Source organism: Sciurus carolinensis, chromosome 7 (genome assembly GCF_902686445.1).
Source record: "Sciurus carolinensis chromosome 7, mSciCar1.2, whole genome shotgun sequence".
Taxonomy (NCBI): Eukaryota; Metazoa; Chordata; class Mammalia; order Rodentia; family Sciuridae; genus Sciurus; species Sciurus carolinensis.
The window spans coordinates 140,736,713-140,808,801 of record NC_062219.1 but is presented as its reverse complement, the minus strand read 5'-3'; positions in this window follow the sequence as shown (position 1 = coordinate 140,808,801).

Here is a 72,089-nt window from a genome sequence, read left to right as displayed (position 1 = left end):
GTGAGTTCCTCTATATCACCTCTTTATCTTATATTTGAACACTGCCAACAACCAACTTATTTACTCCATCCCTGAAACCAAAATATAGCATAAATACAAATGTATTAATCTTTAATAACTACATAAGAAGTATTAAAATCTCAATAATTCTACTAGTCCAGATTTATGCTGATGAGAAGTAAAATAATTAATGCAATTATCATTTAGAAACACCAATCTTTATGTTCCCATGTCTAATGTCATATTCAATTACTATTGAATATCCTCATTAAAATTTATATTTAACTATTACCCAAAATTATTTCTGTTCTTCCACCACATCCACTTCTGTTGGGTAACTATTCACACATATGTATGTGTACCCCTGTGTTAGCCAGTTTGTCACTGTGATCAAAATAACTAACAAGAATAACTTTAGAGGAGGAAAAGTTTATTTGGGGCTCACGGTTTTGGAGGCTGAGTCCATTTTGCTGTGGGTTGGAGGTGAGGCAGAGCATCATGGTGGAAGGGCACTGTGGACAAAAGCTGCTCAACTCATGGCAGCTGGGGAGCAGAGACAGTGAAAGAGGAAAGGGCCACGGACAGATATAGTCCAGGTCCCCAGTGACCTACTTCCTCCAGCCATGCCCTTCCTGCCTCCAGTTAACACCCATTAATTCATTCAAATTATTCAAATTATTAATCCATCAGGTGGATTAATCCACTGATGAGGTTACGGTTCTCATAATCTAATTGTTTTACCTCTGAACATTCCTGCATTGCCTAACCTGAGCTACCGGGGGACACCTCCCATTCAACTCATGCTCATGCTCAGGTATGAGGGTTGGTGCCAGGTAGGGGCTATTCATTTGGCAAGGAGCCTTGCCACGCTGTTCGCTTTTGATTCTCTGGGAATTATGCAACCAACTGCTAAAGCAAAAGATACCTGGGTAATTTGGCAGCTGCAAATCTACTCTCCACAAAATGTTGGAATTGCAATTACTCTGAAGCACTGGATGTTTCTTAATACAAAATTTACCAGACAAATTCAATTTAGATTCTGACTCCAAGAAATAATCACCCAGGAGGTGAAGGGCTACGTACCTGTTTTATTTATGGTTTTCTAATTCTGATTGCAGATTGGTGTCTTGGTGTCACACCTAAGTCTGAGGAGGACCAACAAGTCACATGTTGTTCCAAGTAGCAGAGACTGAGAAGCAGGGATTTTTCTTTTAAAAGAATAATGACTGACTGAACTCTGTTCAGATCAAAGTAGCAAAAAACCTAGCTAGTGATTAATCCCAAGAAAATGCCCTGATAGTTATTATTGATTTTAAAAGCAAGGGAAAAAATGTATGTGTCCCATGATTTGTTTGTAGATGGGAAGGTTCTATTTATTCTTATTGGTGGTAATAATGATACCCTCCTGCGGTGCTTTTGTGACACAGGCTCCTTGCCCTTCAGGTTCCTTTATGCAGAACGAGAACAAGAGGAAGTACACTGATTTGCATTGACTTCCCGTGGGGGTTCAGGAGGCCAGGGGATTTTTTTTCACATCTCTGTGGGTAGTACAAGATCTCTTTGAGAATGGAATGTCTGAGGGATTGCTGGCCTGCACGTTGGCCAATCAGATTTCCTGAATAATTGCTCAACATTCCATTTGCCTTATTACATTGTGTATCATTTTAATTTCCTCCAGGTAATCACATGACAGATCTGTCGTACACAGAAGGCATTCGTTTTCTCCTGCAACAGCCATAAACAAAGAACACGTAGTTCACGAGGAGAGAACAGAAATGGCAGAGTCAAAACATACTAAACAAGCTTAATTTGTTTGAACATATTTTTCGCTCTTCCTCATCCCTAGTGGTTTCCTGTTGAGAAATGATGCATTTTTACTGTGAGGTCACATTCCAAGCGTATTATCATATGTCTATTTCTTATGTGTGACTTTGACCAGAAGAAAGACCCACTTTGTGTGCATTTGTATTTTAAGGACCAGGAGCCGACACAACCATCTTGAAATTCTTTTCAGAGAATTTGCAACTGGCCCCAGTTCTGGAACCTCCTGCCAATCAGCCAGTGATTTTGTCTATAAAATATAAATTACATTTTTTTGACGTATGGTTTTCTCACAAGTTTGTCTCTGGAGCTAAAAAGTGTGCGACTCTTTAGGATTTGCTAAAGATTATTGTTTTTTGTAAGACACAGGGTTTCTTCAAATGAGAAGAAATAAGCAAGAACTGTGGAATTGCAGGAGTCATCCTCCAAAACAGGAGTAGCTACAGACTGAGCTGGTATTAGACAATTGTGACAGTGTTCATTGTCAGCAATGAGCACTTTTGCTGTGCCAGGCCCTATCCCAACTACTCTAAATTTATTAATTTTCTCTTGTGAAACAAATTTGATTTTCTTATAAGCCAAACTATAAGCTTGGGTTTAATTTTACTTCTTATCACAAATTAATGAGACTAATTTTCTCCATGAAACACAAATGGTAGCCACAGATCTACTCTTCCTTTTGCATTTCTTAGAGATTTCAGTAATTATTATAAATCGATGATCAGATGTCCTTTTATTTTATATAAAGTTAACTGTCACTTTTATTAGAAATATAACTTCTTTTAAGTCAGGCATAATGGCACACGCCTATAACTCCAGCAACTGAGGCAGGAGGATCACACGTTCAAAACCAGCCTCAGCAACAGAGGGAGAAACTTAGCAACTTAGCAAGACCCTGTCTCAAAATAAAAGGTTAAAAAAAGGACCGGGGATGTAGCTCAGTGATAAAGCACCCTTGGGTTCAATCCCCAGTACCAAAATAAGTAAATAAATACAAAGGAAAGAAATGTAGCTCCTTTTATAATAAGATGATAGTGAAAGGAAAGACCATTGCATGTGATTCAACTTATTTTGAACTTTGACTTTAGGGTAGCAGAGTAGCATCTGTTCCCTAGTTTTGTTACGTAGTGTGATATTAGACACTGAATTAGCCTTTTTAAGCTTCCCTTCTGGGTCTGCAAAACAAGTAGAATAACACCAACTTCTGACTATTTCTCTAAGGTGAAAGTCAGTCTTAAAGTGTGAAAGATTTGGGCACATAGTAGATGCTCAGAAAATTAACTCTCCTTATTGCTATTGAAATACAAATCCTAGCACTTTGGGAATTTTTTTTATCCCACTTTTTTCTATGCATACTTATATATTTTTTTTAAATAATTGAACACAGAATTTGGAAGCATAATGTTTTCACCATTTTCTATTGAGTAATCTTTTCTGAATTTCTGAAGTCTTTATAACCAGTTTTTCAAGCACTGAAAACTAAAGAGCTCAACTTTTTTTTTTTTTTTTTTTTTTGCTTTCCAATAGAGAATCATTTTTCTTAGAGTCTTTTTTGAGCTCTAAAATATTGGTTGGAAAATTGCTTTCCATGCAGCATCCTGATTCTTTAGAGGTACCCAGCAGCATCTGGGGCTAAGGAAAGTGGATATTTTCCAAGTGTGTTTAATTTGATGTGTTTTGGGGTACACTGGAAGAGTTTAATTTCTCTTAAATTACCTTTGGTGAAATGAATTAGTGTCCCATATCCAACTAATCCTTATGTGAATTAATTTGTAACAACACGTTCTAGGGGAAAGGTCATAGCCTTCTAGATTTGATCCCCAACCAACAAAAGCAAAAATTGACAAATGGGATTATATCAAACAAAAGTTTCTATAAAGCAAAGAAAACAATTGACAGGTTGAAGAAATAACCTACGGAATGAGAAAATATTTTCAAATCTGTCATCTAATAGGGAATTAATATCCAGGATATATAAGGAACTCAAATAATTCAACAGCAAAAGAAAAAACAATCTCTGATTAAATAATGGGCATGTGCCCTAAATAGACATTTCTCAAAAGAGGATATAGAAACAACCAAGAAACATATGAAAACATGCTCAAAGTTAATCATCATCAGGGAAGTACAAACCAAAACCACAATGAGATATCATTTAACCAAATTAGAATGATTATTATCAAAAAGACAAGAAATAGCACATCCTGGTGAGGATGTGGGAAAAGGTAGACTCCCATATAGTGTCGATTGGAATGTGAACAAATATAACCACTATAGAAAACAATATGGTGATTCCTCAAAAACTGGAATAAAACTGTGGTAAATTCCAGTAAACTGACTACTGTTTATGCAGCCAAAGAAATTGAAAGCAGTATATTCAAGAGATGGTTGCACTTGTATGTTTACTGAAGCATTACTTATAATTGTGAAGATATGGAATCAACCTAGATGCCCACTGACAACCGAATGGGTTAAGAAAATATGGTATGTATACACAATGGAATATTATTCAGCCATAAAAAAGAATGAATGTTATTTGCAATAACATGAATAAAACTGAAGGACATTATGTTAAATGGTATAAGTCAGGCAGAGACAGACACATACTGTATGTTCTGACTTATATGGAGAAGTTAAAAAGATGATCTCACAGAAATAGAGAATAGGATAGTGGTAACCAGAACCATGAAGGGTGTGTGGTAGGGAGGAAGGCAGAGAATGGTTAATGGGCACAGGGGTGCAGCCGGACAGGGAGCAATAACTTCTGATGCTCTACAGCTAAGGTGGACAATTAATTAAATATTTCAAAGTAGCAAGAAGAGAAGATTCTGAGTGTTCACAACACAAAGAAATGATAATTGTCTGAGGGATAGATAAGCCAGTTGCCCTGACATGATCTTTATACATTGTATACATGTGCTGAAATGCCACATCATATCCCATAAATGAGTACAATTATTATGTGTCGATTAAAAATTAAAATATATTTTTAAAGAAGAAAGCATTGATCTAAAGTCATCTTCCATGGTTTTCTTGGGTTGATGTGCTTGAGGGAACTGCCTGTCTTCCATGAGGATCAGTTTCCTCATCTGCAGATGAAGTTACTAATATTGACCTATGTTTTAAGGCTGTTTTAAGGACTGAATTAAGTAACTATATAAAGTTATTGACATTTACTTGTTCTCAACATTTCTTCACTGTACACTAAAAACACAATTTTTTATCAAGGTTTTCAGTTATGCGTGCTCATAATGTATACATAAATACATAAACACACACCGTTATAAATATGAAACAGAAACCATCTACAACATTAATTTCCAAAGCACTGGATACATGACTTTTCATGGTAGGAAATATGAGATGTGGCATGTGATCTAATGACGACCGAATGAAGCTTTCTGTGAATCAAAACAAACTATGTTGTTGTGGTCAAGCATAGCAGAACACCCTCAAATAATTAACTTTCAAAGTTACACATGTGTTCAAATATTTAATAGGAAACATAAAACATCTAAAATATTCCAGGTAACCTACTCATCTTTATCAACTGTGTGTTTCTTTTAGAGATTAGAACTTTATCAATTCTATTCCAAAGAAGCTACTTAGTCCCCAGATGGAATGGTAGCCTCTGAATCAGGCACATATTTTCTTTGTGGTACCAATTTCTAGGTCAACTCAAGTCACTTGCTAGTCCCACTTGCAAGAGATGTTGATTATTTCAAGTAATACAATGCTGTGTTGATATGACTAACGAGCCTGCAGTTCTGGGTTGAAGGTTAGCAGTTTGGTTCTTGTGTATCAAGAAGGGCAAATGCTCCATGAGTTTGCATGAGAGTGACTTTGGAGGCAGCACTGCCCCCTAGGGACATTTAGGATATTCCTGGGGAGTTATCTGTTGTCACAGTGATTGAAGGGTTGGTAGCGTTTAGTAGGCAGAAGCCAGAGGACTCAGTTGTTCTGGGTGGCTCAGTCTTGTTTGTCTTCCTGAGAATTCATGTACATGAAAATCTGTTTATCTGAACCTAAATCCTAACTTGGGTCACATTTGGACAGAGTGATTATTGTTATTGCTCTTGTTCCTTTTACTCTGTTTCAATTTATGTTGAATTTTCCAGTCACATAACATTGAGAAAAGAGGTCACATTGAAAAACTTTCCAACATTTTCTCACCATTAAAAAAAAAAAAATCCCATATCCCAGACTAAATCCTCCTCCTCCTCCTTCACTCACCAGTATTACCCATCTGTATCTTTCTGGGGTGAAAGCTGTTGTATTCAGGGTACTTCAGCTACAAACATCTGACTTCTTTGTTTTGTCTGCAAGAATTGCTGTCCCTGAAATTTTGCATAATAAAAGGCATATGATTGTACTTAAAATATTTTCTTTCTGTTGTTTCCTTGCATTATACTTGGAGTTTTGCACTAATTTTTTAAAGTACATTTTTGGCAGCTTCTGCTCTCCATAAGTCTCAGCGCAGTATGGGAAGGCAGGCACGTGGAATATCCGCTCTTCCATAGAGTGTGGAGCCAGGAGGGACTGAGAACGGCTGGAGGAGAGGTCCAGAGCACAGACTCCAGAGCGAGTGGCTTTCCTGGTTCTAATGCACTTCCGCATCTACTATGTATGGGATCCTGAGCAAGTCCCTCAACACAGCAGAGCTACCTGTATAACTAGACTAAGAACCCGTCTCAGATACTTGCTGAGAAGATTTCAGGAGTTGATTCACTGAGGCTTGGCGTTGTCCTGAGTTCAATAAGCATTGACTGCGATGACTTCTGTTGTGGAACTGTTGGCTCATTCCATGCTACTACCGTTTGGACCATGTGTTGAAGGCATGGTCACACTGTCGGAAGGTGGTGGAACGTGCCGGAGGTGGGACCCAGGGTGGGGGAGTCTTTTGATCACTGGGGTGTGCACTTGCAGGAAACGATGACATCCCAGTTTATTCCTCTGTCTCTCTTTCACTTTCTGGTCATGAACTGAGTGATTTTGCTCCACCCTCTGCTCCCTGCCGTGGCCATCTGACACCTCCACCCTAAAGCAATGGGTCTGCCTGATCATGGACTGGACCGTTGAAACCATGAGCCCCAATAATACTTCCCTTTTTGTGCATTAATGGTCTCATGCACCTGCTGAAGTGATGGGAATCCAACTCTTGTGAAGGTGGATGGCGCTGTTTGCTTTTATGCTGTGTTTTCAGCCTCACAAGGACCTGTGTAACCCAGCATTTTTGAGGCTATGGTCAAGAGCATGGCTAATGACCGTGCAAGATGCTGGATGTCTTCTCGATTCCCTGAAGTTCATCGCCTTGTTAGACATGGGATATTGTCTAACGTATGTGTGATCGGGGAAAAATGACCACCTGTTCTAAAACCTGGAGAGTGAGGACGAGGGCACGTGGAACGCATCCTTGGGGGGAAACTATCTGGATGACACCAGTGTCCAGCTGGGCACAGGGTGGATGGGCAGAGGCAGCGGGAAAGGCATGCTTTTCAGAGATGATGGAAATAGGAAATAAAAGTGACAGAATTTTGCAATGGTTTACCTAGGGGTGGGGAATGAGGTAGTGGGAAAGTCAAGTGCAAGATCAAATTTCTAACTTGGAAAACTGGCTGGATAGGGAACACTAAGAAGAGATCGGGCGTGAGCAAACTGATTCAAATTCACCTGCAATTATAAATGTGCCTGATGAGAAGAGAAGGAAAGTAGAAACCTCCTCACAGGACTGTGTAAAGAAAAAATGAGCTAAAAATATGAAGCGGCTATTACAGTATTCAGCACAAACCAGCATTCACTTAAAGGTGGATGTTATTATAAAGTGATCACAATAGGAAGTTGGTAATAATTTACAAATAATTCAAAATGATCTCAAGATCTGAGAATGCATCTGGTTCATCAAAGTCTTGTGACTTTCTCTCCTCCACCAAAAAGCACATGAATACTTGTCCATTTTCTTGAACTGAAGCCCACAGGAAGGTGATTTTCCATTATAATGGATTCATTTACTAAACTATATATGTATCTACTGGTTCAATTTTTATTTGTAAGAAAGAAAGTAAGTTACTTTTTAATCCAGAATTCTTTAAAAGTCCTGCCCCTTTTGGATAATTTTAAGCAGAGTGTTTATTTGAACATGTCACTGAGAGACCAACATGTGATCAGAGTTTTCGTTTTTAAATTCCCTCCAAAATATCACATGTGGGACTCTGTAAGTCGATGCAGCTCAGGTTTCATAGACGATACAGGAATAAATATTTCCTGATCTCAAAGCTTTCAATCTTGGTAAAGGAATCGTTTATTTTCCAGTATTACTGTTTATCTTTTTTTTTTTTTTTAAAGCTTATTTTAGGGAGCTATATATTGTTACAATACAGAATCAGTTATGGCTACAGTAAAGGGAGGGGGCAGATTTAGGAAGTAGGTAGACTATGGTTTGTGCCTTAAAAAATTCCTAAGGCTTGGAGAAAACTGAAGAGGACATTCAGTTTTGCAAATGGGAGAAGCCAAGCAGTTCCGTTCCGTCCATTGGGGACTCTGTTCTAGAAGCTGCCTGTGCTAGAACTTAACATATTCAAGAACAGTGAGAAAGGAAGGGAGCTGGGGATAATCTCTATTCTGCAGTAACCTCTGTTTCTTAGTTACTTTGGTGATTTGAGGCAAGAAGTCTTCCTCTAGAAAACACTAAATGATTTCTTCCCAATGATCTGAGGGGACCTTATGATATCCTGAAACTTACCCATCAACCCTGCATCCTTTGCTATTGCCAGTTTATTTACTCATAGATGCTGTGGCTTAGGGCACTTTCTTTTTTTCTGTACACCAAGGTGTTGTTTTTCTTTTTCTTTTTTTTGGTACTGAGGATTGAACCCAAGGGTTCTTTACCACTGAGCTACATCCCGTCTTTCTTATTTTTTATTTTGATATAGAGTCTTGCAAAGTTGCTTAGGGTCTCACTAAGTTGTGGAGGTTGGCCTCGAACTTGTAATCCTCCTGCCTCAGTCTCCCAAGTGACTGGAATTACAGGCATGTGCTACCAGACCTGGCTACACTGACAACTTTTAGCACCTGGAAAATATGAACTTTCAGATTAATCATGCGAAGTCCCTTTCCTCAAAATCTCGTCATATCATATATTGGTAAATGTATAAAGTCTTTCAATGACGTGGTTTAGTTTTATAAATATGGGAGAATATAAACAGTAGAGTCATTCAAGGAACTCGAGGACCTTCCCATATAAAAAGAGACTAATGATTTGAATCTTTTTATGTGTGGACAGTTTTCTAGATAGAAATCATGTGGGAAGACTTGGAAATTCAAGGAGGCATGATACAGGAAGATAAAGCTGATTTAGTTGGTATGGATAACATAGACATTTTGATTTCTTTTTGCAGTCTTATTGAGAAATAATTGACATATAATACACTGTGCATATTTAAAGTGTACAACTGAGCGGACTTTGACGTCTGTGAACACAGGAGAACGACCCTCTCAGTCAAGCTGGTGAACATATTGATCTCCTCCACAGCATTCATTGGTTTCTCTGAAAGCTCTGCAGTCCTCCTAGTGCCTGGTCACTCAGCAGACAGACAGCTATCTAGCATAATAGATTGGTTTTTATCTGCTAGAATTTTATATAAATAATGCTGCACAGTGTATGTCTTTTGGTTTCGCTTTTTTTACTCAGAGTAATTATTTTGAGATGCGTCGATGTTGTATGTATTGACCATTCATTCTTTTTCAGTACTGACTAGTGTTCCACATGTAACTTGTTCAATCGCTCATCTGACTTTTTTTTTCCCCCAACTTTGGGCTATTATACATAATGCTACTGAGATCCTTCACGCACAAGTCCTCATGTGCATACGTGTTTCCTTTTCTCTTGAATAAATACATAGAAATGAATGGTGGGTCTCCTGGTATGTATATGCTTCATATTTTAAGAAGCTGACAAACCGTCTGTGTCATGGTGGTACTATTTCACATTTCCACTTGAAACATATCAGCATTCCAGTTTTTCTACCTCCTTGCCAAGAGCTGATGAAGTCCGTCTTATTTTTGACTATTTTAATTGTGGTGTAGTGATATCTTACTACATAAATTCACAGTTTGAACTTGCGTTTCTTGAATGACTAATGACGTTGGACATTTTTTTATGTGTTTATGGGCTATCCAAATATTAATCTGGAGAAACAAGCATCTGCTCAAATTTTTGCCCATCTTTTAAAATGATGCTTTTTCTTTGAAGCTTCAAATATTTTTAACACAGTCTTGATTCAAGTCCTATGTCACATATACAATATACAAATATTTTCTCCCAATCTGGTGACTTATCTTTATTCTCTTAATAGTGTCTTTTAAAGAGGTAAGGTTTCCCATTCAGATGAAGTCACATTTATCCATAATTTTTTCTAGTCCTTGCTAATCATGTTTTTGCTGTTGTATTTCAGAAATCGCTAAATTAAAATTTCTGTGGATTTGATGTAGGCATCAGAATTTTGGAAAGCTTTCAAAGTGATTCCAAAGGGAAGCCAAGTTTGAGAACCAGTGAGCTAACTTTATGCTTATCAGACTTCAAATGTGAATTCTAGTCACTGGGGACAATTTTTAAACTGCAGCTTCTGGATGCAGTGGAACTGAGGTAGGCAGCCCCCCAGGAAGAGATTCTGTGTGTATAACCCCAACAGTATGGATGAAGGAAGGTAGGCAGGCAGAAGCAGCACAAAGGAGAATTGTATCTGCTATTCAAGGACATTTAGGAATCTGTGCTTAATTATTCTGGTGATGGGGAGCCAACCAAAGGCTCTTGGTAAAGGACAAGCATGGCTGCATTTGGGCTTCAAAAAGATCATTCCGGTGGCAGAAGGGAGGGTCAAAGACAAGGCTTGAATCAGAGGAACTCACAGCATTTGTAATCTAGGAGAGAAACAAAGGTTAATAGGGTAAACCCTTAAAAATAAGGGAAACCTGAAAGACATTAAAAACAATTGCAGCTAGGGGTGGCAGCCCATGCCTATAATTCCAGCAACTCAGGAGGTTGAGGCAACAGGATCCCAAGTTCAAAACCAGCCTGAGCAACTTAGCAAAGCCCTAAGCAATTTAGCAAGACCCTATCTCAATATAAAAAATTTAAAAAGGGCTCGCAATGTGGTTCAGTGTTTAAGTGCCACTGGATTCAATTCCCAGTTTAAAAAGAAAAAAATTGCATCACTGATTCAATATAAGGGGAGGCGGGGTAGACACCTAGGACAATTTTGGACAATAGATGGATTGGCACACCATCACGTTTTCAATATAGGAGCACCGGTTGAATGACACGGAAATTTAATTTTGGAAGCACTAAGATTGGGAAGCCTTTGGATCACTCAGGAGTAGATGTTCAGTAGACTATGGGTTAAGTGGGTCTTAAGTTCAGGAGAAAGAATTGAATTGGAAGCACGCATTAGGGGAATTAGCAGGTATAAGGAGAGTTGAAGCCAAGTGTGCAAATGATATTGTCCATCGATGACGGAAAACATGAAATTCAAAACAGACCTAAAAGTGACTGCTTTGCAAGTCACCCAGGGTCTGATTCCAGCATTACGGAGGGGCAGAAACCTAAGAACAGAGAATCGAGGGGTGAAGACGAGTCTCTGCCTTCAGGGTGCTTATTGATCACCTTGTAGGGTAATTATCAGGTTGCAAGTCTGATTGCCTTCTATATTGTCCTGAGCATCTGGGACTGTTTTCCCAGACAGCAGCTTTGAGGAATGACTCCCTCCCATCACTCTGGCTATTGGAATAAATGGGATATGTTAAATAAGGGGGCTGACACTGGCCACACCGCCCATATCCAAGGTGAAAAGAAGGGACAGACTCCAAAAGGACATTTTTTCCAAGGTCCAGTGCATTGATGCTCTTTCTGTGACTTGATTGCTATAAGCGCGTTATGCTTTAACCTGGACCCTCCAGCTCAGAATCGTAACACCAACCAGTCTTACAGGAAAAACATTGAACCAAATTTCAGAACGGTCTCCTCATCAGGGCTGTTTCCATTGGGCTAGTTTGCTGTTCTCTTTCACGTGGCATGCCTGACTTCGGTGTGGACTTGTGTGCTGGGTTTGGGGGGATCAAGGGCAAAGCTCATATGCCCTACTGAACGTAATCAGAAACATTTCCAGTTTGTTCTCATTGTGCGAGACAAATCCTAAAATTACCATGTGGGTTTAAATTCTCGGTATCATGTGAGGAATAAGTCTCCCAGCTGGTAATTATACTAGGCACACTGTGGTTTCTGGATTCCTTCTCTCTTTTAATTTTCACCTCCTATTATAAATCTCATTTGTAGTTTGCAGGGCAATGTCTGTGAGCATGTATGACATTTCATGTTGCTTTGGCAAGTTTCTGTGGGTTTCCTCACTGAACTCAAGTGGAGAAGTGAGCACCAGGCCACTGTGAAAAGAGGGTCATGCATCTTTAAGGAAAACGGGAAGGGAAAACCTAACCTCTCCTAATTTACATATGGTGACATTTTGCAGAAATATTGAAACATTAGCAGTGACATAATGAAATTCTGCCTATCAGCCATGGAAGGAATAATGTTACTGTTAAGGTAACCTGTCCACAGTTTGTTATCAAGAAAATATTCGTGCAAGCAACATATATTTAGTCAGGCATGATAAGGAGGGATTTTTCCCCTTCTGTTTTCTCTCCTGGGCTATCCATCTTCCCCTACAGATTTACTGCACGATCACTCCCTTTACATGCTAATTATGTGCAGGTCTGGCAAATTTGTTAGTGGTGACACTTCTGGGACCCAATGGGACCGCAACTCATTATGTGGCAATGTCCAGATATATCAGATATTATTAGCTGTCATTAATCTGCAGTGGAAACACTGAGTGCTAAGTCAGGGAGAGAGGAGAACAGGGTGTGCAAATGAAATCTGGAAGCAGTCTGAACCCCAAAAGGTCAAGGGGGAAACCAGCAAGCAAGGGAACAACAACCAGCAATGTACACACTCGGCTCCTGATTGTTACCCCTTTCGTTAACAAGAGGCACCAGGAAGAATGAGCCAAGAAGCATGGCTTAGTCGTTTGTTATTTTAATACCCCTTGTGGCCATTTCGCTGGCACTAACCTTTTACTGTAATTATGTACAATTACACACATTATCTTTTATTTCATCTTAGACTCAAAGAAACACCAGAGGTAGGCACGGGATCACAGAACACATTTTAACTACAATTCTGAACAATCATTCCTAGGATGATAAATTCTGAAACACAAAGCTTCCTGTTATTATTATTATTTTAGTTGAAATTTTCTTTGAACTTATGGCTTCCATATTTTCTTCCACATGAACAGTCTGGTCTGTATCTGTTCCCCAGTCCCTCTCTTGTCTATGAGCCCAAATTCTAATTGATTAAACTCAGTTTAAAGGCAATCTACATGAAAACTTATAGAGTTCTCTAAAAATCTATGTGCTCTCACCATCTTCTGAATGGCCATAGAACTTTCATATTTTAATGATATATAACTACATAACTTGTGTTCTATGTATCTATCTACCCATCCATTCCCTCCATCCATCTAATTGCCTTTCATAGCTCATAAATCTTCAGGAGAGAAAGTTGAGAACATCACATTTTGGCTTTGAGTCTTAAATGACAAGTTGTTTGGGATCTAATAAACAAAACATTAATTATTATAAAAAGGATAAATATGCACATATATAAATGAGTTTATAATGGAGATGTGCATTATGTATTTTAATGTATTTTATATATTTGACATGTCCACACACACATCAATACACCCTGTGTGAATTAGGGGTTTGTCTATGAAAGAGAGTGTGGGAGTTTAAACATTGAAATTCTTTTTTTTTTTTTTAATTGTCATTCATTCTTTGTTGCTCTAAAAGCATACCTACTGCTTCATTTCATCCAACTCACCCTTTTCTTAGGAATCCTCTAGTCTCCAAATAAGAATTCATGCTCATGTCCTGAGTTATTCAGAATTCTGATTCAGAAGGCAAGTAATATCAGTTGTTTCCCAAAGAGTGATCTTTCAGGGACTCCCGGGATTATGTCACATGTCTTTAGTTCATCAGTTAAGCAACCTTTATGTCTTCAAATACTGTGTTCTACCCCAGAGTGTTCATAAATAAGCGTTGACTGAGATAGTAATGTGTTCTTCATTATAGAAGTTTCCTAGTTGTACCAGACATTATTACAACTCTATCCATATCTGTTTAGTTTACCCCCAAAGGATCTGGCAAATAGTCTTATTCAAGGAAAATGGCTTCCCGCATTCTTCTGCCCTAGTAAATTCACCAGCTGTACAAGAAACCCGTCATGTCAGGTAGTCAATGTCCCATGAGTGGCTCCTAACAAATCAGAGACGAGAACTGGTAGATAAATACATCAGCTTCCTTGTGCCTCAGTGGGATAAATTGGAGATGTGTTCTACTTAGTCTCTGAGAGAGTTCCTGGTGGAACTTTGTTTAGTTCCTCAAAGTGATAACTCTTTTATTCTTGTATCATTCCTTCCTATCTTGTTCACTACATCACCATGCTGTCTGCGGCCTCCTTCCCAATTGACTATGGACCAAAATCCTGTCTCAGCATTTGCTGTTCAGGGACCTAAACTAAGTCAGTGAGTATCCTAGAACTCAGAACATCATGATGGTTTTTGGAATAAGATCTTTTTACAGGATGGCAGCCAGTGTCTCATACTGGTGATAAGTAGGGTATTGGAAACCCTGGCTCACAACTTTCTAGCTCTTTCACTTGTGAGGGAATGTGATAGCTTTGAAGTGGGATGGTACTCTTCCTCCATGGGATAAAATGGAGTATCAACCAAATTAATCAGAGTTCCTAAGTAGTAGGAATTAGTAGGGACAGAGAGATTATGTATGAAAATGAATGAAGGTGTTGACCCAGAAGGTCCAGAATATTCAGCTGGATAGAGGAGTGCTATTGTGATGCACCTTTTAATGGCATGGGATTATACATGCTGGCGAGAATATGGGAGCCTGTCCTATTTCATTGATGGAATGACTGTTGGAGAGGACCCTGGCCTATAGTAAGGTGGTATATTAACTTTCCATAACTACAGCAGATATCTGACATAATTCACTTATATGGAAAAGATTTATTTTGGTTCACAGTTTGGGAAGTTTTGGTCCATGATCGCCGGCACCATTGTTTTGGGCCTGTGGTGAGATGGCACTTCATGGCAAGATGCATGGTGGAATGAAATGGCTCACCTCACTGCCAGAAGGAAAAGGAAAGCACAGAGAGGGCTGGGGCCTCACAGTCCCCTTTGAGGCCATGGCCCTGGTGACCTAAAGCTCTCCCACTAGGCTCTACTCTTAGAAGTTCCACCACCTCTCAAAAGCACCACCACAGTGGTGACCTAGCCTGGATCATATGTGCCTTTGGGAGATACTCGAGATCCAAAAGTAGCAAGTGGATAAGTTGAAGGTATCCAAGGAGGGACTAGAAGGACCAGCCGGTGACCATGGTGGACTGGATCCATTGCCAAAGGTCAGCCACCCACCAGCTATGATCCCAGGGAAGAGCCCTGTGGACAGGCAACTCCTAAGGAATAAAGGATGCATGGTCAAGAGGGTCAGATGTCATTTGGCCCAGTGGTGTTCCCCTTTGAAGGACACAGTGGATGGTGGAAATGCTGCTTTGGAATTAGGATGGCTAAACTCAATGGGAAGATAAGATTATGGAACTTTTCTTTTTCCCCTAGAAAAATTTTCTTTTGGCTATTTTTACATAGTTGTTTTATGAACTTAACTTTCCATTTGCTTTTTACATAATATTTTAGTATAAGCCTTTCTATATACCAATAATGTCTCTTAAAGATTTTAGATGCTCCTTTAAATCTATTGAATTAACCTAGATATTCTATTCTTAATATTTAAGTTATATTATTTTCTTAAACTAAAAACAATGTTATGGATACTTTTGTCATATGGTAGTCCCATGTTTTGGAAATTATTTTCATAGAGTTAATTCTGAAATACCGCATCACTTATTCAAATCATGTATTTTAAGGATCCTGAAACAAATTGTAGACTACTTCCAGAAAGTCTAAACAAATTCATATTATCAAGCTCAGCATATTCCTTTCTCAGCACCATGATCAGAAATGTTATTATCACTGAATTTTTTTTTCTTTTGCCCATTTGAAAAGAAATTTTGAGCATTTAATCTTTATTATTGACCCTTAACAATAACATAGCCCATCCTCCCCTTAGGAATTTTGGAGGAATATTTTAATTGCTTGTCCAAATACACCAGCTGGTCACTGATAATGTCTAGAGGTTGAACTTTCTCTCCAGATCTTTTACTTGCCTCTTTCTACCTCAATTTGAAGTTTCATTAGCCTATCCAGAAAAGTCTTTGACATGTTTTCTAAAATAATAAATTATTAAAGTGAAGGGTAATTAGAGAATTACTTTTTTTTAAATTTACTATAATTTTATTAATTATTTAAAACTTATGAATTGTTTAGTTCTGGAATTTTTACTTAGTATTTACAGATTTCAATTAGGAAAGGAAAGCACAACTTACATAATGGCAGATTTATTTCCATATCATAAATATAAAAAGGAATTTGTGTGTTTAGTATATTTAAAAACTCTTAAAATAAAACAATAAAAGAAAAACAACTCAAATTTGACCAAATGATTCGAACAAACAGTTCTCCAAGGACAATTACATTTGAATAAATATTTTAGGTAGAAATTTTCTGCTGGTAGCCATAATTTAGACATTGACTTTTAAAAAATATTTATTGCAACCCTTTTGGGAAGACAACTAGGAAGGCATTCCTTTTTATAGGAAGTCACCCCCATTTTGTCATCTTTTACTCTACTGGCACGTATAAATTTGAATGAGTCTCTTGACATAAAAGTCACAGGCTTCTTCCCCGGTCCTCTCCTCTCCTCCTCCTGTTGCACCTGTCTCTCCCAGTAACCCTTTCCTTTCAGTGCACTCTGACCCCTCACATTGCCTACCCCCACACTAATGGCTGCCCTAGTATCACCAGCTCTGCAGGCTGGTCATGTGATAGGCCAGGTAGGAGTGGGTTCCTGAGCCACCTTTGCTACTCTGCTGGAGCCAGTCCTGCAGCCAAGTCTTGTACCTTTCACTTCACTCCCGTTTAGTCAGGCCTTCAGAAATGAGATCTAGAATCTAACCATATAGGTTGGTTTTCTTTAGGTCTCTAATTTCTTCTGCCAGGTGCAATCTGGGGTCTGGGGGGAGTGAGGAGAGATGGAAAGGTCGGAAAGTGCAGAATGGAATTGACCAAATTATGCCATGTACATATTTGAGCATACCACATGGAACTTCACCTCTGTGTACATCTATCTATTACCTATTAAAAAAAGAAAACTGGAAGGAAAAGAGGGCAGGGTAGGAGGAACGACTGGGGATGGGAATGGAGCAAGTCATACTCCAGGCACATATGATTATGTCAAGATGAACCCCTCTATTTTGTATAACTTTAAGGCTAATAAAACTATTTTAAAAGTTTTATGAATCTATAATAGTCATTCATATATAAGGGTCACAGTGTGATATTTCAATACATGTATGCACTGTGTGCAGATCAAATCCAGGTAATTACCCTTTCCCTCTCCTTATCATTACTTTGTGTTTGGAGACTTCAGATCCTCTCCTCTAGTTATTCATAACAGGAGAATAGGTTCTTGTGAGCTGTAGTCCTTCCCTCCACTGTTCTGCAGACAATAGAACTTATTCCTCCTCTGTTACCATGTCATTGAACCTCCCTCTCCCATCCCCACTTCCTAGCCTCTTGTAATTGCTACTCATTGACATAAATCCTTTTAAAGGATCCACTTGCTGAGTTTGTCTTTCTGTATCTGACTTATTTCACTTAACACAATGTCCTCTAGTTGCATCTATTTTGCTACAAGTAATGGGACATTATTCCTTCAATGACTTAATAATAGCCCATTGTGTATGCTATACTTTTATTATTCATTCATACATCGATGGATACCTAGGTGAGTCCATATCCTAGCCGTTATGAATAGTGCAGCATTAAACATGGCGGTACAGGTGTCTTCTCGATATGCTGATATTATTTCTTGGTGGCCTTTACCGGAAATGCGATAACTAGTGTATATGGTAGATCTGTTTTTAGTTTTGTGAGAAATCTCCATAGTGCTTTCTATAATGTCTGTGCTAATTTACATTCGCATCGTCAGCGTGCAAGTCTTCCCTTTCCCCCATATCCTTGCCAGCATTGTCTATTTTTGTCAATAGCCATTCTAACTAGAGTGAAATGATATTTTATTGTGGCTTTGATTTACATTTTAAAACTCTTCAATTATAGAATTCCCTTTATCCTATTGTCAACCTATTATGTATCCAATCTATGACATAATAATTTAGTCTAATTTTTCCTTAATTTTTTTCTTGCTACCTATGTGTCACTATAACATGAGTTCTAACATTTGGCTGCTTATTTGAGGCTACACCCAACTTCTGCTAGCTCTTCTCCCCGAAGTCTTCCCCTCTAGACTGAAAACTTGGACTATGCTATTGACAGATGGATCTTCCTGAGCAACAGCCAAGTCATCCAACTCCTTCGTCAGCCACAACCAAAACGAAGTTTCCATATCTTACCTTTGAATTCTGGAAAGAGAACGGTGTTAGTCAGTGCTCAGTGCAGAAAACAGATTTGTGGATATTTTAAGCAAAGAAAAAAAAAGTGGGGGGACTTAAAGATAATTGGAATGGGGGAGCAAGACACAAATTAAGCACTATTTGCTCAAGATGGTGCAGCATGGGGTCAGGAGGCCCCTGCAATGCTGGACGTGACCTTTGCAAATGTTGTTTGCCACATTCCATGGCTTTTCTTTGTATCAGAAATAACATATGAAGAGGACCTCCTCCTCATCTTTACTTTCCAGGTTGCTATGATTTCACTGACCCTGTCTCCCTAGAATTCATGTATTGGACACTTAACCCCAGATTCATACAATGATGGAATTTGGGACTGGGCTCTTTGGGAGGTATAGGGTTAGATGAGTTGTGAGGTGGTGAGGGGATAAGTGGCTCTATCGGAAGAGGAAGAGAGATCTGGGCTTCATGTTCCCTCCCCTTGCGCTCATCAAGGGATGCCTTCTGCCAAGGTGCAGATGCAGCCTCTCCATCATGGGTCTCCAGTCTCCAGAACTGGGAGAAATAAGTTCCTATTTTAAAACGGAATTACTCCAGTCACAGGTATTCTGTTGAAGCAACAGAAAAGACCCAGCCGTAGGTCTTCTGAAGACACACCTATTAGGGCCATCTCATTTCTATCTAGACCTAGTTGTAAGAGAGTCCTGGAAATGTGGATTTTTTACTTCCCAGCTCCTCAGTACAGGTAGAACTCTCATAGGAAGGAAGAAAAAAAATGGATGCTGGGTGCCAATCAACTGTATGCACTCCCAGGGCTGCTGAGATGCCACTGTCCCTTTCCACTTGTCTCCCCTTCCACACTGAATGAGTTGCCAACAAAACGCTCTCCCCTGAATCATACTCTCGTGGAAAGTAAACCCATCCTGCCCTCCAATCCCAACTCAGCTTTCCTGCTGCCCATCCATGTTTCCCAGTGGCTCACCATGCTCCATACCAGGATCAAGTGAAGTGTGCTTAGGACAGCTTATGCCTGGCTGCACTGCTCGGGGATTCAGAATTCCCAGCCACCACCAAGTGTCTCCTTTGGAAAGTACTTGCCAATTCCTCTTTTCTTAACCAAGAGAAAATGTGAAACTTGTGATGTTTGTCTTCTCTCACAACATGATCCTCAATTTAATTTCAAATGTTTGATACACAGTGTAAGGGTGCCTCAAAAGACAGTTAAAAGTGTGCCACATGGTGAATGAGTTCATTAAGACTGCTGTATTTTTATTTTCTCAGTTGTATATGCAAGTACTCCTAGGTGTTGTCCAGATGCTTTTATCAAAATGTTCATTTGATGATGTCCTTCATAGTATTCATTTCCACATGCAAGTGTGAAAGTTGATACTCTCTACCCTAAAAATCTCCATGAACTTGCTTGCCTAGACAGGCTTGAGGGACAAACACACAAAGCTTGAGTATGTGTACATTTTTTTTAACAAATCTTATTTTCTTTATAGTTCATGCATGTCCCTTTACTTTAAAAATGACAATTTGTATATATGAACATGTGTCTTCTTTAAGCATATTATGTACAGTTCAGTTGAGAACAATAAGAGAGTTTCATATAAATATGTGGGCAAGGTATGAATAAGAAAACCAGAAATACTTTTTTAAAAAATCCAGGGTGATGATTAGTATATGTGAATAATGTGAATTAATTATGTGGGACCTGTAACCACACACAGACACCCTACAGTGGAGAAAAATCAGCTTAACCAAACATCCAAAAGATGGTGAGGTGTTTCTTGTATTTAACAAGCTGGAGTAGCATGAAGTGTAGGTCACAAACTGAAATGTCTACAGATGCCTGGAAGTGTCCTACCTGAGCCAAGTCAATCACTTGAAACAGGAAATTTTAGTTAACATACAGGCTCAGGCCCAGGATTCGTAAAGGACAGGGACTGTGGTGTCCTGGTGAGCTCCAAGGAGTCAAAGGGATTAACTGCCTCTCAGGAAGTCAAGTACCGGGACTTTCAGTTTTTTAAAAGCCCAAATTGTGGATTTCTGTGTGAAATATTCCAACTTATTAAAGTTGTGATACATGCAGTTGTACAGAACAACATCACTACTCTAGGTCAATGCCTATACTGAGGCAGGGTCCTAGGCAATCCCAGATTCTAAGTTTCTGAAGGCTTCCTAAGTCGTCATTGAAAGGCAAGAAATGCTGCGAGAGAGACCCTCACATCTGGGAAGAAAAATTAATTACAGAGTTGCATATAAGGCCTCTGTTCTGCTTAACTTTCCCTGGGTAATACTAACAAGCCTCTCTCTAACCAATTCCTCTCACAATCCCTCTCTGCAGTCTAGGTGAGATGTTTCATTGTTCTATCAAACTGACCTTGAGTTTCATGATCAAAATTAAAGCTAGGCACCATGGTGCACACCTATAATCCCAGCTGCTTGGGAGGCTGAGGCAGGAGAATCACTAATTTGAGGCTAGCCTCAGCAACTTAGTGAGGCCCTAAGCAACTTAGCAAGACCTTGTCTTAAAACAAAAAACAAAAAGGGCTGGGGATGTGCTCAGTGGTTAAGCACCCCTGGGTTCAATCCCTGGTACCAAGAAAAAAAAAAGGCTTATCTAAGTCACTGTTACAGTTTGCTTAGCTGTCTGTCTTCCTGGCCTGATTCAAAGGTCAGGGTGTTTGTCTTTCCTGCTCATCAATTGCAAGTCCAGAATATAGTAGCAGCTAAAGAAACATTTGGTAAAAAAAAAATCACATAAATTATGGATGAATCATATAAAATATGAATGGTTTCCCTGTATTGATTATCCTGGGCCTTTTCAGTACAAATTATAGAAGTAGAAGGTCATTATTTACAAGGTAAAAGGAATAGTATAGTCAGTTCCTGACTCATAATAGTTAGACTTAAGGTTTCTTTGATTTCACAATAATGTGATGGGAATATGCATTGAGTAGAGACTGTGTTTTGGAGTTTGCACTTGGATCTTGTCCTGGATTAGTGATATGCCTCTCTTCAGATGCTTGACAGTGGCAGCGATTTGCAGCTCCCAGCCAGTCATGTGATAGTGAGGCGAACAACTGACTCTCTACAGAGTGCTCCGTTGCAGAGATACGATGTTCAGTAGGTTAGGTGTATTAAATGTGTTTTTACAAGATAATTTCAATTTATGATGGAACATGTAGCTCCATCAGAAGTCAAACAGCATCGGATTTTAAAACCTAAGGTTCAGGGCTGAATGCTCAAAGTTGATGTATCTGTTTAGGTCTATAATCAAGTTATAACATTATGTGAAAAATATTCACTTCTATTTAGCTTTGATTTTTATGATTGGGTAATAGGAAGTGAGTGGTTACATTGAACTTCTTCAGTTGCTACATTTCTGGATACGAGTAACTTGTTCTCACCTAGTTGAAGGCCCTATTTACTTCATTGGCCAAATGTGAATCAGAAGTGCTTTGAAGATGGTTCTGGATCTTTCCTCTTCCTTGAAAGCAGAAGTCAGGCTGCTTTTGTCTATATCCACATGTAGCAAATCGAATGAATTAGTACTCAGGGAACTCTCAGGTTCATTTCATACGACTCATGTGGCAATCACTACACTGTTAATAGTATCCACACACAGCATTTCTTGGCCACCGTTGGCCATTCAGCAAGTCTTTTTTTTTTTTTTCTCTCTCTTCCTGAGCTTATTTTAGAATGCCCCTAATTGACCCAGTTGTATCAAAGTTTACACATATTGTTTTAGAGAAAAGAGTTTTGAAATCATGGCTACAGCTTCCTGCAAGTTTCAAATCAAATTAATTGAAATAAACGTTTGCGTCTCAGTCACTTCCTTTGTGGGCTAGGATCTATCTAAAGCATGAAGTCCAATCAAATCAAGCTACTTCAAGTGGTCCTCTGGTGATGATATGCCATAAGTGAAAGGGAAAAGTGCTAAGGGGTTACCAACACTACTGCAAGTTTCAAAAAGAGCTTAGGTAATTAATTGTACAGTCTATTACCATAACGTTCCAATAACATTTAATAATAAATAACCTTAACACGGAGAAGACAAAGCACAAACACATTTTGTTGTTTAGAGAGTGATTAAACCAATGAAGCCAGTTCCAGGATGGTTGTCCTCTAGGCCTGTGGGTTCCAAACTGAACTGTTAGAAAGGAGCAGAATGTTCACAAGAGTGTTCAGATGGCGAATTGGCTGCTGTTATGAGTGGCGGCGTTGATTACAATAATTACTTAGGACTTTAGTTTCTAGCCCCTAAAACTTCCTAACAACGTGTCCCTAACGTGACTTGAGATGAATACCTTATTCAGTTAATCAACACAGATTGTTGCACAAGTGACTGCGGTCATAAGCTAGAAGAGGGAATATCATGGTCACATTTGCTGACCATGAATACATTTGACTTTAAATTCCTTGTTGGGGGAAACCATCCCAAGCAAACTGCATGCATATGCCTGGCCCCCAAAAAATATTGAAATGAAAACCAGAAACAACTGTCTTTTAACTCAGAACTTTAACGAACATCGTAACTTTGTTCTTGGATTAAGGTTGCCAGTATTCAGCACAATTATTGCAGGCCACCAGTGTCCCAAATTAGATAGATATTTGATGTGTTTAGCACTCAATGAATTTCATTAGTTAGAGCCTTAACCTGCCAACTGGGACATGGGACAGTCCATCTGAGAGTTTTGGTTATATCCATTGAACCACATAAAAATTAGGAGTCAGAACAAGTGAACTAGTATGAGCCATTGATGTTTCAGGATTTTTATCTTAATTCTGTAGGAATTTTTCCTTAATTCCATAAACTTTGCATCTAATAATTATTTCTCAGGAAATTTTCGTATAGTTTTTTGAAAATTAGCTCACTAACAATCAAGATTAAAATAGTTAGGTGAGTTTTCTTGATAATGATCTTTTAAGTCATGAAGCACACTCATTGTGTGGGTTGACATCGTTTCATAGACCATGTCGAGTTCTACGATTAAATGAAACCGTTAATGCACACGCTTTATGTAGCCCACGAGGCTACTGGAGGAATCAAGGTCGCTCAAAATAAATGTGCTTTCTGACTGTTTTGATTTACGTCAAATGGTCAAGAGCAACATGAGCACTGTAGTCCAGATCCCTTATTCAGTTTCAGGTACCCACTGCTGATAGGACCAAAGGAAGTTTGGAGGGAGAAAGCCAAGGACCACGTTCACATAACTTTTATATAACCTTTCTATTTTATTAGTAGTTGTTTTAATCTCTTACTAGGCTTAATTCGTAAATTAAATTTCTTCAGGGGTAATTAGGTATAAGAAAAAAACAGTTTACATGGGCTTCAGTGGTTTCTGGAGATGAAGGAGATTCACTGCCAGGGACAGGGGCACTAGTGTATATAGTGACGGTCCAAATTGGTCCAATTTTAGAGTAAAATTAATAATTACCCCAGAAAAAAATGTAAAAGCTAGGATTATTGGAAGCAAATGGGGACAGTCCAAGAAACACTGACAGTGTCTTCCCAAAGACCTGAGCACTTGCCTCTTTTTCTGTCTGCCATGTCTCATCCCTGGTGCTTGCTACATTTCTGATGTGACAGGGCTACTCTTATTACAGAGCTCACTTAGAACAATTTCTCCAGATATGTTGATGATTCTGTGCTATTTCATTTGGTTCCTGTGATAAAAACCAAGCACTGATAGGTGACTGGTGGGGACTGGAGTTAGACTGTGACCGTGTGAATGGCAACACCCCACTCAGCAGCCACCCTCTCGCCCGAATCATCAGGCCCTACAGACTCCAATCAATGAAGCTAGCTGTTCATCCAACAGCACTTCACAATTTTGCATGATATTTTATGATTAAGCTTCTATAAACAGAGCTTCTCACAGTAACCTCAGACTTTAAAGGGAGACCCAGGGAGAAGTTGATTATGTGCTGAATAAGAGCCAAAAAGTCTATGAGCTTTGTTTTTCTTTTCTGGAAGCTTTGTTACCACAGAACAGATCTTTGTGCAAAGACTTCCACTGGGTCCTGAACACCAAATGTCAAATGAGTCATTCTGAGTAATAGGAGGTGGTGTTTATGCTTTGGCCTCTCTGTTGTATCCTGTAGGCTGGCAGAAATCAGGCCAACTGAGTAATTGCTCTAATGCACTCCCTTCTCAGAATATCTGTACTGAATCTTGGTTGCTTGGCACTTCAGATTGCATTATGCATCCTTTCATGCCAAGCCTGGTGATTACTTTAAGTCCCTGAGTTACAGGCATAATTATCTCCCAAGAAGTCATTGGGGACTTGAGAGGAAGAAGGAAGATGGAGAGGAGAATATCAGAGGAAGCGTTAAGGTGTTTCTTTGGTGGCCTAAGTAAGCGGGGAGGTGAGGCAGAGGATGTTCATTTACCAAGTGTTTAGAGTAAGAGACCTGAGACCGAAGCTCTAATGTTGACCACGGTTATGACCAAACATTACAAAGCTGACTATGTAAATATCTCTCTAAGGGCACAGAGAAGCTTTCTGAATTTAAAGTTAGATATTACTTTGTTTTAGTTTGCACGATCGTGTTTATCAATCAGTGGATTTGTGGTAAGTCACACAGTAGAAGGAAGATCTGATACCCAGGGGTCCTCGGTCCTCAAAGACTACAGCCCCTGACAAAGTGAACAACAGCTGACAATTAACAATGAACAGCCATAGGGAGTGCTGTGTGGCCTAAGAGGTCACATCGTGAACTCAGCGAAAAGATCTAGTTCTATGTCTGAGGAGATCAAAGGGGAGTTAATTTAGTAACACAGGACTATCAAAATGTACCCAGACAAAGGCGAAGAAATACATCACCTGAAAAATAAATAAATAAATGATGAGATGTGAGGTCACTATGATTTCACTATTGTTGCAGAAAAGTAAATAGAAATCATTTGATTATTTACATTTCTGGTTTGCTTCTGTAGTGTGTCATCTATTACCAGCACTGTTTATAGAAAACATTGCTTTTATGAAAACATGCTTGTAATGAAAAATAAAATCCATGAAAAAGGATTTCATTGCAAAATAAACTTGTAATTCATTACCCTTGGAAGCATTCTCTGTAATAGCTTCATGTTTCTCTGAGACAAAACTATGGCAGGCCTTTTTATTAATATTATTCTTATTTTAATTTGCCCCTTAATGGATGTCTCTTTTAAGGCATTGGGGAAAAGATCTTGGACCAATTATCTTCCATTTTATTGCAAGGTACTTTATTCACTAAATGTTATCCATTTTTTTTTTCAAAGAAACAACTAAAAATAGGACTGCCAAACATTCACATATGTGATCAAGCAAATACAGTAAAGCAAATGCTCCTTTTTTTAAAATAGAGTGTTTAGAGCATTTTTAGGTTCACAGAAAAATTGAGCAAAAATACAGAGAATTCCCATACAGCAGCCCTCAAAACAAGCACATCATCTCCCATTACAGTGTATACATTTTATTCTAAAATAAGTTACTATTATCCAAAATACAGTCTGTATACAACAAACAAATAGGACCACTATAGGGTGGGGTGACAGGGTAGGGTTTCACATTAGAATATACATCACATCCATAAAGACTTCTTTTCAGAAATGTAATTAGCTTTTTTATGAACTGGTAAATATAGTATATAGAACACACAGGGGATTTCTGTGTAGCTGCATTTATTCCCACACATCCCTGAGAATCATAAATGGTTGTCTTCCTCTGAAATGGATTAGAATGAATTACATTAAGACATGATTGTGAATCTGATTAAGGTGGAACACATTTTTTTTTCTTCACCCCTTTGGGATGACCATGTTTTTATATAACAACTAGGGGATGAAAAAGCCTTTGGCAAGATGTTTCAAAGGCACAGTTTTATTTATGCACATAAAAAAGAATTTTCATGTTAATTCAAAAATTGGCCCATAACTTTAATTTCTGTATCTAGCCAAGACAAAACCTGAAACAAAACCTGCTTTGGTAGAGAACTCCTTTCAGATACTGATTTGGGGTTTCTGTGAAAGCTTGTCAAAGAGGAATTTCCATGCATAATTTCTTTCTGGAAAGGAGAACAGGGTTAAAAGGTTTTCCACTGACAAGAAATCTTTAAGAAAGAAAGAAAAATGACTTCATAAATAGTGGCAATACTTTGCAGCAATTAAACCTCTTCTCCCTATTATGTGAAATAAAGGGTCAACCACATAGCAAAGTATATACCCTCTAGTCTGTAACAAAAATGGGTGACAAAAATTTGACATAGCCATAACTTGGAAGATGGAGGTGACAGGAAGATTTTGATGGGAATAGAATAGGAATCTATAGTGATAAGTGGGAATACAGACCCATAGTGATAATAAGAGACTACAAAATCACAGAAATAATTCATTTTGATGGAAATTTCAAAACAACTGCCACTCCAGTGTACTATTTTCCAAGTTACTGATTAAAAAATGGTTTCATAGACAAATGAGTGTGTGGATAAGGGCTGGACTCCTTGATCCTTGGTCATCTTATTTTCTGAAAACTGGGTCAGTGGTTCTCAAACTTGGCTTACTAGAATTATCTGGGGAGCTGATAAAATTCCTATGCCTGGGCCAACCGAATGGGACCTGGTATCAGATCCAGGAGGCAAAAAAGAAAAAAAGCATGATTGCATCCAATACACAGTCCTATTTGTGAACCAGTGTCCCAATTCTTCACCATGATCCTGAAACTAGAATTTCTCAGCAAATTCCTCTCAGACTGGTTTCCCTGACTGTACTCAGTATTTATTCTGACTGGCTAATAACAATGCCAAGCTATTTGTTAAATATATTTTGAGTATCATCCTTGCTATAATTCCCATTACTATCTGGAGTGTGTGTGATAAATGATCTGTGGCGAATCTGAAGGCCACAGAGAGATGGTATTCCTGGTTCTTATGGTTGGGCTACTTGTTCTTTAAGCACACATGTTTTATCATGAATTCCAGCCAATTTGGCTGGATCCCTGTGAAAATTTCTTTGTAAGAGCCTGTGAGGTCAATCTCACCTTTCTCAACCATAAGCGATGACACTGCTCTCTAAGATTTATCAGCTGGAGGAGAGCTGTCTACCTTGCTATTTGACATATTCAAGCTTACCCGTGTTCACAAGTGCATCTGACTCAGGGTCTCCAAGAATTGAGGGCTGCTTTCCAGAAGTACATAGGCTGTGCTTTGCATAACTGTAGGAGGCACTGCTCATCTCTGTAGTCATCGTAGACATCTCTCTGCTGTTCAACAACCCTTTTCATGTCACTTTGGACACAATATATTGAAGGAATGTTCTTTCCTGGGATGTAGATCATAGAGCTTCACCAGTCTTCCGGTCCCACCTGGCTCCATGATCTTCTTACTCCCTGGTCCTTCTATTGAGGTTTCACCTATCTGCATGACCAAAGTTCCCTGAGTCATACGTAACACTGGAAAAATAAAGCATGCATTTTGATAAGAATTTACAAAACTTTCTTTCTGAATTTTCATGGGGTAAAGATGGTGGATAATATAAATTTAAAGGAAGCAATTTATCATACTTAGAGTTTTATAAATCAACAAAATACATATCCTGTAAAACCAATGGTAATTAAAAAAAGTCACTTTAAATCTTATTCACCATGCCACCCAGACATTTGAAGATGGATAGTATAAGTCAATCTTAATGCAGAATTTTCTATCAAGTTTTCATTCCTTCTTCCATAGACACTATACCAATGTTACTTGAATAGATCAGTAGACAGTTTGGTACTGGTCTGTGATAAACTAAATAGACAGGGACAGCTGTCCTGTTTTTTTCCTGTTCACTTTATACATGTTAATCCCTAATAATTATATTGCATTCCAAATTCTCAGCATCTGCTTCCAGAGACTCCACCTGTAATAACGAATAGATATCCATTAAGTTGAAGTAGTAAGGTCAGGATAAATTTTATGTTAAAAATCAGCATGGATTTTAATAATTATGAAGAAAACAAAAATGGGAAGAGAACCATGTGAACAAAAGCAGCCATGTCTAACTGGTGGATGGGTTTCTAAAACTATGTTATTCTTTATGCACTAAATCACATTATTTAAAAGAATGACCTTAGGAAGAGTTTCATGATACTCTAAGCAAGGAAGAATTGACAAGGCATGTATAAACTTCTATATTCTTTATTTCAAATAGGAACAGATTCTTATCTGAAATTTAAACATTGAAAATGCAATAGAATTATTTATTTTATAAAATGATCATTCATTTGCTAAACTTTGATGTGTGAATTTTTGGTGTTCAAGTGGTTGTCTGATAGATTTAGTGACTGAAAGGAAACAGTTTAAAAGAGGTTACTAATGGGGTTACACATGATAAGATGAGACAAACCATAAAAGGTAAGTTAAGGTGAGACACCTGTCCAAAGAATTCTACAACAAATTCATGGGTTTGATAAAGGTTTTAAAAACGGATATCATAATATACAATCCTGAGCCTAGGTTTATATTCCCTATAATGCAGTCACAATTTCTTTCAGGTACCTGCTCAAAGTCTCCTCTCACAGTTTGAGAATCATGATCAAGATAAAACAAGAGCAGATGTTTTAAGAGGGAGGTTATAACTACTTTATTTATCTATGTGTTTCCAGTAGTTCTGCTTTTACTGTGAACACACAAGAACATACAGTAAAAACTCTCTCCAAAGAGCAACCCAGACTTTCCTGTTCTTTTCACTGGTAGGTTTAGAGAGAAAAACCCTTGTCTATCCTTCCTTCTTAACTGGTGGTTTCTGTGTGATATCTAATAGCTTTCTGAACACCTAATAAGGTATCCTTCTTTCTTCTTATCTAAGTGGAAATACTGGGTTCAGTTGGCATTTTCCCTAAATTTGACAGTTTTTCAGGAAGAGATAATAAACAGAAAGTCATAACAGGAAGTATTCAAACCAGGGAGCATGTTGAAATATGAATTGACTCTTTATTCTATGGGACCAACCTATCATTATCAATGTAATCTCTGGGTCCTGCAATATTTAGAGGTCTCCCATCAAATGAAATGCTGGATTCTAGGTGTCTGTAACCATTTAAATAAGGAAATTTTTGTTTTTGTTTTTTAGTTTTTTGTTTTGGTACTAGGGATTGAACCCAGGGGCACTTTGCCACTGAGTCACTTCCTTTACCCTTCTTATCTTTTATTTTGAGATAGCATCTCACTAAGTTGCTTAGGACCTTGCTAAGTTGCTGAGAATGGCTTTGAATTTACAATCCTTCTGCCTTAGCCTCTCAAGTCACTGGATAAGGACCCATTTTTGACAACTCTCAGGATGCAAGGTAATGATCCCAGGGAAATTTCACATGTGAATAAGTCTCTTGCTACTTCCTTGAATCAATAAATATCTTTAGGCTACAGGGAAAAAAACTGTTAAGGTACTAACAATTATAAAAAAACAAAACAACAAAAAAAAAAAAAACCAAAAAACAAACAAACAAACAAAAAAAAAGCAAACAGACCAAGAATCTCAACTTTGGATATTCAAAATATTCACTAACTATAAAATTACCTTAGCCCCACATAATTCCTAAAGCAAGCAGAGCACTGCTATCTTGATAGTATATTTCAAGTGTTGCAGTTTCTCATCACTTGGTAATTTCATGTCACCGTTTATTCTGGTTTAGAAAGAGTAAAAACTGATTCCTTCTTGCACTTTTCTTATTTTGATTTTACTTGAGTTTATTGATAGTGGTACTAATTAGTGACTGATTTTCATACGAGAGGGTCTTTGTGCATTTTCTGGTCTAACTGACCAGTGCAATTACCATGCCACGGAAGTTGATAGTAAAAATAAAATAAGTGAAATCCGCACACGAGTTCTCTGGAGAACCACAGGATAGTGGTTGATACCTTTCCTGTCTTCTGTTGAAGAGCATAATGAAGGCTTAAGGGAAAATATTTAATCATAGCATTTGGGGATCTTGAATTTCTGTGGAGCATTGCACCTCTTGAATAATTAAAAGACAAGGGCAAAGAGCAAGGGGAAAAAAAGATAATTCGAGATAAGTAGAATGTAGGTATTTAAAAAAAAAACCCAATCCTCCTTTGTTACTTTCTTTTACAAAATCTTAACACACTCCCCAAAGATTTTTTCCCCCCATGGTTAAATAACTGCATCTCTTTTATTGTGGAGAAATGAAAGAGAAGTTTGCATATGAGGGTTCCCTGTAATGAAATACAAGCCAACGAACTTTGCCAGACTGCAGAGCTGAAGTTCAGTGGAATGCAAGGTACCTTTGTGACAGGAAGTCAGTGATTTGGGAAAGAGCTTTGCTTCTCACATAAAGTGAATTTTGTTTGCTTTCTGCAGACATTTCTTTATGCATTTATTTAATTATTTTGATTTCTATTTTTGTTCTATCTTCATAATACATTTCCAACTTAATTGATACTATCTTTAATATATACAGCTAAGCTCTGAGACTCACTAGAGACAAAGTATACTGACCAATACTGGTGTCCCTTGCTTTCATGCATTGAATTTTCTTTTTTTTGACATTAAATTTTCAAAAAAGTTTCATAGTTTTACAGACTGCCATTTTGATTCATTGTACACAAATGGGGTACAAATTTTCATTTCTATGGTTGTACACGATGTAGATTCTCACCATTTGTGTAATCGTACATGTACATAGGGTAATGATGTCTGTCTCAGTTCATTATCTTTCCTTCCCCTGCCCCCCTCCCTCTCCCCTCATTTTCCCCTATACAATCCAAGTTCCTCCATTCTTCTCTTACCATCCCAGTTATGTTTCATCATCCACTTATCAGAGATAAGTGGATTTTTTTTCTAATTGCCTTATTTCACTTAGCATGATATTCTCCAGCACCATTCATTTACCTGCAAATGCCATAATTTTATTCTTCTAGTTGTTTTCTAGCTATTCATACATGGGACTTTCATTATCATCTTAAAAGAATACCTTTCCAAGTTCTAAACTCAGTTTTCTTATCTTTTAACTGCATATTTTCTCCAGAAAATCTTTTTTTTTTTTTTCTTTAACTTAAAATAGTGCCAGTAGATAGTAAGTCTCTTCATCTTTCTCCTGAGTCCCAAGCTCATGAATCAGCTTCTGGGATATCTCCATGTGGAAGTTCTCCGTGTCCAGAATTCAACACTGAGAAACTACCCTTATCTCCACTCCGACCCACTTCATGCTCCAGCAACATATCTTTTTCAGCCATCTCATTGAATGGCGTAAATATCCGTTAAGATGTCCAGAGATCACTGGGAGTTGTAATTCTTGACTACTTTTCCATTAAGGTCTCAATTAAACCCTTGATGAATTTATGTGGATTCAACCTTCCTGATGTGTCTCAGATCCCTTCCTTCTCCATCATCACTGTGGCCACTACGTTGTAGACAACATCCTAAAGGTGCTTCCTGAATTCAGTCCTCTTCTACTTCCAATCCATTCTCCACACTGCTAGGATGTTTGCTCTAAAATCATTTTGCTCCCTAATTTTACTCAGAATCTTAAATAGCTACTTTTTTCTTTTTTTTCCTCTCCTTCCCTCCCCTCCCTCTTTCTTTCTTTCTTTCTTTCTTTCTTTCTTTCTTTCTTTCTTTCTTTCTTTCTTTCTTTCTTTCTTTCTTTCTTTCTTTCTCTCTTTCTCTTTCTCTCTTTCTCTTATTGGAATCTCTAAAACCTTATCCTGGCACAGAAGACCTGTATGAATTGACACATTTCTATGGATTCAGAATTAAGTTCTGTCCCTCCCTTTCAATCTTCTCTCCCTGGAAAGGGAAAGATTCACTTTTAATGTTCAGGATATACCATGGTGCTACAGTTCTGAGTTTTTTTCCCTCTCTTTCTTTAATATGGAACATCCCTATCCTAACCACCATCCCCAAATACCCCAGTTCCTATTTACTGAGTCCGCCCATGTATGATCTCTTCCAGGGATCCTCTCCAAGTCTCCAGGTGGATTTGGCAACTCTGGCTATGTGCCCCTACGGCACTCTGCGCCTGCATGTCTTGAGAGCATTCAGTTGTCTGATTTCTCTGAAGGCTGAGGACTCTATAGAACGTCCAGCACCTAACATAGTGATTGATATGTACTGATCATTTCATAGATAATCCAAAGAAGGTATGATCTTTTGCACAGAAGACAACTGCATAACTTAAGGAGGTGACAGTTTATTTAGAGCGACAAAAAGGGAATTTTAGTTTTTTAAAAAGAGAAGTGTTTTAGAACAATAGGAATTTTTTTTCCTATTTATGAATTGACTGAGTGGTTTAGGTGTAACAGAGGTCAGAGGGAACTGGCTTGGGATGGGGAGCTATTGCATATATTGAAGGAGATGGTAAAAAGGCATCAGTTCATAAAACGTGGGCGAACCCAACAGAAAGGCACCAGATGAACATATTTTACAAACATTTTAATTTTCCTGCCTTGAAGTTATGTTAAACCTGTAATCAATCTTTCCAGAAACAGTTGCAAAATCAAATGTGTTTTTTAAATCAATATTTTTTGGTTTGGAAAATGTGATTATTTTATAATCTTTAAGTGGTATATATGTATTTGTGTTTATGCATAAATATACACATTCTGTAACATTTATGTTTTCCATAGTCCTTGATATGGAGTATCATTGTATTGACAATTTTGCTAATGACCTAATTGTAGCTATGACTTCAGAGAAGCAATCTGAAGTGTGTATAAGTAAAACAAGAATTTTCTTTTATAACCTAGTCAGAGATCAATGACTGAGCTTTAAAGATAACTACTGATCCATACGACTCGAATTCATGACATTCAAAAAGTACATTTTGTGCTTTCAAGCATCTATCCTTCTATATGGACAGCAATGTCAAGATTTCCCATTGTAAAATTTGAGGAGAGAGTCGGGCGCAATGGCGCACGCCTGTAATCCCAGTGGCGCAGGAGGCCGAGGCAGGAGGATCTCGAGTTCGAAGTCAGCCTCAGCAAAAGCGAGGTGCTAAGCAACTCAGTGAGTCCCTGTCTCTAAGTAAAATACAAAATAGGACTGGGGATGTGGCTCAGTACCAAAAAAAAAGAGAGAGAGAGAGAGAGAAAAATTTCAATTTCAAGAAAGAATCTTCTCACTAGGTTTAGTAAACATGTTGGACTTAGGTATTAATTGATCTTGAGCTTATGGAAGTTTATAAATATAATTGTCAAGCTGATATGTGTTGCTTGACATCATATTGGTACTCTAAAGATTTTATTTGCATGAAATTTTCCACTAGACTATTGAAATTATTTTGTTAACGTTCAAGTAATGACAGTTCCTGCCTGTCTACTACTTTCCCTGTCTCTCAAAAAGAACCCAAGGAGGACACACATTCAGAGAGAAAGAAGAAACCACTTCAAATGTTATGCTTTCTTAAAGATTCCGATGGATGAGGTTGGCAAATCAGATTTTGCAACTCTCTCTCTACAAAGGGAACGATCGTTAGTATCGGTGAATTGCTTCACTGGCTTGTGTGTTCCTGTGACACCAAGGATGTAATGACTCCGAGTTTCAATTCATTGGCCATAATGTGGGAAAATACAGGAACAAATGGGAAGTGATTTCTCAAGCCGTTTTGTCGTGGCAGTTCTTCTTGGTGTGATTTAGGAAACTGAAGTCGGTGAAAAAGCCTCCCTTTTAAATGTCAAATACAAGATTCATTTCTGTACTGCTTTAATCCAAATGTCAGAATTCTGAGCTGAACCATCAATCTCACCAGAACTTTCTAAGCTTTACGCATCAAAACTGCTGTCCTTTCAAAGAGAAATACTGATTTCAGGGAGTACCCAGTATTCAATTTGCATGGCACTGAAAAAGATATCTATCAGGGCGCAGGATGCATTGGACATCTCCAGGGCTTTCACCACTATGGAGTGGAGTCAGAGAATATTCTAAAACACCACGTGAAGAGCCAATCTTCCCTCTGGGTCCTGTCCTACCCCCTTTCCCTTCACATGGGGTTACGCTCCTTGATCCTCTCTGTAAGACCACTTGCATCTGCCAGGATACAGGCAAGTTCTTCTTTCCACACTTTCATGTCCCCCTGGAGTTCACGATGAAGTCCAAGCAGTGTGTAAGATTCTTGTCCTCAAATCCATTTACATATATGCATATATATAAAATTATATAAAAGATTATATATACATAAACATATAATTTTTTTGTACTGAGGATTGAACCCAGGGATGCTTAACCACTGAGTCACATTCCCCAATCCTTTTTACATTTTATTTAGAGATAAGGTCTCACTGAGTTGTTTAGGGCCTTGCTAACATGCTGAGGCCGACCTTGAACTTGCAATCCTCCTGCCTCAACCTCCTGAGCCACTGGGATTACAGGTGCATGCCACCATGCCTGGAATGAAATAAATATATATAATGAAAGAAAAAGCACTCTGAGTATGTGCATATGTTATATAGTTATTTACATAGGAATTATTACATTTGGAAAAAATGTAAGTATAACTCTTAAGGTATATCATATGAAGGAATTGTTTATAGGATAGTATCTCCATTGTTGAAATTCAGGAAAGACACTAAGGAAACTTCAAACTCAGTTTAGTGAAAAATTTTGAAAATCAAAAAATAGTCTGATACCGGCTTTTTCTGGAAATGTCAACTTATTCAGCAAAGTGTGATTTACTTATTTTGTGAGTATGTGGGAGGATATATAATACACATTCGCATGTAAACAAGCAGCTCTTCTTCAGTTTCTTTTCTTTTTTTTTTTTTCTTTATTTTCCTGTTGGTACAGTGTGGGTCTCAGCTAGAGTGCTAGCAATAGAAAACATAGGCTCATGTGGCACAGCATCTGCCAGGAGAATACTTCACACCAAAGCAACTTTGGATGGGTGAAGAGAGAAGACACTCCTTAGGATATATAGCCCAAAGCCCTAGAGAAGTTCATGGTCATCCAAATCTGAAGTCTCTGAGAATGGAGATGCTCTGTCAGGATATTTGGTTGGCTCCACCCATTAAACTTGAAGCCTTTGTGAAACAGGAGGCCTTGTCCACCCTGTTCATCAAGGCAACTCAACCATGTAGAGCAGGTATTTCAGACATGTTTGTTGAATTAAATGTATCTTCTTCCACAAGTTCTCAACTTTTCTAGTATTATGGCATACTTTTAAATATTAGGATTTGGGTGTACCTTTGATGGAATTGATTTAACACATTATGTGGGTTAATCAATGAAAAAAATTCAATCATGCTATAGTACAAAAATACCTATAGTGACTTTAAAAGCATCCATATTTAATTAACCATTTACTTGTTATTCTGTGAACACCATGTTACTGTTTGAACAGAGTCATTGTCTGTCTTCTCTTTGCTTTTTAACACAGTTAGTCCTTCATATTTGTGGCTTCTGTGTCCAAGGATACAACTAACGCTGAATCAAAAATTTGGGGAAAAAAATGTTTTAGTATTGAATAGGTACAGATTTTTTTCTTGTCATTATTCCTTAAACAATATAGTCTAACAACTATTTATGTATTATTTGTATTAGGTATTATGAGTAATCCAGAGATGATTTAAAGTATATTGAGGATGTGTGTAGGTTTTATGCAAATATAATGCAATTTTATGTAAAGGATTTGAGCATCTCCAAATTTTGATATCCGAGGGAATCCTGCAATCAATGTCCCATGGATACTGAGAATGGTATATAATAAATTGTTGCAAGTAATAAATTGTTGCATGAAAACTCATAATCTTTTTCCATATTATTACTGGTGATGTTGAATTATGATGTTTACACTTAGTCTCTACTGTATGGTGTTCATAATGAAAACAGTATGCACATTCATTTAGTAGAAATACATATTAACATCTTGCTCAAAACTTAGAGATGTATATCTGGGTTTGTCAGCTCTGATTTTATGTATGTTAGCAGACCCTAGACAAAACCACTGACCATTATTGCTAAAACCCCAAGTTTTTCCAATTTTTTGAAGGCAGAATTATAATGGTTGATGTTTTCTCATTTTTATTAATATAGCTGATAAGACTCTACCTTGAGCAAAAGTTGCAGTGAAACCATCCTCAACTGGCTCTATCATTTAGTACATTAATTTCTATCGATTCAGATTGCAAACACTTGTAGGGGTGATGCACTTATATAATTTGCTTTGTTAAACTCGAGCAAAGAAATCTAGAGCTAAGGAACTGAGAAACGTTGATATCTTAGATTATAAAAATTATTTTTATGTCTTATTCTTATTAGATCAACTAGCCCCGTAGGGTACAGAATGTGCCATATATTTTATTGCTCTGTATTATTAGTCAGCAGTGAGCATAGTCCTGACCAAGGGTAGGTGCTGAATGGACATTTGTTGAGTGCAACTGGGTATCCTTGCAGTCTTTAATGAGAAGTAAAGCAGGAACAATAAGAAAAGAGTATCAAAGTACCAACCTGTTCCCAATCTCCATCATTTGGGGACTAATTACTATGTTTCTCAATGCCTGGTCCTTCCTGTGTCTAACTGGTTCCACCGCTCATTAGCACCTCCACCACACAGGAGTTAATAAAGTGATTATAAGGGATAATTTGCAAATTAACCATACTAGTTAGGCAGGCAGGTAGATTATAATTCTTGATTAACAGGAGACTTTGGGATTATGTTTGCATTTTCATTACTGTGCATGCTCCCCCACTCTGCTGGTGACTTAGAGAATCAAGAATATAGACTGGGTGCATATAGTCTTTGGAATAAAAATCATCATCCACCCGCTGCTGTCCAGCCACCTGAGCTGTGATAGGTGCTGGCACATCAGAGAAAATAGATTCAGAAGAGCTTGGCAGGCTTCAAAGGCCTTGAAGGAAAACATGTAATCTGATTGGCAAGCAGTTTAATAAAGCAAAAGTGGAGTTACCTGTGTGTTCTATATGATGCTACGACAGAAGCCCACAGTCAGCACTCTGCACAGCTGCAGTCTGTTAATTGTGCAGGCAGGGGGACAACCCAAAGGGTTGTTTCTGTAATTTAAACAGGGAGAAAAGCTTAGGTCAGGGCCCCTGCTTCAGAAACAAAGGAAAGACTGGGATTTGAATTGTGTGGTTACCTAGCGATTTGTTCATATGTTATACTGATGGTGGTAATCTGGGAGAAACAGGTTGGTAGGAGGAAAATGAGAAACCAAGTCCTTTAGGAGTTTAATCTAAAACCAGTTTCTGGTGGACAAAGCTGATAAAACAGTATCGAAGCACTGAGGTGCTCTAAGAAATCAAGCCCAGGGCTTCTGAGACTTGGCCCAGTGTACGAAGTAGCTGGGGAACTCATTTAAACACGAGCTCCCCAGCTCCACAATAGGGCCAGATCCTTGGCCCTATTCACAGAGTTTGTATTTAGTATGCCTCAGTAATAGTTAGAGATATCCATACATCCATGTCTATGCATCTCTATCATTTGCAAGTATCCCCGTATATCTATTCAGACAACCCCTGTCTCATGACAGTTCCAGTTATGATACCGTGACTTTTACAATGGTGTCCAAATGATCTGAACTTAGTAGAAACACAACTTAATTTCGAATTTTGATCTAACCCTAACCCTCGGCCAGCAACACGTGGCATGATCCTCTCCAGATGCTAGGCAGTGACGGGAAGCTGATACTAGCCGAAAGCCATAAGTACCAATGCAGATAGTCCAAGATGACAGTTTTAAGTTTTAATGAAAAGGAAATCAGACTAATAGATGATATTTGTTTCAACAATTAATTCTTACAATCAATCACATGAGGTTACTATAAATAGTAGGTGGCTAGATGAGTGTCAAATCCAAAGATGCAGTTATTATTATATTTATTTTTTCAAAATGTCACCTGGTTAAAATTCCTGGAAGTCTGTTTTGCCTTATCAAGTGTTTGTTGACTAAGTAGACGAGACAATTTCTGTAGGTTTCTCATGACACTCCTGGATAGGATTGGAGAAAAAAATAACAGTTCACTATTAGTTTCCAGTTTCCTTTCCTTGTGTATTTTGGTTTCTTTTACTTAGTAAGATATTTTCAAGGCTCATCTGATGTGGGGTAGGTTTCAGTACTTCATTCTTCCTATTTCCAAATAGTGTTCCTTTGTATGGATGTCCCATACTCATTGATTCAGCCAGCAATTGGACTGTTTTCATAGTTTAAACATTAGACAGTATTGCTGCAAGCATTCATACACAGTTCTTTGCATATATATATATTATATATATATATAATATATATATTTGCCACTCTTGGGTACATAGCTAAGGCTAAAATTGTTGGATCTCATGGTAACTCTATCTTTACATTTTGAGAAACTGCCAAGATCTTTTCTAAAGAGGTTACACTATTTTCCATTCCCACCAGAAATATATGAATGTTTTAATTTCTCTACATCTTTGTGAACATTTGTTGCTGTTATTTTTTGTTTTAGTCATCCTAATGGATGTGAAGTGGGTATCTCATTGGAGTTTGGCTTGACATTATTTTCAAAAATACTGATGATGTTTAGCAACTTTTCATATGTTTTTTGCCCTTTTGCTATCTTCTTTGAGTAAACATTTGTTCAAATTTTTTTTCCATTTTAAAATTTATATCCTCTTTTTGTTTATTGAAAGAACTCTTTATATATGCTGGATATAGATCCCTTACTATATAAATATTTTGCAAATATTCTCACCTAAGTTGTAGTTTATATTTTCATTTTATTAGTTTTGACCTTTGTAGCACAAAAGGTTTGAATTTTAATAATGTCCAAGAAAATATTTTTATTGCTTACATTTTGGTGTTAAATCTAACAACACTTTGCATATAACCAAGATCATGAACATTTTCTCTTTTCTTCTAGAAAACTTCTGGTTTAATTACTGATCTATGATTCATCTTGACTAAACTCTCCTATAGTGTGAACCAAACTTAAAAGTTCATTTCTTTGCATATAAATATCCAGGTGTTCCAGCACTATTTGTTAAAAAGACTACCCTTCTCTCATTGAATGGTCTTCATACCATGTTGAAAGTCAATTGAACATAAATCTAAAGATTTTTTTCTGGACTTTCAGTTCTGCTCTACTGCTATTTATATTACTGTCCTTAAATCAGTATTACATTTTCTTCGTAATTGAAGGCTCATATTAAGTTTTGAAATTGGGAAGTATAAGATTTCCAATTTTGCTATTGTTTTCTAGAATTGTTTTGGCTATTCTGAGTCCTTTGCATTTCTGGGTGAATTCTAGAATCGACTTTTTTGGTTATTTTGTAAAATAGGCAACTATTGGTGGTAAGGACTGCATAGAATCTGTAGAGATATTTGAGGAGTATTACCATGTGAACAATGTGAAGTTTTCCAATCCATAAACACAGGATGCCTTTGCATTTCTGTTTTAGATTTTCTTTAGTTTCTCCCAAAAATGTTTTGTGGTTTTTAGCATAACAGTCTTGCACTTCTTTAATTAAACTGAGTCCTTAGTTTTTAATCTGTTTGATACTATTGTAAATGAAATCATTTCCTTGATTTCATTTATTAAATTATCTGCTACCAGTGCACAAAATATGAATTGATTTTCAGATACTGATGATTCCTACAATGATACTAAAGATACTCACTAATTCTAGCAATTTTAAATGGATTTTAGTCTTTTATATATAGAAGATAATGAGTTGTGAAAATGAGGATGGTTTTACATCTTTCTTTCCAATATAGATACCTATTTCTTTTTTCTCTTGACTAATTACCTCAAACATAACCTCTAATACCACATTGAATAGTGGAGAAAGAGGACATAATGTCTTGCTACTGATCTTAAAAGATTTCGTTTCTTTACCACTGAGTATATTAGCTAAAGGGATTTTAGGCATGCATTCAATGTTTTATGTATATCATTTCTTTTAACTTTCACACCAACTATATGAGTATATTGTTATTAGTATTTCTATAGTACTAAGGTCAGAAAATTGTCATATTAGTTAATGGCTCATGCCAGAATTTAAATGAGATAGATACCAGAAGTCACCTTGATGGTGCCTCTATACTGTCTGAATAATTATTAGTTAAATTAGGTTACCATTTTAAAATGCATTTATGAATTCTACTAAATTGTGCATGAATTTTATAATTTATTTATTGATTGTAAAGGGTCAGCAGCTGTGTTTTGAAGACTTTCAAATGTTATGACAATTAATGTAGTAATAATGATGATAAAGAAAACAGTTTAAAGATCACAATGTTCATTAATTGGAGATTTATATTGGTTTCCTGTGTGACTTTATATATGTGTATGTACATCTGTATAAAATATGTACTTATTATTTATAAAAAATAAAAATGAATATAAATAAAAAATAAATGTTTTATACACATGATATATATAAATGTATATAAAAGATTTTTTCCTTAATTTCTAGATTCTTTTTCTCTGAAGGATTAGTCTGATTTCAATGCATCTTCCACCCGAACATTTTATGATTCCATACAACTGGTTGTAAGCTGGTGAGAAAACCTCTAGCCCCAGCAACTTGGGTCCTAAGACAGGAAGACTGAGCCGAGAAGTTCAAGGCAAACCTGGAGAACACAGTGATACCCCCATCTTGAAGAAATATCATTAGTTATCCAAAAAAATATGGATTAAGTTGTGGAGATATATTTATTGGCTCCTATCCACCATTTTGGCTTGTGCAAATATTTTATAATCAAAAGAATTCTAAATATTTCCAGGCTCCAGATTTATTCTTTTTTTTTTTTTTTTTTTTTTTTTTTTTTTTTTTTTTGTACCAGGGATTGAACCACTGAGCCACACCCCTAGCCCTTTTTATTTTCTGTTTTGAGACAAATTCTCACTAATTTGCTTAGGGCCTTGCTAACATGCTGAGGCTGACTTTGAACCCACCATCCTCCTGCCTGAGCCTCCCCAGCCACTGGGATTATAAGCAGGTACCACCTCACCCATTTCCCAAGGTTATTCTGAGGGCAGCCAGGCCAGTGGCGTCACGTGAAGCCAGCTTCTTATCCCATGTTATGCCATGATCCTTCTTTTTTCTCTCTTTTATTTGAGCTTAAATTAGGCATTAGTACAAAGTGGTGGTAAGGATCTAGACTTTGCTTTCGTCTGATGGCTAGATTCTAAAATGAAGAAAGAAATATCAACAATGGTATTTGAGTTCCCACTGACAGGTCAACCATCCTTGAATACATATTTAAATTTTTTGAATTTTAGAAATTAGGATTGTTAGTATTCACTATGAGTGAAAATCCAAATATTCAGTATGTGACAAATAAAGTCATTTTTAACTACTAAGCCAGAACCTGGCTGCAGGATTGCTCTGTGCTCAACTAAGTCATCATCCCAATCAGCCTTTAGCAACTTCTGCTTCATTTTTTGAACGCTAACATGATGGGAATGGGAATGGTCAAAACTATGATTCAAGAAAAACCTTAGAGTGTAAATTCAAAGAGACAAAAATTATGTCAATAGGATGCATTTTACTTTGTTAACAAAAAACCCTCAGTAACTTAAAATCCTGCCAGTACCATGAATAACTTGTGTGTCCCATGCTAACCTTAGGAATAACCTAAAGAATAAATTCTAATTTTCACTTAGGTAAGGTACTCAGTCCTAAACACAGTCCTGAGACAATGATGACTATGAAGGCTACGACGTACCCCTTGTAGGACAAAGTTACCAACGTTCAGCTAATGTGCTTGCTTTTCCAAACATTGGATATACCCCCTCTGAACTAACACTGGGAAATATCAATAGGCAAATAAATTAAGATTAGTAACTACATTGGGAGCCTATAAAAACTGGCACAGTTAAAACTAGATTATCTTGAAATAAAGAGTAAGAAACAAAATTTCCCTCTTGGAAGAAGAATATTCTTATGGTAGTCTGGAACGGTCCAGGATGTGCGATTACAAAAAAAAAAAAAAAAAAAAAAAAAAAAACACTGCAAAGGAAATCAAAGCAATCAGGTAATGTAGTAGATGACCAGAACAAAAGCAGTTAATTCTTCTGTTTTCCGCCTCCAACAGGCAGGCTAATCAGTTGTAATTAAGAGGCAAAGTAGCAGTCTAATAAACAGCTCTTGTCACCAGTTGTCATCTTAGTGATCGATTCACACCTCCATCACAATGACAGCGACCCCTCAAGTACTCTAATAACCTGACTCCTAGGAGCAGAGGAGGATTAGGAAACGGATAATGGACTGTTAAGGCTCTAATGAAGTGGAGGGTAAGGAGATGCAGCCTCTCAGCTGGGAGGCAGGGGCAGTGGGGAGGGGCTCGCAAGAGCAAACTTTAATTAAGGGATCTGTTCCCTTTGGTCCCTTATTTTTGAGTGAAGTTAATTTAAGAGATTCAAGACTTTTCTTCTGGTAGAGTTTCCTTCTGTTTTTTCATGTTTACCTTGTTTTGACATTCATAGAAAAATCTTTTTGGTCAATTCTCACCCCAAGGTATTTTATTTTATTTTATTTCATTTATTTTATTTTATTTTATACATTACATTTAGAAGTTCACTTTCTTCATTTCAACTTGTCTCATTTTTTTAAAGATATTAGGTAAATAAAAATCATATCAAGGACTGGGATTGTGGCTCAGTGGTGGAGCACTTGCCTCGCCCATGTGAGGCCCTGGGTTCGATCCTCAGTACCACATAAATAGACAGGTTAAATAAAGGTATGTGTCCATCCACAATTGAAAAAAAATTATAAAAAATAAATATACTGGAAAGCCTGAAAGCAATAACAATTTTTAAAATATCACATCAAAGATAGAGTAAAGGTCAAGTGTTCTTTTCCACCACATAGCATCATTTTGCATATGAACACTAAGCAATAAGGAATGCAGTAGTTTTTGTTCTTGATGTCATGATAAGAGGACTGATACAATTAGAAAGAAAACAGAAGCAATTTTCACATGCAATTTGTAGGCTCAGTCAAAGAAATGGTTAAATCTTTGGCTAATTTATAAAGATCATTCTTTTAATGACCAATAGTAAGTTCACTCTCTAATGTTTTAGGTAATTTGTTTCCCAAAACAAGCAAGATAAAAAGTGAATTGATATTTACAGGATCTCCGCGTCTACTGCCTGAGCCAGGCATAAAGCCAGATGGATGGCTTTTACCATTTTTCCTTGGGAACATGGCAGAATGTGTGCCTGTTACTGAATCAGGCTGCTGGCAATCGGATCCATCACATCGACATGATCCCAGTCTAAAGAAACACTACTGTTTCAACAATAAATACCATCTTCTCCTCTGATTACATAGTTGAGTGGCTCATAATTCTACAGATTTCATTAATCTGAGATGGAGTTCATTCATCTATGTGTAGTTTTAACTTTATATTTTATCTTTCGGGCAGAATATATTGTTTGGATCTAAACACTGCAGCTGTAAATGTAAGTTCATTAACTCGGGACTTCTTGTTTGTTGTTCTAGACGAAAATACTTCATCATGGCCCTACTGTTAAAAACCTTGCTCTGCAAGAGCTCGTATCCAGAGAACTTCAAATTCATCCCAGCTTTTGAAAGATTTTAGAACACAAAGACGTCCATAATTCCACAGAATTTGGGAATGAAGATGTTAACATTTATGATTTTCCTTTCAAAGTCCATCTTTATTATCCAAATGGAGATGAAATGATCCTCTTCCATGTGCAGGAGTGACACCTTATTATCCTGACTCCAGCCCCTCATGAGGTGTCTGGATAATAGTTGTCCTTTTGAAATAGTTTGAAGGCAGAGGATGACAACTGTAGTATTTTGATTGTTTTTAAATTGGAACCAACTTTGAAAAAAAAAAAAAGTAAAGAATTAAGAACATTGCAATCTGTACTTCAGAAATCAAAAGTCATTAATTTGTATTATTCTCAAAAAAATGTCAGTTTATCCAGTGGGGTGTGACGGACCCTGTGTATCCATTATGTAGCCCATTAGGACTAATGAGACCTCATTTTTTTTCTTTAAAATCAAATCCAAAGGCCAAGTGGTCGTGTTTCCATGAGATCCCCCTCTTCACTTTGGTTGTTTAAAAATTCCTTCTGAGTAAGAATATTTCCCACCACCCAACCACCTCTTTTATTCTTTTCTCCAGAGCCCTGCGGAGAGAGTTTCGGACATAGATGATATTAAAAGAACAAGGTCAACATCTCACCTGCTTTCATTTATTTCTTTTTCTTTTGTACTCAACAGATTGTTGGCCTCACAATGGCTAACTTGGGGAACATGAGCCCTGAAATATTAGAATGGCAAAAGGCTAATCTATGCGTCCAAGAGCCGGGGAGGCACTATTTCAACCCGGGTTTCACACCACACTAATCAATTCATTGGCTGAAAAAAATAGAAAAAGAAAGAAGCCTGCTCTCCCCTTGTCCAGCTGCAGCAGGCCGGGGCTGGAACATATGCCTGTCTGAAAGGAGAGGCGGGGGCAAGGGCTTCTCAGGAGAAGGCATACAAAGAAAGCCAATCTTCTCCACAAAGCGTGGAATGACTTAAACACTCCATTGTATTAAATATGAATGAGTCCTCATTGTGGAGCTCAGTGTGTGGGGATCCGTGGGGTCCTCCCATTAGCCACATGATTAACCAGATTACACGGGAAGCCGCTAAGGTAAATAAGGCCGGCCTTCTGTCACTTCCTCCCCGAGGCCTGACCAACAAGGGGCCCGAGAGCTGGCCCCTTTGTAGTCAACTGGGTGGAAAGAAGAAATAACCATGAATGTCATGCTTGGTAATTAAAAAGAGACAGACAGACAGAGAGAGAGAGAGAGAAAGAAAGTTATCTCCAGAGACCATCTATGAGAAACAGTGTGAAAACATCTTTCTGATCAGCCAACATGTCAGTATTGTTTCCTTTGACCACATAGGACTAATCTAACCCTCCCTAACGGGGTCTTGTCTTCCCTTTCATGGTCGTGGAGACAAAAAAGCCCACAAAACTGAATTAAAGCTGCCTGATTCTGCTCATTAGGGGTGAGAATGGATCATTCCATGCCTACAAATCTGCCTGGCTGTTAACCCAGCTCCCATCTCTCTCCACGTAGGTCCCTCTTCCCTCCACTCTGACACCCCTGCTCCTTCTTGTGAGCAGATAAACACCCATAGTTAATTGGTTTATGGAAATTGCACCAAAGTTACAATTCTCCTAGCAGCTTGAGCTCTGGGAAGATACAAGGAAATGGGAATCACTCTGAATGGTACCAATGAGAGAAGTTTCTATTATCTGCATCTTGACCTGTGTCTGATGTGTAAAATATGTTAGTTTATTAGGATAATACAAAAGTGAAAAGTTTTCATGATTCTTATGTTCAACGTGGTATCTCTCTGAAGGTTAGTCAAATAAAGGTAAATAAAAGCCCAGATTTCTGCCAGTTCTCATTTATTCATTTATTTTTAAAATTTCAAGGTAAAAATAACAGTAGTGACTGAAAAATACAACATTGGGGTAAATTATAGTACAAATTAATGAGAAATAAAGACTATTTTGTCCACCTAGACATTTAAAATTAAAACATTTTAAGTAAGTAGGAAATCTAGTTATTCCATCTCTAACAAGCATAAACCCACAGGCAAAACCCTAATAAACACATTGTGAGGAATAACAATTTCTTTGTAAATACGATTTTCATATGCTTTAGAGTATTTTTTAGAGTATTAAAGATATAAAGATGATTAATTTTTCCCAAATTTATTTATTGCTCTTTGATCCCTCTTAAAAAGTTTGTAATGACTGGGTAAGAGGTGAGTCCACATAAGATTAAAAACCAGAAAGGTTTTCAAGCTTCCTTCCAAAGTAAACTAAAGCACACTAATAATGAGAAGAACTCTCTGGAGCTTTTGGAAAATACTTATTGAACCTTATCTCTACTGATCCTAATAGTGAGGTATCATCTCTCAGTTTCTACCATGTTCTTCTCTCTAATCACAAAATTACGGCGGGGAGATAATAGCCCCAAATGATGACAGCAGAATTCTACTTTGGAAAGAATTGGTAATCATTCAGGCAAAGGTCCAACTAGCACTATCTGAAAGAAATTTACCAATTAAAGTGAAATAATAGAGTTTCTGTTATTGTTTCAGCAATTCTTTATTGTTTGTTGCTTCATACCCCCTTCTTCTCCCCCTACCTACTCTATGTGCAAAATATTCTGCTAAGAGCAGGGGATGTCAAGCATTAAAAAATACAGGTTCTTTTTTGAAGGGGACTCAGTCTAGGGTCAGAGACCCTGGATTATTTAAGATTCAACTTATTTTCATGAAAAACCATTTCTTACCTATTTTTGATAAAAATATTTATAAACTATCCAGTTAAATCTTTTTTTTTTTTTTCTGGTCAAAGTAAGATCATCACTATTTACATTCTTTGGGGTTCAAGACCATTCTGAATGTCAACCACTATCATCTTCTGATAGGTCATTGCCTGCTTCTGGCAGATGGTATGGCCTTAGAAGTGTTTTTAAAAATATTTTTTTATTAATACATTATAGTCATACATAATATTGGGTTCATTTTGATGTAATCATGCAAGGATGGAATACAATTTTCTCCACTTCAGTTCCTAGCACTTTTCCATTCCCTCTCCTCCTACCTCCCCATGTTCTTCTTCCTCTCCTTTTGGGTCTTGCTTGTATTTGTTTCTGTTTTTTCTTTAAATTAGTACTTTATAGATATACATGAAGGTGAAATTCACCATGGTGTGTTCATATATAGACATAGCAAGGTTTGGTCAGTTGAATTCCACCCTTCAATTCCCTTCCTCTGCTCCACTGATCTCCCTTCTGTTTTCATGAGGTTTCCCAACCCCAGTCCTTTTTTCCTTATCTTGGTCTAGATTCTGCATCTGAGAGAAAACATTTGACCCTTGACTTTTTGAGTCTGGCTTATTTCACTAAATGAAGGTCTCCAGTTCTGTCTAGTTTTTGTGATTTTGTTTGTTCGATTGAACACAGGGATGCTACCACTCAGCCATATCCTCAGTCCTTTATTTATTTATTTATTTATTTAATTTTCAGACAGGGTCACTCTAAGTTGCCTAGGGCCTTGCTTAGTTGCTGAAGGTGACTTTGAACTTGGGATACTTCTGCCTCAGCCTCCCAACTCACTGTGATTACAGGCATGCACCACTATGCCTGGTTCCAGTTCCATTTATTCACATACACAAAAAAAATGCCATAATTTCATTCTTCTTTATAGCTGAGTAAAACTCCACTGTGTGCATATATACTACATGTGCTTTTCCATTCATCTGCTGACAGGCACCTGGGCTGGTTCTCTTGCTCCACGCCAGCTTACCCAGTTTCCCAACAATACTCTGGAGCATCCTTTCAACTTGACATGACAGTTTCGTTGGAGGCAAGATCCTGAACCAGTGATGGCTATGGTCTGTGACTGTGAGTTGTAAATGACATCTCTTTCTCTCTGAAATATACATTACACAGTTTTTTAAAAAATTTTTAAAGCTACCATTCCCTTTTATGATCTTCTTTCACATATGATTTAACTTGCATTAACTTCTTTCTAATGTTGAGAATATTTTTGGTTTGGCTATTATTTTTGCATGGTATTTATACCTCCCTTTCAGTTAGTGAATTGACTTATTCTTGCCAATTTTCTCAACATGGGAGGCTACTCAGAGTTCTTTGTTTTTTCTTCCAACTCTTGCTAAAAAATAATCTGACGTCAAATAATTCTGGAATGCAGGTTTCCAGAAAAAGAAGCTCTTTTTTTTTTTTTTCAAGAATAAAGGGGTAAAATAGAATGTCAAAAGTCTCAGTCTGCTGTCAGTGGGTTTTCTCTAAAGTTGTGATTTTTTCTTTTAACCTTGGCTCTTGTCTTTGGGATCTATTGTTCCTGGAAGGCTACTTAGGTGATGAATGATTCCAGTCACCATCTCTCCATCACTGTGTGAGAAAGAGGTGAAAATCCCTTTCTTGGTTTGTGCAGAGTTGCTTTAAATAAGGTTTGAATAATAAATGAGATGTTTTCAATCTCAAATTTCATGTGTTCTTTTGGATATGCAGAAATAAAAAAAATGAAATGATAAACTATGATATTTCTATATGTTGTTCATATTTAATATACTTTTGGATTTCCAGTTATATCACCAGTGGCATAAAAATTCATGTGTTATTAAAACATTTGTCAGTCCTTATGGAACCTTTCATTCTCCACGTTTCTGAACACTTGTTTTATTTATTTATAGCTAGGATTCATTCATGTAATTTATCAGGGAAGGAATTCTGCTTTTAAATCATCTTAATTTTTTTTTTTTTTTAGTAAACAATGGCAAGCAAATTTTTATTAAGCAAATTATGTTAAATATCTGAAGTTAAACATAATGATTTCAGCCATTTGGTTTCTATTGCCTCAACTCTGTAAGGCTATGCTATTTGGATAATGACTGGATTTTCACTAGGATAAGAGTGTGACCCTTGTATGTGTGGGACGTAGGCCTCTTTCAAAAGGTTATTCCGGAAGAAGCTGATCTGAAGCTTGGTTTCCAAAGATGAGATAATGGTACGTGAGAGGTTTAGATGCAAAAATGAACAGCTCTTCAGTGTGTTCACCAGGATTTGGTGTGAAGTTCATAATCTCCGAATTTCTAATAGAATGAGGGATTTAAAGTAATAGCTGTTTTCTTTGTGGCAGTATTTAAATTCAGGATCCATTTTCCAATTCTGTAGTAGCTAAAGTCTTTCGGTAAACCAATAAAGGAATTTAACAGAAAATGTAAAAAGCTTACACCTACTTCTAGGGCCTGAATAGATAGTTCTTCATGGCATAAGTTGCTCAGCTCCATTTAAGCAAGTATTGGAGTTGTTTCCTTGATTCGATTCTCATATTCAAATTAAAAGATGAAACTTTAAATATAAGAATTACTGTCTTGGAAACAATATACGTTTTCTTGGAAAGACCTGAGGACTAACCAACATGCTGGTATCAGAATGTGCCTAGCTATCATCTAAGGATATTTGTAACTGGAATTAACTTTGATTCCATTATCTTTCACTAATCATTATTTGTCCTTTGATTATAACATTTCAAATCATGAGTGCACAGTAACAGCACAATGTTAACACAAAGCAAAACAAAATAAAAATATAAGGACTCCATACTAATAATTATATTTATTTTTATGCTTAAAAATATTTCTGCTGCTCCTTGACAAATTGAACACACAGTTTTACATATTCCAGTTGTGGAACAGATACAATATTATATTCAGTTCTGTTCATATAATATAAATTACATAAACGTGTAGTTACATAGACTTTAAGTTAATGTTTTAGATTTTCTTTAATATTTGAAAATAAAAATGCTGCCATTTGCTGAGTATTCTATGGTTATACATTAAATTTAATTCCAAAATGCTATTTCTATTTCCAATAATCCTCTGGTAACTATCTTGTAAAAATAACCTTTTCTTTCTGAGGGATTATTCTTTCCAGAAAAAAAATCGTACAAAATGAATTGAAATTTGTCCCTGGGTATAGTAAGAATATTCTTAGTATTAAACAGAAAACATCTTTCTGTGAGAGATTAATGTGCTGTCTTATAATTTTGTGTCATTTAACAAGTCCTTTAGTAACTTCTTACATTCTCTTTCAACTTTTTGTAACTTCAAAAGAGTCTGTAAGAAAAAAATAAAATAATAATAATAATTATGCACTGGTTTCTTGATCCATCTAGGTTACACATTCAAAGTCATTTTATGCTATTTTGCTTAAAGTTTCCTTGTTTTCCTAGTCAAAGCATTAAATCGTACCTGTCTCAGGATACAGTCATGTAGAACACAATTTTAATGTTCCTTTTTATCCAAGTTCTTCCCTACGTGCATTTTATTAATGATCCACTAATGAGCAACACCTTAAGGATAATATAAAGTGTCCATAGTTTTATAATTCTTAGAATATCTGCCACACAAAAAACATGGCTTGGTTATTCAATGACTGAATTTTAAAGGTAGAATAGCATCCAACTCAAAGTAAAACCACAGATGTTTTTCATAAATGTGGATTTTAAGAATACATATTGTGGATTCATTTGTCTCAAGTCCTAGAAATACAAGTTAATTCTTATTTAGACCTGGGTCAATGCACAGCACAGGCAGAACAATGACAACTGCAATCATCTCAGGCACATTTTACTACCTTCATTTTAGAGTTACACAAGTGGTTTATGCTTGGTATTATGTATTATTTCAGGTGTGCATCACAATAACCCTACGAGATTGTCACTTTTATTATTTCCACAACTGCCCCCAAAATAAAAGTATTTAGAAATGTTAAAACATTTGAGCAAAGCTCACAGAGTAAGTAATGAGTCCTCAGTATGGACCAAGATAGATCTAGTTCAGGGACACACAGACATAACCACCACTATATACTAGCATTTTGGTAGCTTTCAAATCAATGGTGAAATAAGGTTTGTCCTTAAGATTCTGTTTGCTCTGTTACCAATACTTTCACTGTAGTGTAAAGCAATTAGACTGCTACCACAGTTCAAAAGCAAGAAGGCCTATTGCCCATGGACAGAAATCTCGGAAACCATGAGCCAAAATTATATTTTCTCTCCTTTAAGTTGCTTATCTTAGGTATTTTGTTACAGTGATGGAAAGCTGACTAGCACCTACTTCTCACTCCAATTCTTCATGCTTCCTCAATTCCTCACTTCTCTAATGCAGTGAAAGTAATTTCATAAATGTTAACCCATGTCAACAAAAAACCCAAAGGTTTTTGTTCAATATATATGTACTGTTCTTTCATTCTGGAATATAGAGTCCCAATCCTGTGCTCAAAAATGCTAAGTGAAATAAGCCAATCCCAAAAAACCAAAGGCCGAATGTTTTCCCTGATAAGTGGAGAATGATAATATAATGGGTGCGGGTGGGGAGTGAGAGAAGAATGGAGGAACTTTGGATTATGTAGAAGAAAATGAGAGGGAGGGGGGTATGAAAAATGGTAGACATCATTACCCTATGTACATATATGATTACACGAATGGTGTGAATCTACATCGTGCACAACCACGGACATGAAATGATAGACCCCGTTTGTGTACAATGAATCAAAATGCAGTCTGTAAAAAATTAAAAAATTAAAAAATAAAAAAGGGTAAAAAAAAGCACTAATCAGATTTTTTAAATCTTCTCTTAGGTGTGACTTTATTATTCATTTAAAATACATTCATTTGTTTGTGCTTGTATTCCATGTTAGGGGTTTCCCTATTCTTGTTTATTTGATTTTTGATTTTTTTTTGAAAATGTAAAACATAAAAATTGTTCCAAACTACAGAAAAAGTATACCCCAGAAGGCATCTATGTCAAACCCCAACCCTTTTACCCTGATCCAACCCACTTCTTGAGATGTATCAAATCCTCATCCTCCTCTTCCTCTCTATCCTGTTCCCTTTCCTTCCTTTCTTCCTTCTTTCCTCTCTTCCTCCTTGTAATCCAGTAGAAGTAGCATGGTAACCAACTTGTATATGCACTGGTACTTCATTCAGTGAACCCTCAGATGATGTAAATGCCTATATTTACCAATATATTACAGTTGTAAGCAATGCCACAGTTAGTAGCTTTGTTCATATGCACTTTTGTGTCATTGAAGGTAAACCTTTAAACTGCCACAAGTAGGGATGTCAATATTTTTCCAGTCCTATCTTGGTTGTAGTAAATTCCACAGGTTTTCAGAAGAGAACTTTTCCCCGAGTTTTTGTATCAAATACATCAATTTTACCATTCTCTCCAAGGGTACTTTCAACCAATAGATATTTGGTACTCAGAAAAGTTTCTTTAAGCCTTGTGTTATTCACCACATGGTTTTGCGATATTATTTTGTGTGTTAGTTTCTGTCCCTTTGCTCTGTTGTCTTTCTTGAGGGACTCCAGTATACATTCATTACCTATTCTTTACCTGACTTCTAGCTCATCTAGTTTTTCTCTAATGCATTTCAGTCTTTTTTTTTTTTTTTTTTACTTTTTTCATTATCTCATTTGCATTCATCCAGTTATTTTTCTTTAGTTCTTCTCATTAAATTTTTATTTCAATTTATTCTTTCTTGGAAACTCTATAGTTTTGATATGATTATGACTTTTTTGTTCCATTTTTTGAATACGAGCATCTCCTGTTTCATTTTCTTCTCGTTTTTTTTTTTTTTTTTTTTTAATATTCTTTTGTGCCTCCAAGTTGTTTGTCTGAGGACATCCCTATCAGTTTGGAATCTTGTGAAACTGTTTATCTTCTGCTACATGATTGTATTTGCTTTTGCAAGGATTTCCTCAGTATTTTCTATCAGCTGAAATATATTGATCTTGGCTTTCTGCTTTTTCCATATAAACTTGTAATATCACTAAATCTATGCATTTTGTGCAGAGGTTGACCGTGAACGCTATGTCAAGAGTTCCTTCAACCTGTCAGTTCCACAAAGTGACATTTCTTTCATGATCATCTTTCAAGATGATGCTCTGGAAGGAGGGGAGTGTTTTCTTTGATTGTTTTTGATTCTCTCATGATGCACAAATTTCTAAATTTCTCCTTATTGTTCTTTTTCCCCTTCAGTACTCATCTCTGTGCTTTCTTTTTTGAACCCTCTTTTCTTCAGAAACGATGGCTTCTGTTCTGCCACCTCAGGTCCTCTGCACTTTCAAGAACCATGTCTGTGGTCAGCATCCTCATTCACGAGGCCACTTCTCAGGGTTTTATAGTTGGAGTGGACTTCTTCACGAAAGGTGGGCATACAGAACCGTCTGAGGTCCTGTCCCCTGGCTTGTTTGTTCTATAAAGTCTTCCTGGGTCTCTGCTCAAATCCACCCTCCCCTTGCTCTTATGGAGGGTTACAGCAGAATCACAAGATAGTTCTGATTAAAATTGGGTTTTTAAAACATTTGTCATTAACTAATTGGAAATATGTGATATTCTAGACCTTCTAGTTAAGTTGAAGGCAGGCATTATTATTTGCACTTCCTGTGAACCTGTAAAGATTTGTTTGTGGAGGATACACAGAAAGATTCAAGAGTAAATAGTCTGTGAATTTCACTGCAATTATCTTAACACAGAGAAATTAATATAAAGAATTCTTAACCAAGTACCAAAGAACTGAAAAGATCAGATGAGTCCAGATATCTGCCCTGTAGTTACTGATGATAGTATTTGGTGACCCCTTGAAGCTCGGTTGAGGAAATGAAGGGATGAGTTCAACAGCTAAATTTTAAATGCTTGCAGGAGGAGTGATCCCCAGAAATCTTAAATGAGCTTTTGAAGAGCTTGAGCTCTGTTGATATCTCTAAGGGTGCATGGTAAGGCAATTTCTAAAAATTTGGAGATTAAAAGCAGGAACCAACAAAGGCTGTGGAGCTGAGGATCCTTGGCTGAATTGGCACTAAGAACCAGAAGCAAACAAGAAGGTGAACATCCTCTATTATTCCACCAGCCTTCCCATGTCAAAGAAATGCCAATTGCATGGTACTATCACAAAGCAGAGTACAGAAAAAGGGTGGGCTTGGAATTCTGGACTGTGTGCTTATTCTCTTTATTAAAAGTCACTGAGCTGCACACTTAAGGCTTGTGTGCATATCTGTACATATTTCTATTTTATTGAAAACTTTACTTAAAAATAAAAGACAACCCTGTGTACCACCTCACCATCATGTCTCCATCCAGTCCATAAAAAAGATTCTCCAGTGGATAGTTGGGGTTATTGTGACTGTGAACTGTGATGCTACCTGTATTTCTGTGTCAATTATTATCACCGGACAGGAAACAAACCATAAGTAAAAAACCAGTTGAATTCTTCTTTAAGAGTCATACAGAAAGACATCCTGAACTAAATATTCTCTCTGTATAAAATTTTCAGGGATTATCTCACTAAACAGGTATATTCTAATTTCACCATAACAAGATAATATATGTGTTTTGATCAGCCTTTTTGCTGCAGTGACTAAAAGGATCTGACCAGCACAATTATAGGGAAAGAAAAGTTTATTCAAGGGCTCACAGTTTCAGAAATCTTAGTCTAGAAGGCCAGCTCCATTCCTCAGGGCTTGAGGTGAAGTCGAACATGATGGAGGAAGAGTTAGACTGAGGGTAATTGCCCACATCATGATCAGGAAGCAGAGAGAGAGAGAGAGACTCTACTGGCCAGATACAAGTATACTCTCCAAAGCCAGGCCCCAATTCCCACCTCCTCCAGCCACACCCACCACTTCAGTTACGCTCAGTTAATCCCCACAGGGGATTAATTCGCTGATTGGGTTAAGACTCTCACAACCCAATCTTCTCTCTTCTTCTTGCATTGTCTGACATGTTAGCTTTTGGAGGACATCTCACATCCAAACCATAACAATAAGGAAGACTCTAAAAGGTATTTTTCTTATCTTTCCAAATAAAATGTTTGTGCCCCAAATTAATTTTTGTATGTTTTGTATGCTTATCATCTTTCTGATATTGGTGGGTTGCCTCTCAAAGTTAAATTATTCTGAATTCTCACAAATGTATTACCTAGAAATACCTCTCTTTTAAAAAATTTTACTATGTTTTTAAGAGCCCTAACACAGCACTCAAAACAGGATATGGGAATTTTTAAATGTGTGTAAGAAAATAATGTAATTTTTTTCTCTCTACATAGGTACCAATATTCCTCAGCATGAACCTTGCATTTTAAAAATATCATATTAGAAGTTAAATTTGCAGAATGTTTTTCCAAATTTTGGTATTTTAAAAACACACAAAATATAGAGATGCTAATGCAAATGTTCTTAAAAGGAAGAGACATAGAAACAAAAGTCTGATTACTTTATAAGCTTTGTGTTTAAATGAAACAAACAGAAATATTATGTTGAGGATATTTTCACAGCTGGAAAAAGCACTGAAATTTAAATGTTTAATGTAATGGTTATAAAAATTATCCTTAAATCACTTCAACACTGCCAACGGCAAATGGTTTTTAAAAATTATACTGTACTGTGGTTTAGCAAATCTGATGTGAGCTTGCAATACGGAATACCTTCTCTGCTATTCCTAGCTCTATGGTTGTGGTGAGTGTTGAAACCTTCTCAACCTTCCGTGTCTCAGGGTTAAAAGAAGAAGGATGCCCCTCCTGTCTCTCTAAGCAATCATCACAGGAAAACATTCCCTTAGTGGAAGGCAGAAGGACACCTTCAATGGTCTCTCACTAGTGGTCTTCCTGTTCCACAGACTAACATGTAACCCCGAGACTCTAACTAGACATAGAAAGTCCTCAAATTGCTGTTGCAGAACCTCTTCTCAATTACAGTAGAATTTTCAGACACAAACAAGTGTCAGAAAACCCTCTCTCCCTTCCTGAAGTCACTGCAGACATTACTGAATGTGCATGGGTGTTTTACTTCCTGAGCTCAGAGGCAGGTCCCTGTATCATTGCCAGCTTATCATTCTTGTCAACACCGATGGGATTCATCCCTCTTCTGCCCCTCCCAACTTTTGGTATTAGAGCTTTCTGCTCCATATTTTTCTAACCCTCTGAAAGGGCTGTCTTCTTTATTTTTTCTTGTGCTGGGGAATGGAGGAGAGATGGTAGAAGTGGGTAAGGAAGCTGAGTGATGTCCTGGTCCATGGGACTTGTGCCCAGGTGCAATGTTGAGAGGTGATGGGACATTTCAGAGCTCAGATCCCGAAGGACACGTTTAAGTCTTTGGGGGCACTGCCTTCCGAGGAGATTAATGTTGTCATGGGACCTCAGTTAGTTCCCTCTAACCAGTGGGGTTATTAGAAAATAAGACTGTCACTCCCTAGTCTCTCTGTGTGATCTCTCCTTCACACTTGTACTTACACAATGGTGCCACCCAGCATAATGTGGCAGCCAAGGGACACTTACCACAGACTGAACTGATGGGTCCTCCTGATCTTGGACTTTGGCCTTCAAAACTGTGAGCTAAATAAACTTCTTTTTTCTTTTGTTTAATAAGTAAGCATCTTCAGGTAGTCTTGATAGTAATGGAAAATGGAATCATACAGTAAGGAGTTCTCAGATCCTCCAAGTTGGCCTCCCTGTGCTTTCCTTCAGTAGTTAGAAGAAGCAAGTATTCTCCTTATTGCCTCCTTTAATTATGATGGAAAAATCAAATTTTTGTTCTCAAGCCTTATTCTGGAATTGAAAAGAGGCTAAACATTGACTTAAAAAACTTATGCCCTAATTATACTTTTCATATAGGCATGTTCTGTTTTATAACCGACTATTAAAAAAAATGTTGACTTCAAAGAAGTATGGAACAGAAAGTCATAAGATTCGTATATGTCAAGATGTTTCCATTGAGATCAAATTTAAAATGACTCTCAAAATGAAAAAAAATTGGCCATTTCTGGTCTAGAGCTTAATAACCAATAACTTAGTGTGTGTATGTATGTGTGTGTGTTTACTTCAGTATTTTTTTCTACAATATCCTGGAACTTGCTTCTCCTTGGATTACTCATCCCACTGTCTTGCATGTTTAGCAAGCTCATGTTCTTTCTCAAATATTAAATTTACATAACTGCATGTCTCTGAATATTCTTTGATTCTGCCATGAGACCTGATTATGTCATCTTCAGGGTAACTGCTATAAGTCCTATACCCTCTATGTCCTGTGTGCATTAACATGATTACAGGGCCATTGGGTGCTTGCTTCTCCTCGTCCGTGAGCACTGGCTCTCTCCATCTCCCTGTCTCCAGTGTCTTTCACGATACCTGCCACAATGGGAATATTTGACGTCTGTTAACTCGTCAAACTCTGTTAACTGTTGAATGAGTATTTTGATCATTTAATTTTCATATAACTACATTTGAAGAAATGGATTCTTCAGTTACATAAGTCTCTTGCTTGAATCACTAGTATGCAAGTGGAAATTATGACTCATGACCTAATCACCTGACTCATACCTGCGTTCAACTAGCATCCTGTTAGATCTTGTTTGTGCCTTATGATCTTTCCATTCATCTCCAGTGTCTTCTTTAATAATAAATAATGAGGAGGAGGATTTTCTAAGTGTCTTATGTGAGATTTTAAGAAGGATTATATTTGTACTTAGTAGACTACTGAATGGACAAACTATTGGACAAAAATTGTAGGCAACCTGTTTGTCTTTTTTGCTTTTTAAAAAATTCTCCTATATATCAACTGCCTAGAACAGAAGCTTGCATGTAATTAAGTTTTTAATACAAAGTTTTGAATGAATGAATATTCAAATGAATGAATAGGAAGCACATACTGACATTTTCTTTGTGTAACTGATATGTGTATGTGCAAGGAACTTTTTATATCTCTAGTGTTACTTTCATTTCCATCTTCTACTTATTCTCATCAGACACAAAGCTAAAGTGAGGAAAAGGATATGTAACATCGCCTCCCCAAAGTTGTAACCTCTCATATGGGAGTGGAAGGTGGGGAGGAGAGAGAGATTAATTATAGAGAAAATGACCCTTTAGTGAGTAAAATGTTGTATTTACAACATAATAATAATGATATTTGACATAATAAATTTCTGCTATTTGCATTACAGGCATTACCATATTAAGAGATGACCTTTGAAATTGCCATTGTTAACTATATTTAGATATGAGGAAGCAGAAACAGAGCTATGTGGCAACTTGCTAAAGTCCCAGAACTAATGAGTGAAAAGCCAGGACTGGAATGGAGCTCCCTCTCATTTGACCACATCTACCTTACAAACTGCAAATTTAGACCTGTTGCCAGGGATTTTAAGATCTGCAATTCAAACCTGGGAATAACTAAAATGTAAATCTAGTCTCTTTACTGCTGACCTTCTTGGAACTTTGATATGCTAAAACATATGATAAACTTCCACTGGGGAGACAATGTATTACATTTATTAAATTTATTTATTTGACCCTGGAAACTTATTTCATGGGAATAGTATTCCATGGAATATATTTTTAGGAAAGTTGCTTTAAATGTTTAAAAACCTCTAACTCCTTTAATTCTAAGAAACCACCACCTAGTCTAGGGTATAGACTGAGGGTAACTGTGAGGGCAGAAACATGCTTGATTGAGCTCGTTTGTCTCTTCTGGAAGAGAAGGGAAATGTCAACAGAATTCTATTTAAGCAACTCAACACAATCCTACATTCAGCATCAGTGTCGTTAGGAAAATGAATTACTGCTTTTTGAGTAGATTTATGGTTAGCCTCTGAGGACATTGACTTTTAATTTGACATAGTATTACCTTCACCAAATTTTGTAGAATGGTTTATGAAGTCTCAATACTATTCATTTTCATCTTCTCAAAAACTCTGTGAGGTCCAAATGACTCTTATTCTTATTTTATAAATGAGAAATCTGAGGCTAACGCTGATTTTTGCCTTTTCAAATAATCATAATGAATCTCTTTGCTCCCACCAAAGGATTTCCAACTTTTGGAGTGACTGGAGAACATGACCTAGGGTTTTCTTCTTCCAACTCTAGGAGAACATTAGAGGAGATGTCTTATTTAACATTTCATCTTTTTTTCTGCCCTTCCCAAACTGCCTTATTCTTTTCTTCTTTGTCCTATATACTTGCATGTTTTCTAAAACCCTTAGATAATAAAGATAACTATATTTTCCAATGGATCTAATCTTATTTCACTAACTTCTGTTATATCAACATTGAGACTTTAACCCTGGGGATTTTTCATGACAAGGGCTACAGAAAGATTCTTCCACACTTGAGAAATGTTTGGTTTTTCTTTCTCATAGGTTGATTGTTAAATTTGTACTGTACCTTTTTCAGGGATGTTCTAAATGTTACTAAAAGCTGACAGGGCACAAGCAGCGGCTGACAGCTTCACTCCAGTTATAGCTGATGCAAGGTTGCCAAGGCCTGAGGGCCCAGTTTGTAAAAGACCACTCGGACGGACCTAGAACAATCCCAACCTGCCTCTTTAACGCCAGTTACAATGGAAATATCTGAGTCCTGCCCTGGTGAGAAGGATCATGGAGAATGAAAGCCAGAAGTTTAGTAGCATTTACTAGAAAAGAAATGCATTGTCTGATTGGAAAATAAAATAAATGCACATAATAACATACCCAAGTGTACAGGTGCACCAGGTACACAAATATAAAGACTGCATATAAACTTACAGGGATGCCTCATTTCTAATGATGCCTCTTAATGATTATTACCAACTATTATGATGCTGAGTAATTGTGTATCAGAATACATAATACTAATAGGCTTCACATTTGCATAGCACCTTTAAAATCCCAAAATGTTTTCACATCTGTTATGTCATTTCATACAAGATAAGAATCAGCACCCCAATTTCACATGTGAGGAAATTAGACATCCTCAGGTTTTAATGACCTTGACCATTTTCAAAGAGCTCAGTTCCTTGAGGACAGGGGCTAGGTTCTATTTTTAATCTTTGTATTTCTATTTCCTAGTAGAAACTCAATAACTACCTGTTTAAGTGAACTGAAATGAAGGATTCATGGAAAAGAAGGCAATTAAAACCCTATTTTGCAAAAAATAGAGGCCTCGATAACTTGACTAAATTACAAGTTACATTGCTACAAAATCTGAGGTCATTACTCAGAAAGTGAAAAGACAATCTAAAAAAAATAAAAAAGGTAGAAAATGTTCGCACATCTCTGTCTGATGAGAGTTTAAAATCCAGAATCTATGAAAGACTTCTACAACTCATCATGAGAAAGCCAAAAAGGAAAGTCAATTTAAAATATAAACAAAGGACTGAAATGATAAAAAATGGCCAATAAGCACCTAACAAGATGTCTAATATCATTAATTATTAGAGAAATGCAAATCTAAACCACAACACATTTCATACCACTTTATATATAGGATACCACTTTATATGTAGGATAGTTTTAAAAAAAACTGTAAAAATAAAAGCTATTCCTTCTCCCTTCCTCACAATTAAATTCATGGAGGCTAAAAGTAGATTCACTGTTCCGTGGCTGGGGAAAGGGAAGAGGGTAAATTACTGGTTCATGGGCAGCGTTTGTATTTGGAAGAATGAAAACCTTTTAGGAATGGATAGTGGTGATAGTTTCACAACAACATGAATGCAATTAAGGCTACTGAATTTCACATTTAAAGTGAAAGTTTATGTTACCTATATTTTCCCCAATGAAATTCATGGAAAAAAAATTCAGAGTGAAATGTTATTATACCTGTGATGGGACCTTTGTGCTGAAAGTATTAGAAATGACAATTAAGTGAGTAAACAAAGCTTCTTCCTATTTTCCTCACAGAATTATTTTAGCTTTGTCAGTCTATCCTTCTTTAATCTTCCCTTCCCCTCCCAAAAAAGAAGTAAAGAGAAGTTTGTGCAGATAACAGAGAATGTAAAAAGAAACATAGAGGGTAAGGGGTTTAGATTTAATAAGAGTTTTTGTTGCATCTAAAACTCTGAAAATATGTTTAAATGCAATTATTTATGCTTATTGAATAAGCTCCCATATATTTATAAAAATAATGCAAAATCATGAGAATTAGAATTCACAGTAAAAATAGACACTATGGAAATAAAGTAATCTTTTAGTTTTTTAATAGGGCTAAAATTCAGTCATATTTATGCAAAGAAGAAAACTGAGCAATTAGCATATGCAATTACTTACTAAAATTACGTATAGACCCTATATTCTACTATACAATATATTCTGAGGTAGAGCAAATATCTATACTCAAATATGGACTCTTAACTCCATGTCTTTAAATTTATAGAGAATTTAATAAATTCCTATTTGGGGTAATATAGTTGTCCTATTAAATCTATTACTTATTTGCTAAAAATGCTTAAATTTAGTTAGCCTGATAGAAGTGAAAGAATAAATTATTTCATGCCATCAATTGGTTAATCTATTTTTTACTATTAAATTAATTGCTTTACATAGCATAGGAACCAATTTGAATGAAAAGTCTTAGATTTTTATTCTGTCCACCCTTACATCCTTACGGTAATCTCTTTTTTTTCTAGTTCCTTATGGAATCTGTCATTTCATAAACTATTCCAAGTAAAGAGAGTTTCAATATACAAAGACTCCTCACCTTAAGATGGGATTATTTCCCAGTTATCCCACTGCAAATTGAAAATCCCACAATTTGAAAGTGCATCTAGTGCTCCTAACCTATTAAATCTCCTACCTAAGCAACATAGCACTGTAGAGTGACCGTCATGTCCCCTTGTTATCACGAGGCCAACTGCGAGCTGTGGCTGGCTGGTGCTGCTGCTCAGAATCACAGGACAGGATTGGATAAGGAAAAGACCCAAGTTCAGAATTTGAAGAGTGTTTTCTACTGAATGCAGGTTGCTTTTGTACCACTGTAAAATGAGAAAAGTGCAAGCCAGACAAATCATTAGTACAGGACTGTCTGCAGTCACATTTATTCTTGTTTTCCTTCAGGAATTCTGGACAGGTTTTGCAGTGCCAATTCATATGAACCAAGATTTTAAATTTTTGGAATACCTTGTATTTTCAATTGGTGGTCATTTTTCAAACACCAAGATAGCCTGTGGTTGCTTGCATTCGTACATTAACAGGAGCCTATAACAGAGGATTTGTGTCCAAAACATACATAATTTCCAACTGTTCATAAAGGGCATATAATTGTTTTGAATGTTTTTACAAATATATATGTATACATTTATATATATAAATTATATATAATGGTTTTAACCAGCAGCCTTTCTGCCTTTCATTAAACTGTCCCACCACATTTTCCCCTTTAAATCTCAACCTTCATTTATTAACACCTGAGGCCTGATTCTCAAAAATGCTGATAAAAACTCCCACATAATCCTTAGAAGAGGTTGGTTTAATATTGTACTTAAAAAACATGTTTGGAAAAAATCATGGCTTGTGGCTTGCAAATAATGCCAATCAGAGCTAAAATTGGTTAAAGAAAATAAGGTGTTCTTTTCCTTTAACTTGAGGCTAATTACAAGATTTATTTAAAGGGGTATTTCTTTAATTTGTTTTTAATAATAAACCTTAGAATATTTGAATCAAGATATTTTCATTTATACACCAAAGATTACATTTCCAAATAGAAAGATGCAATCTTGAAAAAAATGTTTCAAAATATACCACAATCGATAGCTAGTTTGCAGAGTATTATTATTGTAGTTTAAAAGACTAAATAACGTTTTAAAGTAGCCAAAAAGTTTCAAAATACCCACTCACTTTTATTTCATTTTTTAATTCATTTGTTCATTTTCTTGTTTAATGAATATTCGCCAAGTGTGGAGTTCAGTGCTTGATTCTATGCTAGGCACTTATGTAAACAAGAATAAGATTTTAGTTAGCCTTCTCCCCACTGCTAGATCTTGGGGTCCCCGTACTTCATGTCCCTGGGCCTCAGAATCTAGTATGGGGGAGAAGCCTAAATAAAACTCTCTGGGATGTGGATTTCAGTATTAACCGAATGCTTTGTGAGATCAAAGAGTGGATTCACTGATTCTTCCTGGAACCCTTAATGCACGTTCTTGTGCAGGTGGTGGAATCTAGAGGGGTCTTCTCTGGCTACGTGGGTTTTGACCAGCAGAGTTGGAAGGTGAATGCATTTAAGGTAGAGGACTTGGGATGAACCTGGGCACGGAGGAATGAAACCACATGGAGCAATTTGTGAATGTTAGGAATTTGACTCAGGAAGAGGACCTGAGGTTCTGGGAACAAGACTGGAGTGTAAGCCTTGAAATGAACATGGAAATGATTCAAAGAATGGCACATATGATTGTATCAAAAAAGAAACATCCTGAGAGCTTTTTTGCAGCTCTCTCATCATTAGATATCTTGCACAACTGGCAAGCTTAATTAGTGAACCTAACTTTCATTAGGAAGCGGCCATTGCCTAGGAACTTGCCCACACCTCCCTTCAGAGGCAAAGACTTTCCTCCTTCCACTGGAATCCAGCACTGCTCTGAGAAACTGAGTTCAGGGCTTACATGGAACTGAGAAATGATGAAGCAGGATACAGAAAACAAGGAAGATGCGAGGACTGAGAGGAGATTAAATCCCTAGGGGAAGATGAACAGGGACAAGGGAACATGAGATGAACAGGTTCAGAATCCCAACCAAACTTTGCAAACATCTAGTCTCAAGGTTTGCAAAGTTTGCTTAATCTCTCAGAGTTTGTTGAATATAATTTTGTATATTCTACAAGGTCTTGCTGCTCCACACACATAGAAACCCTGGGGTTTTGCAAAAAGAGAGAGATTTTGTGAAGGCTGACTGACAAGGAGACTGGAGGTACCTTCAAACGTGTCCTATCAATGTGTGAAAGTGAGGAAATTTAAGATGTTCTGGATAAGGGGAAAGAGAGGGCTGACTGGTTTTTAGGAGACTTCTAATAGTTTGCACCGGTAGGCAGGTCTAGGTGGAGTATGTGGAGAATTCCCTCGCTAAGTCAGGTCCCCTGGGCTCTGTGGCTGAGGTTCCATTGACTGCTTGGAGACTTTTGTTTGCACAGGGCACTCAAGGTCATTTTAGGTCATGTCCTAGTGTTCTGCTCCTGAGTCCTGAAGAACAGCTTGAACAGATTTTAGCAACAGGGAAGTTGCTGTTTTATGGCCCAGTTTCATTTCCTTTTCTGAACCAAGAAAGTTGAACTTGCCAATCTTGGATGACCTCCTAGATGGAATATTCTATGACTATAACGTGTGCGATTACGAAAAGAACAATGGAAATTGGGAAAGGTAAAACTCAATAGTGCTGCCTTTCATTAACTACATGTCTGTAAATATCACCACTCAATTATTTATTTTTTTAAAAGGTCAATAATGGCTGCATCTACTCTGAGCACATGTATTTGACATTACTTGGGAAGAATTTCACAGACTATACAAATGCTGAAGTTTCTTCCTTTACAGCTTCATTAAATAAAGTAAAAAATTGGAGTGAAAATGAGCTCTCTATTAGGTCTGGCCCCACCTCAGCATGAACAAAATGAGCAGCCTTGGAGAGGCTGAGATCCAAGGTGGTCAAGGTTAATGCAAGATTAATTGACCACCTCTTACCAGAAATGCTCTGCCAAAGATTGTATCCACAGCAGCCAGGCAGGAAATGGCCCCTCCTCACCTCCAAGCTCACCTTCAGTGCAGTTCATAGCACATCATCAGCTCACGTTAGAAATATGCATAACCAGGCCTCTGTGCTGTGACGATTTAAAAAAATATGTCCACAGCCAGAATTTCTTGCTTTCTAAATGGTTCTCTGTCTTGACCCAGTTGACCATGGTTTTGAGCCACCTGATAGCCTGGTAGAGGCAGGCTGGCTAGGAATTTTATCTAGGACAGAGTAAGAAGACTCATGCTACGCACTGCGGCAGACACCATGCAAGAATAAATCATGTGTTTTTTTTTTTTTTTTCTGGCTTCTTAACAACTCTGAAATGTAGGTGTTATTGTCCTCACCACATAGATGAGAAAACAGAGTTCCAATAGATGAGCACTTATCTAAGGACGTGTAACTAGTACTGACAAAGGGACTTTGAATACAGTTTTATGTAATAAAATAAACAATGATCTATGAGTGAGCACGTGTATGCGTGCATGTGTATGTGTGTGTCTTATTGGATGAATATGTAGGAACAGCTCATGGTCACATGAGGTTAATATGGATTGAATAAACATAAACAGCTACTTTTTTAAGTCAGAAAGAACAATTTAGTCTCTTGGAACTTATGGAGTTTTTCCTCTGCTAGAACAGTCTTGAAGAATCTACTTATAAAAATGTACATATAAATATCATTTACTCTGAATATAATGCTCATAAAAAAATGTGCAAACCAAAAGAGTAAACATTATTTAAAAAATAAAAAGCAGTGCAAGTTTGTTTTGCAAGTCATTTGCAGAGATACTAAATGAAGTCTCCTCCTCTCTCTGTTAGGTAGCAATTTCCTACGCAGTTCCGTGTTCAGTGCACACGGCGGAGTTGTCAGCAGGTAAGCCCAGCTCTGCTGTCTCCTTGCGTCTACTCATCTTCCTTTCCATCTAGATTTATGTGCATCCATCCTTTTCCTTCATCTACAAGGTCCTAGGACATTCCGGTAGCCAATCTGCCCTTAAATATGTCTCTAAGGAAATGGTGCTAATTAGTATTGGAATTTACAGCCTTCCATTTTATTGACTTGTCCTACTTTCTTCGATAATTAACTAATGAGTAAAGTAATGAGCTATGTTAGTCAGTCATGCTGTTCAATTAAACGGCAAATCAATTATTGAAAATAGTTTCGGACAGCTCTAATGTTGGCATGATGTGTGTGTATGTGTGTCTGCATATTTAATGCATGTGTAATTATGTCCTAGATATTACAAAGTCGGTCCATGTGAGCATGGTGTGACTGAAAAGGCCCTTCCTGACTGTACTGCACATGTGATCAGACACCAAAATGGAAGCAAGTTCTTATTTGTCTGTGGCCTTCTAGGGTTTGTACTTCACTGCCTCCTTGGCTTTTGCGTGAAATACTTGACTGAGCGATATCTAGAGGATGAGTGATAAGAGAAATGGCAGAGAAATAGAAACCAACTTTTTTCCCTTTTAAAAACTATCCAGGGTGACTTGATTAAAACGGAGGATAGATCTAGAGGGGATTTAACTTTTTCGTGGTACTGTTGGGTCCTTCATCTGAGACGTTTTCACATTTCTCCTTAGTTGTATTAGCGACCTGTCCTTCAGTTTGGCAATTCTGGCTGAACCACAACACATAAGTATTTCTTGGACATGAGAACATAATTCAGTCTCACCGACAGAAGAGCACAGGAACGTACACATACTGAGAGGGGTGAAAGCCACATTGGCAGAGTGTAGGGAGCCTGTGTAAGTCTCTGGGTCTGGAGTGACCCTGGAGGACAGACACAGTGATGGTCCGCTCCTCACCAGCCCAACTCTCTACCACGCTGCTGTTTCCAATCTTTTGCTACTTTCAGTTTCTCACTTGGCTTCTTAAGAAACACCTATCATCTGAGCATCTTCTCTTTGCCTAATAATATGCAAGTAGTTTACTGTGCATTTTAGATAGAATACGTTTTTCCACCTGCCTTTGATCTTGTAGCAAGCTGGCATTTTAACTTACACAACTAGTTTAGGCTACTGCAATTTTAAAAACATAGTGTGGCTTAGATTATGTCAGTAACAATACCGTAGACTATTCAAATTCATGCTTCATATTCAAATTCATTTCCCACCACTATTTTTTATTAAAGTATTTTTGAGATCTGTTCTGGTTTTACTTCATCTTGGTGACAGCCCCTTATCCTCAAAACAGCAGAATAACAATTCTCTTTTCCTATGATATTGTTTACCAAGCTTGGGATTTTAGACCTTTGAAGATCTTGAACCATATTTTCTTTTCAGGGTAAACTTGAGTAAAAGTTTAAATGGTGGAACTTTTATCTGCATGTGAGAATGCAATTTGCACCTTTGAAACATATCCAAATTTTTTAAAGGTGTCAAGAGAGTTTTTAATCCCCTAAACTACAATCTAGAATCTTAACCTTCAAAAGTGATTAAGCTCTGTTATAAGAACAAAGCAAAGCAAATCAAAGTCAGGTCGAAACAGGCAACATGAAGTTTTCATTTCCAAACAGTTTTGATTCTGTGTTTGTGTTCTTTCCTAAAACGAGACAAGGAACACAAACATTCCCACATGAATTAAATTAGAATTTACATATGAATTACATTAGAAATATGAGCTCCATCAAGGAATAATTAGCAGTGTCCTGGGTTATGTGAAGGCGAACAAAATTAAATAAGGACAATTTCAAAGGCAAGTTTTGTTTTGCCTCTTCAAATAAGCTGGTTTAATCAGCGATAATGATTGAAGTAAATCCACTCCGTCTAAAGTGATGTACGGCCTACCATATCGTGTGAAATGCTATTACTGACTTAGTAAATCATAAAGCCAATGAGACACCAGCACTCTCCAGTCCTTGACATGGTTACTTGGTGCTTAACGCCAAGTGTGAAGCTGGGAGTACTTAGTCCCACCAGAAAGTACTGTGCGAGCTAAGGTTATAACACCTATTCCAGAGAGACGTCACAGAAGCAGTGAGACCCTGAGAATCCCATGGTACCTGTTTCCTATTGCATTCCTTGAGGTTGTCACCAAGATCATTATTCTACACTCACAGAGGACAAAGACTGAAATTTCTTTCTGCAACGTGTCACCGTTCCTGAAGTAGAGAAATTGAAATACTACTGGAATCAGCCCGGTGACATCGATGTGCTTCAGCCACTAAACAGGGCTGTGGTTTATGAGTGCCTCCCCTAATGAGCTAAACTCCAGTGACCATAAAACTGAAATATAATTATGACATTAAAGATGCCTATATTTGAACTTAATTATTAATTAATTTAATGAGAGGAGAGGAGGTTGTAAAATTGCTAATTAAATGGCTCTGTAAAACTGCAGACGGTGGAGGATTTACCAAATGATGAATCCCACAACAGTGTTTTTGCTATATCAATATTCTATTAATATACAGTATGCCAGAGGTATTGGCTAGAAGGTGGCGGTTAACTTGCACAAGTGTGCGGTGCTGTGCGACCTAAAATCCTAAATGACAGCAACCTTGAAGGAACTCCAGCCCCTCCCTTCAGAGCAGGTATTGGAACCGGTAACAGCTCATCGACTACAATATATGGAGACAAAAGGATTTTCTGAGGTTGAGGAATCACCTTGGGTCTTCTCTTCCAAGGTGCATGAGAGTGTCAGGGTGAATCGAATTGTACTAATCAGAGGTGTGAGTGTGCAATAAAAGTAAATATAAATTCATCCTCAAAGAAGATAAGAATTCACAAACATGCTTATGGAAATGCAATTCGGTTGGAATTATAATTCTTGGCAATGCATGCTTTGGAAAAGAACAATCATGGATTTTAGCATGAGGTGGACTTGGATTCAAATTCTGTCTCCACTTGGTGTTATCTAAGTGAACTTGGGAGTCAGAAACACTTCTCTATGCCTCAGTTTCTTCATCAGTAAAGGGAACTAAATTTTCCTAGAAGCATAAGGATGCGGAGAGGTTTGTAATAATGAAATCCATAATGCACCCAGCATGCTCATGTATCCTCAAAAACGAGAACTGAATAAAGAAAAACTCTTCGTGTTGAACGAGAACTTGAAGGAGGCAATGTGTGAGATACCAATACCACACATGGTGTAAAATAGCATTTTCCATCAGCATGTGACTGATGGAAGGCTTTAAAAATAATGAGTCCAGGGGAGAAAAGTGTTCCTATTTTTTTAATCTAATTCAAAGGAATATTTATTGAGTCATTTTTAACCACATGGGGGTCAAATGTGAATAGAAAAAAAGTAATACTTAGGACACATTTCAAAGAATAGTTAAGCAAAAGGAAAAGTCATTACAAATCCTGTGGACTAATTATTTAAACAAGCTTACAGTTGTCTTTAACAATATGCAAAATATAGTAAACAGATTTTCTTATGATGAAAAGATGGTTAAAATGGATTTGAATGAATGCAGGACATTGTTTGAATTATGTAAGTAAATCCAAAGTCCTTGATCTTTTTCTCAGAATGTTTTATAGTATAACTTTTTCTAGCCATGATTCTTAGTCATGTGCTGCAGTATTTTTGAAAAACTAGTGATAATCATTATAAAAATAGCAAGCATGAATTAAGAAAAAATCAACCTGAAGTGAAAGCAAGTCTTTTTTATTTGATAACAAAATTAATTTAATAGTTGAAAATGCTGTCAATTATATTTAGAGTGGCAAAATTCATAAATAACCTTGAGAAACTTGGTTTGGCTAAAAATCCATTTATAAATAAAAAATTCACTGTATTAGAGGTCTGCGTGTGATTCTGTGATATCTTGATTCCTAGAGTTGTGATTAGAATGAAAGTCTGAAAAGATTAATTAACTAATCTTGGATTAGAAAATTTCAAACTAATTGAACAAGGGAAATAATTCAACTCATCAGCCAAGTCCCAGATTGGTATCATATAACACAAGACGATACAGCATACTGTAGCATGACATAATTATAGCTGAACAATGTCACAGTAAAAACTTCAAAGGCAGGGAAGGATCTCTATTTTCTTTTTAAAGTTTGGAATAAGTGGAAGGAATTAAGATGACAAAAATCAACGAGTAGCATGGCTATGTATATATAAAAATACTGTGGCACATAAACAGACACCCACAGGCACTCACACCGATACACAAATACTGGGTGGTGGCAGAATGTGAATGTCACAGGAGTGGACACGGAAGTCCGAGAAGGGATAATGACTTCTCATATTAATAAGACATCGGTTGTTCTAATGAAAGTGCCTAATGTGTTACAGAGGTAGGAGATCTGAATTGTCACCACTTGGCCAGGCGCCCCTAACACTATGTCTGTCTGTGACAACTTTTTGACCCCATAAGTAGGTGAAAGCGCTGACTCCACTCTGTAGTGGGCACTGTCTCAGAAGACAGCCATTACAGTTCTGATAAAGGGGAAAAGGAAAGAAAAAATTCCCAGATGGATGAGAATCTTTTCCCACTTCCTGGAATTGCATGATCTCCTTCTAGGTTCTCCTGAGGGGAGCTTAGGAGCCACTTCAGAACTGAAATACAGTCACTTGTTGCTTAATGATGGGGACACCTTCTGACAAATGCACTGCCAGGCAATTTCATCCTTCTGTGACTCACAGATTGTATTTAACATCAACTAAGAAGGCTCTGGCATCCCTAGGGGTCTAATCTATGGAACTGCCACCACATATACAAGCCATTGTTCACCTGAATATTCTCATGTCCTGCATGGATTTATGACTGAATTAAAGTACTTTGTCCCAAATCATTTCTTTTAGAGTTCCCAACTGGTATTAAAATTGGCTAAGCAGCCTGGCAGCGTGGTGCACACTTGTACGCCCAGGCTGAGGCAGAAGGATCACAAGTTGGAGGCCAGCCTCACCAATTTAGCGAGGCCCTCAGCAATTTAGCAAAACTCTGTCTCAAAATTTAAAAAATAAGAAGGGCAGCTAGAGATATAGCTCAGTGGTAAAGTGCCCCATATCGAATTCCTAGTGCCCAAATAAATAATTAAAAATAAAAATTCAAATAGTTAATAGAGAAAATTTCTTCCATCAGATTGACCATGAGTGTCATTATATCTTTTTCTCTCAGAACTTCCCTGGAAATTGTGTCGGGTTCCTTTTTAAATATTCATTTTAGAGGTAGCTGAAGTAGTACTAAAATAATCAACCTGTTATTTGCAATGACTTTTAATTACGTGTGTAGGTAAATTTGGGGAGATGCATTTGAGTTTTCAACTAGTCTTACTTCCTCAGGTAAAATAGCCGTTTTACTTATTTAATTTTTAAAAATATTTTTAAGTGAAATGGTTTCTTCATAAAGTGCATATTTTTGTTGAAAATTTCTTCAAGTACTTCATATTGTCACTATTATAAATCATATATTTTCCTCTGTAAAATTTCTTTTTTAAAATAAAAATATCAACCTTATTGGATTCTCTCAGGTTTATTTTTCAGTTATTTTGAATGTCTATATTAGGTATTCTAAGTAGATAAAATTATATGAAAAATAATAACTGATAATAGTTTTGCCTCTACTTTCCCATTTTTCTTTCTGTCATCTAATTGCATTAGCTAGTCTATCCAAATATTAATTTTTAAAAAATGGTAAGATGGAGACAGTGTCCATCCTTTTTTAACAATTAAGTATTAGACCACACCTGCATACTAAACCGAGTTGGATACTTTGAGGAAAAGTCAAAAGATGCTTGATGATACTTAGATTTTGTTTCAAGGAAATTAACTGCAGAAAAGGAGAGTTATAAGTTAATAACTTCAATTTCAAATTAAAGTTCTAGGTGAGAAAAAGCTGAAACAACACGGAAAGCTAGATGAAATACAGGTAAGTTCTTCCTGTCAGATTTGTTCAGTGTACATGGTGCCTATGGTGGTTCCCTGGCCCTTAACGGCTCCACTTGAGGTTGGGCACTCGAATGCATCGTAGAAACCACAGTTCATGATCATAACAGATGGTCGCAGCTCTGGTGTTCAGTGTGGACAGTGTGGACTTATGATAGTTACATACCAGGGACCATGATTCCTCTGTATGTGTAGGCTCTGCCCCTTGACTTACAACTGCAGTGTTTCTTAGCTTACTTTCTTTTTTCTTTTTGGATGAGGATTACAGTTCCTCTTCCCAGTCCACATTTTCAGTTATCACTGTCAACACTAGTCCCCAAATAGTAAACGGAAAGTTCCAAATATAAACAACTCATAAGTTTGATATTGTGCACCATTTTGAGTATGTGATAAAATCTGTGTCGTTTTGTCCTACCTTGGACAGAAATCAGATTTTTATTCAGTGTATATATGGTGTATATGCTACCTGCCCATCACTCACCTAGGAGCAGTTGTGGTTATTGAGTTGACCACCATGGTATTACAGTACTTGTGTACAAGTACCCCTGACTTACTTAAAATAATGACTCGAGAGTGTAAGAATAATGATGCTCGTTATTTTATTGAAGAATATTGTTATAATTATACTATTTTACTGTTTTGTTATTAACCTCTTACCATATCTATAAACTATTTATAGACTAAACTTTATCATAAGTAAGTATGTATAGGAAAAAAACAGTATATATATATAAGACTTGGTAATATCATGGTTTCAGGT